General features: G+C 51.8%; 1 protein-coding gene across 4 annotated transcripts; it reads right to left on the bottom strand.

Annotated features, from left to right (window-relative positions):
* Positions 1–33,721: 33,721 nt before the first annotated feature.
* Positions 33,722–60,810, bottom strand: Htra3 (HtrA serine peptidase 3). 4 transcript variants are annotated; one of them, XM_021654915.2, is made up of 9 exons: positions 59,967–60,497; positions 51,934–52,033; positions 48,559–48,781; positions 47,412–47,606; positions 46,798–46,830; positions 45,245–45,359; positions 36,985–37,033; positions 35,588–35,683; positions 33,722–34,777 (listed from the first exon to the last, which is right to left on the bottom strand). In XM_021654915.2, exons 1-9 carry the CDS (start codon positions 60,367–60,369, stop codon positions 34,612–34,614), a joined length of 1,380 nt encoding a protein of 459 aa, XP_021510590.1. In that variant the 5' UTR covers positions 60,370–60,497; the 3' UTR covers positions 33,722–34,611. The 4 variants fall into 4 exon arrangements, with proteins under 4 accessions (XP_021510590.1, XP_021510591.1, XP_060221433.1 ...); XM_021654916.2 differs by lacking the exons at positions 33,722–34,777; positions 35,588–35,683; positions 36,985–37,033 and adding an exon at positions 37,044–37,333 and having other exon boundaries at positions 59,967–60,503; XM_060365450.1 differs by lacking the exons at positions 33,722–34,777; positions 35,588–35,683; positions 36,985–37,033 and adding an exon at positions 43,294–43,983 and having other exon boundaries at positions 59,967–60,810.
* Positions 60,811–67,739: the final 6,929 nt, after the last annotated feature.

Raw genomic sequence — 67,739 nt, 5'->3', positions numbered from 1 at the left:
AACTCTCAAGTTCAGGATGCTGCATGGCACCCAGGACATAAAGCCCAGAGCAGAGCATCAACAGAGCCTCTGTGTAATGCAAGGTGGCCATGTCTGAAAGAGACCCCATCAACCTGGCTGCCTCACTGAGCCCAGGGTACTGATCCCCTTAGGCCCTGCCTTCTGTTAACACTTGCAACACTTTTCTACCTGCTTGTGAGTGTTGTGTCTCACTGGACCTGGTTCCTCTGCAGCAGCCCTCTGACTACAAGCATCCTAGCTGCTCAGAGCAGGCAAGTCCAGCGCAGACACCCGCAGAGGTGATTCCGCTCCTTGGGACTAGGGGAATCTTCACTCTCTGCCATCCCAGCTGCCCAGCTGCCCAGTGACCCTAAGGCAGTCTCTGTTCAGATCCTATTTTGCTGTCCCTGAAACTTAAATCAGGCCGTTTCCCTCAGGCTCAGGGCTTAGGTCTTAAGTCCAAAGGTCAGGATGGCTCTGTAGGAGAACCCATCCAGAGTTCCCATGGCTTCCCAGGAATGCTCATCTCCTCCACTGCCCCTCACTGTCACCCTACCAGCTGCTGGGGGAAGTGACTCAGTTTCCCATGTGATGCCCAGAGAAGTTTCCAGTACTGTGGGCATAGAAGGTCAGCAGGAAAGGTGTACATGCATGAAGGGGAATTGAAGCCTGAGCCTGTTCCTCTACTGATGCTCAGGATGCTGAAGACAGTGTTCCTTCCTGGTGGCTTGGTCCCCAGCCACTGGTGATGAGCTTGGAGAGGAGTCTGCTTGCCCTTTTGATGAGGTTCACTAGGGTGTTTTAGTACAGCCAAGCAGGGACCAGTGTGCTGTTTGCTTTTTAGGAGGAGACCACAGATAGACTTACAGGGCTGGGTGCTTTAGAGTATGAAAACAAAATCCCAGGGCGAGCCCTGCTCACCACCTCCTCCCTGACTGGTGTACTCTGCAGCACTTTATTTCAGTTCGCAAAAAGTCCTAATGGTTATTCAAAAATTTAAAGTTGTTGATCCAGAACAAAGTTTTTATTTTATTTTATTTTATTTTATTTTCAGGAAGATTTTTCTATGCTGTCATCCTTGAAGATAGGACACTGGTCAGGTAGGCGTCCTTCCTGTCAGCCCCTGGGAAAGGTGTAACTACAGGCAGAGTGGGCAGGTGGCTTGGGCAGGATGCCCAGGCCTACATCCAAGCTTGGTACCTTGATATGGGCACATTATCCTTACTGTACTTGACTTCCTCTGTGTCGAAACTACTAAGTGCCTTCTCATTGCCTAGTCCAGATTGCTTGAGACAGTATGTATCAACATCAGCAATAAAGTCTGGGGCACAGGGAAGACCTATGGTCCACTGAACTAAACTTGGGCCAGGGAAATGCCCATTCTTTCCAAATCCTTGGGTAGTTCTGGTTTCCAGGCCTGAATCTGGGGAGGAAGTCAGCAGCCAGTGGACCTGGGGTAGGGAAAGCCTGTCCCTGAATCTGATTGAGGGCAATGCCTGGCCCCACCTGTGCTGTATCTCTTCTTGCCTACTTATTTCTCTTTTTGCTAGTGCACACAGCTCTGTCCTCAGCTTTCCATCTGCCTACCACAAGGCTGAGCCTCTTCCAACACCAGAATAGCCATTGGAGGTGTTCTGAATGGTTCCCACTAAGAAGACTGTGTGTCCTGAGCCTGCTCTGGTCCCCAACTTTGTCTCTGGCTGACTGTCCCCTCTACACCAACCTTCGGGGAACAGCCTTTCCAGCCCAGGCTAACACCTGAGGGCCTGGCCCCTTTCCTCCCTGCCCTTCACAAACATTTCTACCTGTCTACTCCCTGCTCAGCGTGGTTGCATGGTTGCAGAGTTATTGCCAGGAGCACTAGCCATCCACATGGTATCAGAGCCATGGCAGCCTATCACTTTCCCTACCTACCTGTGACCCATTTGCCAAAGGGAATTGTTACCACACTTCCCCCAACAATTTGGGATGCAGGAGGCCATGTCTGGTTGCTTTGGGATAGATCTCACTGGGTGGAAGTCCATTGAGGTCAGGGTCTCAGTCATCTGTTGCCAGCAAAAGACTACACACATGGGCAGTGCGTGTAATTAAGGAAAAGCTGGAGGGGTGGGTGACAGATGAAGGGGGGTGGGTGGGCGTGTGGGTGGATGGGATAGACAATGAGTCAATGGTGTATGACTGGGTGGTTGGGGGAATGGATAGGTAGAGGAGTAGACATATAGGTTGGTAAGTGAATGGATTGATGAAGGATTTGTGGTGGGAAGCTGGGTGATGAGTAAATGAATGGTTGAGTAAATAAATGATTAAGTGGACGAATGAATAAAGGAATGAGCAAGTAATTAGTAGAGGAGTTATGTGGGTAGGTCCAGATGCTGCAGAGAAACATGAACCACTTTGGCACTGTGCCCTAGGTACACTGTCTCATAATGGAGGGGATACAGTCTCCCTCCACATGGGAGACCTGAGCTGTACTTTCCTAGTTGTGTGTGTGTGTCAGAGAGAGAGAGAGAGAGAGAGAGAGAGAGAGAGAGAGAGAGAGAGAGAGAGGAAGAGCTTGACCATACCTTCCTCTTCCCTTCCTGGTTGGTTTTGCAGCAGGGGCTGTATTAGGCTCTACCCATGGGTAGGTCTGCTGCTTGTAATGCCCCTTATGACCAGGGATGGGGAGGGTAGTGGTGAGCAGAGGGTATACCCTATCAGCTCAAGGAGGGATGGAGCCAGATCTGCCGTGGGCAGGAGGTGTAGACAGCTGCAGAATAAAGCTGGAATTGGATATGACCTGATGGAGTGTTTGGCCAAGGGAAGATGCATTTTTCATCCTGTTATTGTTGGAGTTCAAATTCTTTTTTTTAAAAAATCATAAGAAATGAGAAGCCAAAAGCTGCTGCTCCTTTCTAGACCTATTAAACAAACAATGTCATTTCCAGAGAGCTTTGAAGGCATCTGTGTTCCATAGAATCTGTGTAGTGTGATAGCACTGGAAAGGACTGGGGATGGAGACACTGAAATGCTGCAGGAAACTCTGCTTAATATCTTGACCTCCATCACCGAGGACAGCAGTGTTAACCTTTGGTACATGTAGAGGCACAGTTTGAATGTGACTTGTATCCCAGAAGCTACTGGGTTGAAGGATTTGGTCCCTGATACAGCAGGGTTCAGGCAGGTTTGGCCAATCAATGGACTCTCAAGTGCTCTCCCTTCTGAAGGATCCACTGATGATGTCATAACTTGACAGCATTATGAGAAGTGGGGGAAGCATTCAGAGGTAGGTCCCAGTTGGAAGAAACAAGTCAGCAAGGCATGCTTTTGAAGGATGGATCCTGTCCCTTCCTCTTCTCATCTATCTGCTTCCTGGATACCACGGAATGAACATCCAAGTGATATCATGCCCTTCCTCCATGATGCTCTGCCTTACCACAGGAACAACTGACCAGCCAAGCATTGCCTGAACCCTCTGAGAGCCTGAGCTGAGATAAACCCTCCTCTTTCCCTTCTCTTGGGTATTTGCCACATGACAAGTGACTAACATACAAAGTTCATCTGAGACAGGAGACTGATATCTAGGGGCAGATTCGTTATCCATCAGGAAGTGGTTCAGCATGGACAGGCCATCCTGAAAAAGGAAGGGGAACAAAGGTCCCTAGAATCCTGGGTTCTCTACGTGCATAGTACTATGGGTCTCTGACCCATGTCCTTCCAAGATCAAGGACCACGGAGGATGTTAGAGAGGCTGGGTTGTGTCTCAGAATCACATGTAGGAATCTTAAGCCAGGGCCCCCAGGATGGGTCTTCTATGGCCACAGGGTTTGCTGAGTCTGAATGAGGTCACTAAGGCCCCTAGCTAGCCCCACTGGAGTCCTCATAAAAAGAGGAAGTTCAGGACAAACACATAGAAGGTCCTATGACCACACTGAGAAGGTGTCTCTCCGCAAGCCAAGGAGAGAGGCCTCGGCAGAAACCAGCCCACTCATCCCTGACCCTTGGACTTTTGGTCTCCAGACTGTGAGGTGACCATCCTTGGTGTTCCTGCTCCCAGCCTGAGGCTCTTTGCCGCAACAGAGACAGACAAGCATAGGAATACTTTAGCAGCCTGGAACTTCCCTTGGATTGGGCTGTGCACCCACCTTTTCTAGCAACACAGTTTAGCTCCATCGCCTGCACACGCCGTTCTCCATATGACGAACCTAGCAACCTCAGACCCCACCGGTATCAGGCTACAAGTGCACTCCACTGGGCAGTAAGATAAGTGTCTCTACCCCTAACGGCAACCATAAGTAGGCAGATTTTATCCTGTATTTTCAGTGTCTCTGGGTACAGAAAGGAAAGGTCCATCCAGTCCATGTTGTACGTGAGGTACATGTACAATAAGGCAAACCATGTCTTCAAGTGAACTTTTATAAGTCATGTCACACACCACACAGGGCTCCCAGCTTGTCTGATCAGCCTACCAGGCATGCATGGATGGCTAAGGCAGCACTGCTCACAGAGCTGTGATACCAAGCTCAGCCCTGGGGATAAGGGTCCTTAGTAGCAGGAACCCAGCCAGCCTCCTGCCAGCTGCTGGCTTCTGACTATGTGTCTGCTCTGTATTTATGCACCTTCCTCCCATCATGCCAGGCTGAAGAGATGCCCGCAGACCCCCAACTGTGAGGAGAGTTTCCTCCCCTGCTGCTCCAAACGCTGGTGAATTCCAGAGTCCATAGCCCTGGCCTGTAAGCCATTTTCCCTGAGTGACCCCATGAGAGGGCTGTGGAAAAGCCTGCTTTCCCCTCCCTCAGCCCCTGCTACCCAGCTCTACCCCTTGGCCCACCCTCCCCCAGCTTCCTCTGTTCAATGTGTGGCACATATACAGAACGGAGCACAAGAGCCACTCAGCCCACAGGTGAGCCTACCCTATAGTGAGACGCTGTCCTCTTGGGCCCTCTCATCAGTGCTTGGCCCTGGGGACCAGTCTGCACAGTGGCCTGTCTTGCATTGATGTAGTATCTGGTCTTGCCTTGCCCCCCGCCCCCCGCCATTGTCATGCGATACCAGGTGGCAGAACTTTTGCTCTCTGGCCGTACCATCTCAATGTGTACCCATAGGACCTTGGATTTGCCCTTCTGCTGGTGGGTGTCAGGCCTAGTTCCCACACAGTGCTATGGGCCTGTCAGGTTAGCCAGCCCTTGGTCTCTGCAGGTATTGGCTGGGCCTCATTGTCCCATGCATTAAGAAAACCTTTCTCAATGGCTTTCAACACCAGTTAGCTCCCTCCCAGGACCTCTGCAACCCAAGTGCCACCCAGGATTGTACCAATGCTTAGGCACACATCCCTCTCTTCATCCTTTCCTGTGGCAGCACAGACCTTCACTGTGCATCAGGTGGCATTTCCCCAAGGCTAGACCACGGGAACATCTTCTCTTGTTGACCGGCCATTGGGTGGCGTCCTTTTGCACTCATCCTTTGCTCTCTGTTCTTCTGGCTGGTTTCCTATTCACACCTAACTAAACCTTTCCAAAGAGGGACTCAGCCTGTTTCTGTTCTGTGCGTCCCTGGGCAGGGCTGAGGAGCCAGTGTGAACAGATTCATCACGCTGTGAGCCCAAGATGTGCCATCCCTACCTTAGTCCCCTCCCTCGGTGGTAAGGGGCTGTGAGATGACCTAAGCTTTCCCAGCACAGCCTCAGGCAGCATTCTCCCCAACCTCCAATGTGCCCCGGTTTCCCCATTTACTCCAGAAGGCATTTGCAGTCATGGTGCTAGGACCAGCCATCTAGCTGCAGCCATTTCAGCAAAGGCTTCTTTTTTCCAAATCTTGAAATAAATGCTTCATGTAAAATGTTAAAGCCAAGGCAATCACTCCCCTACAGCTCCTACTCCAGACAGATCTTGTCTTTGTGGATATTCCATTCCAGGTTTTTTGTTCTTTTTTTCCAAATGGCTTTCCCTGTTCTTATAGAAAGATGCTCCTGGTAAGTCAGGGGCTTGTATCATCCTTCTTTGAAATACAAAGAGCTTCTCCAAGGGTAGGTGTCTTAGTTAGGGTTTCTATTGCCATGAAGAGGCACCATGACCACAGCAGCTCTTAAAAGGAAAGCAGTTCATTGGGGCTGCCTTACAGTTTGGAAGGTTAGTCTATTATCAGCATGGCTGGAGGCGTGGCAGGAAGCAGGCCGACATGGCAGACATGGTGCTGGAGAGGAGATGAGAGGTCTACATCCAGATCCACAGGCAACAGGAAGCCAGAGTCCCATTAGGCCTGGTTTGAGCATTTGAGACCTCAAAGCCTGCCCCTAATGACACAGCTCCCTAACAAGGCCACACCTACTCCAAGGAGGCCATACCTCCTAATAGTGCCACTCCCCATGAGCCTATGGGAACCATTCAAACTACCACAGTAGGGGTCTACAAACTGCTGCATAAAATCCTATGCTCCCTCATTTGAAAGCAGGGATGTGAGACAGTCATTCTACCCTTGTCTCCCAAGACCAGATTTGAATAAACCTTCTCCTACTCTGACCTCTGTCTCGGGATTTGTTTCAGTTAGAAGCTGAGAATAGTAGAACCGTATGAGTTGGTAATAGGACCCACGAGACAATATCAACCCCATCCTATAAGCTCAGTAGCCTGTAACTCCTGCAGTTGATGTGTGGGGACTAGGTGGAGACCGACAGGTACAGGGAGGGGACCTAAGAGCTAGTGACACAGATCTCACTCTTTTGCATAAGCTCAGGGTGGCAGAAATCCTTGCGCAGGGGGAGGACAGTTGGGTCTGTGGACCCAGCATGAATATCCATTACATCCAGGTCTGCCTGCCTAGTAGCCCTGTCTGTGGATCCTATACAGCTACATCTGGCTGCATAATATAACCAAAACCCAACCTCTGGGTTTGCCTGTCTGGTAGGGCCAGATGTATGGGTCCAGTAAGGCTGAGTTTGCCTGCCAAGTAGGCTGGGTCCACCTCTCCTGTACTACCAGGTCATCATGCCTAGCATAACTAGGGTCAGCTCTGCAGGTCCAGTACGGCCAAGCCTGCTTAGTAAGGCTGGGCCTACAGTAAGATGGATGAGTACAGCTTGGTCTGCTGGTATGGTGTAGCTTAGGGTGCCTTCCAGTCCAGCTAGAGCTTCCTGCTGGTACAGCTGAGTTTGCGGACCCAGCACACTTGGGGCCCTGCACAGCCATGTATTCTTGTTGAATATGGCTCAGTATGTATTCTCTGTACAGTTGTTGTGTCTGTCTTCCCAGGACAGCCACGCCTGCCTACCATCTACTGTGGGCACAGTACATCCCGGCCTACAGGCCCTTCACAGCCAGTTTGTGGACTTGGTACCTGCAGGGATCCAGTTTCCTGGCTTGCCTGAGCCTGCAAAGGTAATTGGCATTATTCGGGTTGGGGTTCTGTGTCTGGCCCAGAGGTGAGGCAGCTTGGACCAGCCGACGGAGAGCCTTGCGGCCAGCTCTGCTTATGGAGGGATTTAGAGGCCCTACCCCAAGTTTGTAAGTTGGACTGTGATTTCGGAAGTTTCTCAAAACATCCCTTCTCTCAGCCTTACAGCTGTTTTTCCTTAATACACATATGTGGGTGTGAACACACACATGCACACAACCAAAACAAGGGGCCAGGGCTTAGATGTCTCCAGTTGCCTCAACCCAGCACACACTGCCAACCGCTGCTCTGGGACACCTCAGCCAGAGAGCCCTGCCTCCCCCTTGGCTTGACTTCACTGTGCAAAGGGTCAGGCCATGTCTGCCCCGAGTTCCTTCCGGTCCTCCCCTAACCGAGCCGCAGCTGGGCCTGCTCAGAACCTTGGCACATGGCGTTCCTTACCTCCAGCAGGGCCCCTTCCCCTGTTTGCCCACTTCCTCCCCGTCCTATGCTATTCCCTGTCCAACCCCCACTCTCCTTCTCCCTCCCTCCCCCACCACCTCTGCCTCCTGGGAGGCCTGCTCTCCTACTGTGGACAGCTGTGGCTGTGGATGTGGCTGGGCTGCATTTCCTGGTCTCTTTAACCAGAGTCTGCAGGGTTATGAGTCAACAGACCCCGTCCTCTTCCTCCAGGGAGCCCTCCAGAGCCATTCAAGTAAGGGGCCTCACTGTGTTCTAGTCAGAGTGCCCCTGGAGTATCTGCTCTCCCTCTGGCATTCTCTATGTGGGCACCAGCTCAAGACCCTCCCAGTTCCGTCAGAGGAATATCCATTACAGCAGCCTCACTCTCACACCACAGTGGTTAATATGGATTGCCAACCTGACAAGAGATAGAATCGCCAGTGAGACAAGCTTTAGGGTACACCTATGAGGGATTTTCTGGATTAGGTTATTTGAAATAGGAAGACATACCCTCCAATGGGGGGTGGCCCAGAGATAAGGAGATCTGAGGGGAAGCTCCTACTCTTTGCACTGACTTTCCTGCCTTGCTGGAGTGTTCATCCACCCTGTGGTTATCGCTGCTCTATCCTTTGCTGGCATCAAAGTCCGGCTTCTTTAGCTGTTTGGCTTTCCACTGTGCGCTAACGAGCAATTCTCTAGGAATCTGCTAGGCCTTCAGCGCCAGATTTGGATGGCTGAGGCATGGAACCTGGTGGACTGAGCTAGTGCTGGGTTCTCAGCCTCTCCACTGTGCAGCCATTGTTGGACTGCCCAGCCCCCATCATGTGTGCCAATGACATGAGTGATCAAATAAATTCCCCTGTGATCTGTATTTATTCTGTGGGTTCCATTCCCCTGGAGAATCCTAAAGCACACATACTCTTAGGCCTCTGCCCAGTCTGGCCACAAATCAGACTGAAGAAAAGTCCTCCTTTTGTGGAGGCTTCATCCCAGTGGGTAGCAGTGAGATCTAAGGTAAAAACCAGTGAGTGGGTAAATATATAAACCCAGACCTTGAGTGGAACAAAGGAGGCGGCTGAAGCAGCCAGTGGAGTGCTCCACCCTCCTGAGTGTTGGCTTAGAGCTATCTTCTGAAGGCCCAGCCCTCAAAACTTTTGGGACCGCAGAAGAAAAGAGGCACCTAATTCTGGAGCAATTGAAGGGATGGAGTAGCAGAGCTTGGACGAGACCACCCCCAGGCTGCTCTTCCCCCTCCCCACCCCCGAGGTGGATCCACCAGGCATGGGGAGCATCTTCAGGTCCTTCATCCCAGGATAGGTGGTGTCTCACACCAGAGTCCCAGATGATGGGATGAAGCCCTTCCCTTAGCCCTTCCTGCCCTGAGGCCTTCTGGGATACCTCATGTATCTGCCTCCAGACCTTGGACTTGCACCCTCCCACCCCATCCTGCCCAAGCCCACGTCTGGTTTTTGCTTCTTGCCAGCACTCCCTCCCCCCCCCCCCCCATATGGAGGGTAAAAGTATTCCAGTGGGTGACTCACCAAAGGGCACGAGCATGTCAAACTGTGAAGGCCTGGTATGTACCTTGTCCACAAGCCAGGACTGGGCAGCAGGCCCTGCCTGCCCCATCTCTCCACCTGCCTACAGCCTGTTCCCCACAGAGGTCCAGTTGCCACCTGTCTTAGTCAGGGTTCCTATTGTTGTGACGAAACACCGTGACCAAAGCTACTTGGGGAGGAAATGGTTTATTTGGCTTACACTTCCGCAGCACTGTTCACCGTCAAAGGAAGTTAGGACAGGAACTGAGGCAGGGCAGGAAGCTGGAGGCAGGAGCTGATGCAGAGGCCATGAAGGAGTGCCGCTTACTGGCTTGCTCAGCCTGCTTTTATAGAACCCAGGACCACCTGGGATGGTGCTAATAGGCTTTCCCTCATCAATCACTAATAAAGAAAATGCCCTACAGGCTTGTCTGCAGCCTGATCTTACGGAGACATTTTCTTAATTAAGGTTCCCACCTCTCAGATGACTCCAGCTTGTGGTAAATTGACATGAAACTATCCAGCACACCATCCAAAACTTTGTCTCCCCTCTCGGTGCCCAGGCTCCTATCTCCCTACCCCTTCTCCAGGTGATTCTAGCTTTGGGGCCTCCTCCCCAAGAGAGGCTCCCTTGAGCATCCCTTACACCCACTATGTCTCCATCTTTCTTTCAAGCTGACCTTGGTGCGCATGTCTTCTTCTGTAATCGTCAATTTAATAAATGTCTCGAGCGCATAGTCCTGCCCAAGCTCCAGGCTGAGCACCACCAAGAGGGACTTATCATTACTTCCTAGGGGACCTCCTCACTGCCACCCGAACGAAGCACTGAGAGGACAGAGAGCAGGCCATTCTGGGCATACTACAGCTGTCTGGAGGAAGCCCAGACAGTTAACCTGGCTCCTGAATCTCAGCCTTGCCAGCCATGCCTGTCTCCATAGGGCTCTGTCTACCTGGCCCAAAGGAGGCTGGTGTGTGCAATGCAGGATCCCTCCCTGAAGTGTGTTACAGGGGTGCCACAAAGCTGCCAGACCTTGGACTCACCCTGGGAAGCAAAGGTGGTCCAAGACACACACACCCAGCACAGGCCCAGGGGTTCCTGAGCTGTATCCCTGAGCCGCAAAGGCAGTCAATGGAGACCAGCTTTGCCCCCAACTGTGTTTTATGTCCTACCCTCCTCCGAGGAAAAACTGGGCAGACAGCAACGAGCGCAGATGAGAGTTGTTTTGTTGTTAATTCGGGATTAAGATCCTGAAATGGGATAAACCAATTGCCACGTGGGATTAAAGGAAGAAGGTTTGAACTCTTGGTAACAGTAGGATGCCAGTCTAGCTCAGAGCAGTGTCACAGCTCAAAACTTGGAGGGCCTCAGGTAGCAACCAGGAGCTGCCCCTTGCAGAGCAAGCCTGTAGCAGGTCTCTGAAGAAGTGGGTGATTTCCAGGTCTGGAGGCTGGAACAAATTCCCCTCCACAGCCCACGTGTGTGTAGTCACACAGGCTGAGGCCAGCACAAATCCCCTCAGCTTGAAATCACATCCAGTCCTGGAGGCTAACAGAAGCCTCAGGTGCTGGAGAGGGCATCAGGGTTAGGGTGAGGGTTCATCTCTGGCGACTCATTTCTTCTTTCCTCCTCTGTTGAATTTTTATGTGCCCTGTGCTCAAGCCCAGATTTATACAAAGTGCTACCTGGACCCTGACTGGCTACATGTGAGCACACAGATAGATAGGATGAAGAATAGAACCAATCAGGGAAGAGCCCTGAGATCACCAAAAGTTTCTAAAAGTTAGTTCACCATCAGGTCTTGGGGCTCTCCCTGCAGATACTTGTTAAAATGTTTCCATCAGTTTTGTAGTCCCTGCCTGCCATGTCCCCCTTGCTCCAGTTTCCTGCTTCCTTCAGCCTGGGATTTTTGTGTCTTTTGGGCTGCTGCAGCAACAGTTGCCATTCAGGGCTGGAACCTGATGCCTGTCAGAAGGCTCTGTATCAGAGGTGTCAGCTACTCCTAATACCTCCAGGGTGTTAGGAAGCAGGGCTTGTGCTCACATGAAGAAGGATCAGGGCAGATGCGGGGCTTAGCAAAGAAACTGAGTCCACTTGGAACTCAAGGAGAAAGCTGTCAGCTGTTGCTAAAACTGGAGAATCTGCCAGAAATATGGAGGGAATGAAGAAACCAAAGGAAGATGGATTGAGACAGGGCTCTGCCCCTCCCCCACACCCAGGGATGTTTGTTCCCATCAGAGGACAGGGGTACCAGAATTTTATCTTGTTCTCAGACTACAAATGGGTCTTGGCCCTCATTCCTGCAAGCTTCAAGCAGAATAAAACACCAGTGCTGGCTTCACATCTGGTTGGAAGCAGAACCAAGTCCCCTGCAGAAGGCCGGATGGCCAGTACATCCAGCCAGTGCAGCTGTGCAGGGCTGTGTGCAAAGCCAGAAACACATGGCCCCATCCCGGGGCTCCCTCAGGGTCCATTAGTGGAGGCCCAGCCAAGAGGCCAGAACTAGGTCGTGAACCCTGTGTAGAGAGAGATCCCCATCCCTTACCCAGGACTACCATCCTTAAACACTCAGGCCTCTCCCTTGGCTCTGGCATTACCCCCCCCCTCCAACACACACATGTTTTCTTTGAGCTCGTTTTAAATTCCTAGTTGCTGCGCAGCCATTCTGAGCCTTTTGGATTTTCATTATTCCATACATACGAGTGTTTTGACTGCATGTACATATGTATACCACATGAGTTCCTGGTGTCCTCAGGGGCCAGTAGAGGGTGTCAGATCCCCTGGAACTAGAGTTATAGATGGTTGTAAGCCACTATGTGGGTAATGAGGATCAAACCTGGGTCCTCCGCAAGAGCAACAGGTGGTCTACACTGTTGGGCCATCTCTCTAGCCCTTGAGTCCTAATTTTTAATAGTGTGATCTCTTTAATCTAAGGAATTATATAACCCCCCTTGCCAGGCTGGTCTCCCACCCACCCACTCTAATTATCCATCCTGGGGACAACTCTCTCCTTTAAAATTGAATTATTTGGGAATTTACTTCCATATCCCTGATAGCATCCTTGCTTTGCTGTCCGTCAGGTTTGCAGCTTGACATGTCAGTAACTTCCTCGGGGGTGACCATGGCACTCTGCCTTTCCACACCTGCCCCCTACCAGCTCACCTCACACACAAGGACAAGCTGACCCTGTCATCTGCAGCAGAGGGACACAGTACACCCTGGCTTTATTAACTCCTTTATTAACTCTTTAACTCCATGATGATTTTGCTTTTACTTATTAATTTAATACATAAAATTATTTTACGGTGCTGGCACAGGGGATTGAGCCTAGGGCTTTGTGCATGTTAGACAGGAGCTCTACCAGTGAGCTATACCCCAACCCCTCCCTGCAGATATCAGTGACCTTGATTAGTTTGTTCTATGTGCAAGTTTAATGCCAATCTCACTCCAAACTCTGTTGCCTGAACCCCCGTTGACACAGTGTGCCCTGCATCCTCCTTGGTCTTGGTGATGCTCTTGCTTTGATGGAGCTCATGCCCCGCTGACTCCAGTAAAGGCCGGGGGAAGTGAAACAGCTGTAACCCGACGATGCCCACATTCTAGTCTCATGCTCAGTGAACAGCTGGGCCGGGTACAAAACTCTGGATTAAAGAAATCATTGCGTTCAAGAAAGGGTAGGAGGGTTGTGCAAGGGCTTACCCACCGCCTTCTCCTGACCATAACTTGTAGCAATGCAAAAGCCATTCTAATTCCCAAATCTTTATACGAGGCCTGTCCTCCTCCTGTTACTATTCTAGGGCCAGCAAGTTGTCGCAATGAGTAAGAGTATTTGCCATGCAAGCCTGAAAACCTAGGTTTAATACCTAGAGTCCACAATGAACTCCTGAAAATCAGCCTTTGACTTCCACATGGCATCTGCTTACCTACACACACACACACACACACACACACACACAATTAGTGATGAATAAAAAAATTAAATATTTTAAAATTGTGTGTGTGAGTGCAGGTTCCTGTAGAGATCAGAAGTCAGAAGAGGGCATTAGATCCCACTGGAGCTGGAGTATCCTCATAGATGGTTGTGAGCTGCCCAGTGTGGGAACTGGGAACTGAATTCTGGTCCTCTGCAAACAGCTGTGTGTATGTGCTCTTACCTACTGTACCATCTCTCCAGCCCCATGAAGTTAAAATAAATAAAGTAGATGATATCTTGAAAGCTCTTATTTGGTGATAATTTCTGCATTCTCCGAAGGGGAAAAGGGAAATCATGGTGTTCCACAAGGTCACAAATAGTACCACAGAGTCCTGTTGTGATCCAGCTTAGTAAAGAGCTGATAGTGTGTCACTGTGGAAGGGGGGTTGGATACGTCACAGTTGTTTTTTTCCCCTGGGAGACTTGGATGAGCTAAGCCTGGCGGACAGTAGGACCCCAGCCGGTGCTGCTTCAGGGCTGACTTCTACAGCACAGCCCCTTGCCCTGCGCACCCATCTGGAGCAGGTGGTCTTCCAGGTAGACCTGCCCCTAGCCCTCCCTGCACCAGCACCCTCACTACCCAAGCCTTTGGCTAATGGTGGCTGAACCAGCCCCTGATCCACACAGTAAGGGCAGGCTGGGAGTATCTCTTCCCAGGCCCTCATTGCCCCCCACTCAGAGCTACTTGCTAGACATTTCCCTGCACAGCACAGAGAAGCATAGAACAGGGCTCCTAAAACAGCAGTGAGCAGAAACCAGAGGACTGTGACAAAGGGGCTTCGGGGGATGGTGGGCTCTGGTGAAGCCCTGTGGATTCCTGGTCTTCATCACGAGCATTGGAGAGAGGAGTGGAAGAGACAGAGAGGGAGAGGGAAAGAGGAGAGCGAAGCCCTCGGAACAGGACTTCCAAGTACTTTCTTTCCTCGGCAGGCTAAGCTACCGGGCAAGCAGCACCTCACTGTGAGGTAAGGAGAACCCTTAGGAGGAGTGCCTTAGGAGGAGCTGAGCACTTGGCAGGTCCTTCTGAGATCTGGAGCCACCTGCTTTGTAGCTCAGGGTTAAAACGTGATGAAGAAGAATCCAGGCCACTGTACAATCTCCAGTGACTGAAGGGCTCTGTTCCCAAGCAGAGCCCCCTCTTGCTCTTGGAGTGTGGATGGGGGGAGGTCCAAAGCAACAGAAAGGAGTGGCCTCGGCCTTGAATCTTGAGGCTAAAGTGCACCCCAGAAGAGCTCTGAGAGACCAGGAGTGCAGGAGGAAGCTGACAGGGGACCTTGAGTCTTAGAGGCCTGGATGCCGCAGGTCACACCCTGAGGGGACACAGACTCCTTCCCTCCCTATCTGCTTTGCATTTGAAATGGGATGACCCAGGTTAAGGACTCAGTTTATTACCTCAACACACTGGGGGCTACTGTTGGAGGCTTATTCACTGAGGCTTTTTGTCCTATGTCTGTAGGGGAAGAAGAGACTGTGAGAACTAAAATGGCTGGATGAACACGGAAGTCTTCATATTTGATGTCACTCATGTCAGTAGCTGTCAAGTTGTCTGCAAAAGAACGGAGCCCCATGGTGACCTGCTTACAACCCCCCCCCCCTTGAGCCTCTACTTGGGGCAGGCTCCAGACTTTTTTCTAAGAAGCCAGAGCCCTCTGCAGACTGCAGGTCCTGTGACTCCAGTCTGGCACCAGTCCAACTATGGGATGCAGGAGAGAGCCTGCCAGCCACCTCTGGTTCTCATTAGGACTCGTCACCTCCCCTGCCGTGGCCCTGTCGGGAAATGTCTCGCTTCTCACTGTCCCCTGGGGACCTCACAACCCAGTCCAGTGTGCTTGCCAGAGTCAAGCAAAGGAGCCCATGCCTTCCAGAAAGGAGGTGGCAAGAAGCCTGGTCTGTCCGTTCTGGCCCTCAGGCTCCAGGCATGAATGTGGATGCTTTCAGCAATGGAGCTAGGGTCCTGGACCGTGCATACACAGGTGTGGTGGGGCCCCTGCGCACAGCTGGGAGGCAGCTGAGGTGCCAGGATTCCTGGGCGAGGAGGCAGTCCTTGTTCCAGAGCCAGTGCTGAATGGTGCTGCTTTCCTAGTTGTGTGGCTGAGGGACCCAAGGAATCTAGATGGTTTCTAGGTTGCTAGAGTGGGGTTAATGGAAGGAGGTTGCTGGCAGGTAAAGCCTGGGCCCCCTCTGTGCTCCCAAGGGATGTCTGGAAGACCAAGATTGCTCCCTTCATCTCTCTTCTTGGGCTTGTTGCCCTGACTTTCCCTTCCTGAGTGTGTTCCAGCTTCCCTTCACCACTTGCACTATGTGCCAATGGACAGCCTGGTCCTGAATTTTTGGGGTGTTTCTGGGTGCATGCTGGGTCTGTATGAGCTGTGATGAGAGCCAGAGTCCGGCCTGCTCAGCAGTTGTTCTTACTCACAGGTCTGGAGAAAAAAAGATGCAGCTGCATGCAGCCACCGGGCCTTCCTGGCTTGCAGGTGGCTGGCTGCATCCCAGTTTGGTCCTCGTGGACAGAACCTGGGCAAGAATAGGCTGGAGTCTTCTTCCATAGTGCACAGCTGGGCTAACAAAAATGGCTCAGTGGGTAAAGTAAGTCACACAAGCCCAATGGGCTGAATTCAGTTCCCTGAACCCATATAAAAAGCTGTATGCTGTGGAATACAACTGTAATCCCAGCACTCCTACTGTGAACTGGCAAATGGAGACAGAATCACCTAGAGGCTCTCAGGCCAGCTGGGCAGGAGAACACAATATAACAGATACAGGAGAGACCCTGCTTCTACAAGGTAGGAGGAGAGAACTGATTCCCAAAAGCTGGCTTTGGCCTCCGTACATATTGTATATCATGTATGTGCCTACATACACACATCAAATAAGAAGAAGAAGAGAGAAAAGAAGGAGGTGATGGGAATTGGACAGGACGCAGAGTGGAGCCTTACAATTTTATCTTGGTGGCTTTTTAAGAAGAGGACACACACACACACACACACACACATAGCCATATCTTGAACTAGACTTTCCCAACAAGAAGTCCATCACCAGATGTTGCCTCTGACCTTGAGCCAGAACTGAGAACCAAAAAAACCAAAATAAATCTCTTTTGTAAATAGGTCTTTAGTCTTGCGTATTTCTCTATAATGAGGCTAATACAGATGTTTTTCCCATCATATGGCTCCACCCTCATGACCTCATCACCTCCTGTTTTTATTGTCAACTTGACATAACCTAGAGCCAGGTGGGAGGAAAGAGCCTCACTTTAAGATTGGCCTGTTACCTCGTTTACGAGAGATTGGTTGGTGATTGATAAAGGAGGGTCAACTCCACTGCGGGTCCTGGGTTGTGTGTGAAAGCTGGTTAAGCATGAGCCAGCGGGCAAGCCTGTAAGCATCATTCTTCCGTGGTTCCTGCTTCCTGGCTCCTGCTTGGCTTTTCTCTTCTCTCAGTGATGGATTGTGTTCTAGAAGTATAAGCCAAACAAACTCTTTCATCCTTAAGTTGCTCTTAGTTAAATGGTGGGTTTTTTTTTTTTCTTTCTTTCTTTTTTTATCACTGTAACTGGAAGCAAACTGGGATACCTCCCCCCCCCAGACATTTCACCTCCTAGCACCATCCCATCCAGAACAGGATGCAACATAAAATTCTAGAGGGACAGACACTTTATTCATAGCTGGCCCTGAGCAACATAACCTCAGGCATAGCAGAGGCAACTGGAAGGCATATCAGGCAAAAGGTGCCTATGGGGATGCGAGCATCCCCTCAGGAATCAGAATAAAGGTCATCCATGATAGTAGTATCTGTAATAGAGAACCATGCTCATCTTTACGGCAACACATCTGAAAGCCACAATCAAATTTGTTTCAATACAAGCAGAAAGGGACCCACCGCACAAAAGCGCCTGTTCTCCTGGGGACACTCTGTGGCCCTGGGCTAGCAGGAAAGGGAGGTGGTAGGTTACAAGGGATTCCAGGCCACAAGGCTTCATTTGCCAGCAACTATTTCCACAATGCAGAAACTTCTGCCGCCCTGTGGTCCTCAAATGGTGCCCCTCAGATAAGAACCCTGTGACACCTGCTGGGTTCATTTGGACTCTTGATCACATAGCGCAGAAACTCAGCTCAAAGGAGCTGAAGCCAAAAGGACAATGAATGACTCCATAACCTAGTGTCCAAGGGTATGTTGATCCTGATTCAGGCATGGCTGGATCTGCTAACTCTTCCCGTTTTCAGTTAACGCCGCTGCCTCCAGTACCGGCCAAGCTGCAAAAAGGTCAAACACCAGCCTTCCGAGGACCTGGGCAAGCCTGGTTGGCACTGGGCAAGAGAGTTGGTCCCCAGGGTCCTCACAGTGGCCATTACTGGGGCAACACCCTGGGGAATGCAGTTCCTGACCTTGCCATGTGTGAGTGTTGGTCCACTGTGTCCTGACAGCATTCTGTCACTCACAGGTCAGGACTTGGAGAATTTTGCAGAAAACGTCTGTCATCCTGGCAGTTGTTGGATGGGAGGTAAGCTTTGAAAGTCCTGAAACGCCAGGATAGGCCCCCGTTTCCTGCTGAAAGGGACACGGAGTTCTCATTCCTTATTCTGGACGCCAGAGGCTCAGAAACAGGGAGGGGGAAACATGTTGTCAGTTGGCAGCTGGACATGGCCACTGGAGTGGTGAGCAATGTGGCTATGTGCACGGGAGACCAGCATGCATGTGTGTGCACGCCACAGCATTGCCGGTCTTCCTTCATAGCCTCTGCTGGGACTGCAGAATGACCCCAGGGCACAGGGTATCCCTGTAGACACCTTCATTCTGCCCCACATGTGTTGGCAGCTCTTTCTCTGAATCTCAGCCCTGCAGCCTTCTTGATTTTGTGTCTCCTGGTATCCATGGGGAGGCGGCAGCCCACGGTCTCTGGCTCTGCAGCCACAGCACCGAATTCTGCAGGGTTGACACAGCTGCATCCTTTACCCAGTCTTTGGCCTTCTCTAGCCATGCAGAGTCTGAGGCCATGAGGCACAAGCCCTAAGCTGCACACTTCTCACAGGGTCTGTGTGCCACAGCCATTGCTGCCAGCGGCCTCTGCATATACACTGGATGGCCATAAGGCCTTCTTCCTCTCTGACCCCAGACCCATACCTCATTGGGACACCCTCTTTCCAGTGGCACATCTAGGCTTGTTTGAGTCTGCATGTGTCTATGACATTGTTTGACACTCACCGAGACAGTTCATTCTGCTGTAACCAAGCGAGTGACTTTTACTGTCCCTATGACATGACTTTTACTCCCATGAATTCCTTGGACTGTCTACTTGACAGGGTCCCAATCCTAGGTGTGCTCATGGGGTCCGGGGATCTCTTACCCACATCCTTTCTTACAGCACAGGTCAAGCTGTGTCCTAAGTGGGAAGAGCTTGATAGGGTCTCCTAGGGCCCCTATCCATGCTCCTGTCGGGGGAGATGGTTCCCCTTTAAGGCTGCCTGTGCATTGCCTTGTTCTGTACCTGTGCCTTAACCCAGGACACCAGACACTGACTCATTCACCCTGGGAATCTCAGCAATGTCCAGCTGGACATTCAGCTCCCATCTGATGAGATATTCTGGAACACCAGGAGCGTGTGCGGTTTTCTTGTGAGGCTTATGTGGACAGGGAAGAGGGAAATAAAGAATATGCAGCCCAGACTTGCTGAGTGCAGACATGTGTGGCACCTGCCCCAGAGACTTCGAAGACCAGGTTGTGCCCCGAGTTACCCCATATTGTGTAAAACAGTAGTTTCTCAGACTGTGACTTGCCTCAAGAGACTCCATTTTACAAGCAGCTTTTGATTCCATTTTGAAGATGGAGGAAGACTATGTACCTGAGTAGACCCACAAATGACATATCTCTCCAGCATCACCTATGCAGAAGACTGATACATGATTTATTCCCAAGTAGGAAGAAAAAAATGTATCAGGGTGAATTGAGACCGTACAAGCACGAGTGTATTAAAATCACATTAGGGGAATCAGGCCCAAGAATGTATCACACACAGAAGACCAAAGAAAGGGTGCAACTCCCTCACCTGGATCCCGTAAACAAGAGGGCATCTAGCACTGTGATGGCAATGACTCCCTGCCATCCTCATCTGACAGCTGGTGTATGGCCCAGGGATGTTTAGGCAGAGAACTCCTTGATTGCCCCTGGGTCTTCAGCTCTGCTCATTCCCTCCTACCTGCTCAACCACCATTCATCCAACCACCTGCTCACCTGCCCAGACCTGAGCACGCTGTTCCTGTTCCAGGCCAAGACCTGCTCTTTCCCATCATAGATGGACTCAAGAGCTCTCAACCTCAGCTCCACAGCCTCATCTCTACAGTAACAGCTTCCCTGTACCCGGCTCTAGGTCCTTTGCTACCAACATTTTTTATTTTTATCAGCCCATTCCTGAAACCTCCTGAGCACTGTCATAGCCTAACTTGCATCTATCCTGTAATCCACACCTACACATATGGATAAAGATTTGTTTAAATGTGTGATGTGAGAGTTGAAATTAGTAATTCAGATTTGAATGAACACTTCGGATGCAGTTTCCAAATAACAAATAAAAAATACTGGGAGTAACAACAACAGATTAGGATGTAGAAAGAACTTTCATTCTCCATGGTCAGATTACCAAGGGAGGCAGGATTCTATGCAAACTGTTGTAATTTGTGAGTTTGGTATTATTTACTCAATTCTGACCTTGTGGGGAGACAGGAATGTGTTTATGTTTCTGAAGTAGTATGCTTATCACAGACTCTATGGACTCTGAGATGTGGATTCCTGGATCCACTGGATGAGGAAACCGAGGCCTGAGAGACGAATGCATTCAAGGTCTCAGGCTACAGAACAAAGCTGGATCAGACGGTGTCCCAAGGAGAGTCAGGCCCTGTCCTTCTGTTTCCAATCACACCTCCCTCTTTTGTGACCAAAGAGTGCTGCTGAATTTTTATCTACTTTATTTGAGTTCTTATACCTCTACCTCCCTTCCAACCACCCCCAAAACTAGGTTAGGAGAGAAAGAAGGTTAGAGGGGAAAGGGAACAGAGACCACTTTGGCTTAGATCCTTGAGGCAAGTCCAGTCTTTGTAGTCAGGATATCCAGCAGTTCAGTAGTCCAGCAAACCAGGAAACCAGCAATAGCAAATGCAGCAGCAGGATGAACCCGCAGCAGAAAAAGCAGCAGTCACCTTCTTCTTTCAAGCGCCCCCATCCCTCTCTGAGCTCTGGCATTTAACCCCTCTCAGAGTCTTCAGAATTAAACTATCTGCAGCTGGTAAAGATCATGCCCCTTCTCGGAGCATGAGACAATTATAGGTAACAGCTGTGGACAAACTAAAGCAGCCCCATATTCCACAAATGGGATCAAAACAAAAACATGTTTACACAACGTAACTGAGTTTTTAAAGAAACCAAAATGTCCCCTACAGCAGAGGGCCCCATGACCTCCTGAAGTCCCATCAATGAGCACTAAGCCTACAGGTGCCTTTCTCGTGGTGAAAGCCCGAATGGTGACCCAAAATTGTCTACCTTGGTGCCCAAAAGCCCCAGGTGGAGGCCTTGGGAAGGTAGTGCCAAGGTGCCACCCACTCTTGGGGAGAGATTGCACCTTCAGCCTGCTTCAAGGTAACACTCTCCCCTGCTGTTCCCAGCTGCCAGGGGTTCTTAAGGAGGCCGTACTTTCATTTTAAAAGAAACCTGTTTTCATCTTACATAGCTGAACCAGGTGGGCATCTATGCATATAAAGCGCATGCCATGTAGCACGCATGTTTGAGAGACTACTCCGTGTTGCCACAGAGAACTTCGAAAGCAAAGACAGTGAGAGGGTGTTCCACAGAGTCAGGTACCATGTGACTTGTGACCTGGGCTTACAAGTGTTTCCTGAGCGGAGACAGTTTTGAGGATGCAGGAGGAGGCTCCCAGTTTGAAATCCTTAATTTTGAATTCTAAGACATTAGAATTCTCCTATGCCCCTTGATTCTAGGATTCCAGAAAATCCATTTATGCCCTTTACTTTGCCCCCACCCAGGGCCACCTGCATCTACCACCACCTGATTACAAAGTGACCCACTGGCCTCAGAGGTCTTGTCACGTGCCTTTCTCTCTCACAGAAGCACCAGTTTGGTGCAGACTCGTGCTCTGCAGGCCTTTGGCTTTGGAGGTGGGAGAGCTGAGTCCTCGCTTAGTAGGCCTCAGTTGCTAGGAAGGTGTCCGTTTCCCAGTTTCCCAGATCATCCCCCCTAACCTCACCATCCTGTTCCTCTGGACCCCAACAAAACAAAGAAAGGAAATGTGGGGTGGCTAGGACCAGGAGATCCCCACCCCAGGGCTTCCCACTTCCAGGAGAGTGTCCTGAGACTCCAGAGTTCAACTGGACCAAAGCTGTCTGAGCTGCTGGCTGCCCAACCTGGAACAGGGCCACCCTGTGATCTGTAGGCTGCTGACATTTCCTCTTCAACAGCATCATCGTCTGATAACCGGCAGAGGCTCTGGACCTCTCCAAGCTCTCGCTGGGGCACATTGCTGCTGCTGAAGAATCTTGATGAAGGTCCTTGGGCATTGACTGGCCTTCCTGTCTTTCTTCTTCGTGATCACTTCTGATTCACAGCGCGTGTGTCAATCGTTTACCTAGCAGCACTTGGGAGTCAGTGCTCATCTCTGGGGGTACTGAGCCAGCAATGTCTTACTAAAATAACCATAGTTGTATCAATCAGTTTCTCTAAAGTAACTGTCTTACAGAATGAGTCTCTATGTGTATAGAAAGGGGATTTATTAGAATGACTTATAGGCTGCAGTCCAGCTAACCATCAATGGCTGGCTGTAAACAGAAAGTCCAAGATCCAATAGTTGTTCAGTCTATGAGTCTGGATGCTTCAGCTGGTGTTCAGTATATGCTAGTATCCCAACAAAGTAGGCCTCAATGCCAGTGAAGGAATAGAGAGCAAACAGGCAAAGAGAGAGAGAGGGAGCTTCCTTCTTCCATACCCTTTATAGAGACTGCCAGCAGAAGGTGTGGCCCAGACTCACAATGGATCTTCCCACCTCAGAAGATTTGGATTACAAGTGAGTATTCTCACTTCAGATGATTTAATTAAGAAAGATCCATCACAGGTGTACCCAGCCATTTGGGTTCTAGTTAATTCCAAATGTAGTCGAGTTGACAACCAAGAACAGCCACCACCACAGCAAACAGGGATGAAGGAGCTGCCAGTAACTCTCGGGTCATCCACCAGCAGAGTTATAAGGGTGTCAACAGGAGAGATGAGGCCAAAAGCTCCAAGGAAACCACTGAGGGCCATGATGATAAAACAGACCTGCCTCAGGAGGAGGCTGGCTCTGTGCTCTCGGGCTGGTGTTTCATAGGCACAAGGGGCTGCTGCCATGACCTGTGATTTAGCTGACTCCTGAGACTCAAGTCCCTTAGTGCCTGGCACCCATGAGGTTGAGGTCTTAGTCATGATACTGAGTCAGTGCCAAGTGCAGGGAAGGTGGTGGCTAGTGAACATTCATCAGCCATTTTTTGAGCTTTTTTAGAAAATACGTATTTTGTGTGTGTGTGTGTGTTCACACACCTGTGTATATGCATGCAGCCCACAGCACATAGATGGAGGTCTCATGACAGCTTGCAAGAGCCGGTTCTCTCCTTCCACAGTGTGGACCTGGGAATCACATTCAGGGGTCAAGCTTGGCATTGAGCACCTTTAACCCTTGAGCCTTCTTACTGGCCCCATTTTCACGGCGCAGTTTTGAAGTTCCAGGGAACAAGATGGGCATGCTTTCACCGCTCACAGCAAGCCTGGAGGATACAGTGCTGGGGAACAGTTACACATATTGCTGTAATGCCTGCATGTCATGGGAATTTGGACACAGCTAACAACGTCTAGGGAAAGAGCAAATGTCACGCAGCATTCTGACAGAAAGCAGGTCCGGCCTGCTTGGATCATATTCTCAGTACCACAAGATGCAGATGTGGATAAGAAATCAAGATATGGACTAAGAAATCAAGATGCTGCATAAAGGAAGAAGTATCCCATGTTCATGGACAGAAAGACTTAGACCATCAACTTGGTCATCTTTACCTATAGACTCAAGGCCAACCCAGTCAAAACCCCAGCAAGTTGTCATGCGGCTGTCTCAAAGCAGCAGGAAAAGTAGGTCTGCACTCAGACCGCCATACCCACTGTGTGATAGCACGTGCTGTCACTTGTGCCATTATGAGCAATCCTAATTTTTTTTTCCTCTGTGCTTATATGACTTTTATGCCGTGAACATGTGTTACTTTTAACATTTGAGAAGAGCAGTAAATGTTTTTTAAGGGAAAAAAAATGCAGAAAGAGCAAAAAAGAGGCCCAAGAGGGTCCAGGCAGATGAGTTTAGCAGCCGGGTCTTTTCAGAGTGGCCTGGATGGGGCCCAGGAGTGTCACTGAGGCGGCTGCCACACGTCTCCTTCCTGGAGTCTGGCAGCCCCTCCTGTCCAGAGTTCTGACAGGGAGGTGGCCTGGGGTCTGGGGCCTTCTGTGATTCTCATCTGTGAAGATGGAAGATCTGGGCAGCTTCCCATTTTCCATGGCCTAGATGGGTTGGGGGGATTATTTCTCCAGCTGGGGTCCTTTATATTAAAATGCTTATAAGACAAACGATGGAACAGAGACTGTTAATAAACTCGACTGTAGCGTCTCAGAGTCAGGCCCCTGTCTGCAGAGCCTTCAGCGGCGAGGCTCAGAGGAGGCCCAGGAGTGCCTCACACACTCTGCTCAGCTGACAACGCCTGGCTTTCCAGTGCCGCATCCCCCAGGAATCCACCTCGGATCTATTGAGACCACAAAGCTTGCTCTCTCACAAACCTTCCACCTGTCCCAACCTGAGGCCCTGGTATTTTTTTTTTCCCCTGCAAAGGAAGGGGAGTGGGCTAGACATGAGGCCATTTGGCCTTTATCTTGCTTTCTGGTTCTGGGATGGGTTTAGAGTAGACTTCCCCCAGAGCTGACCAGGCATAAGATGACCTCAGGAAACCCTGGTTGGAGAGAAAAGTGACTCAGGGAGTCACACACAGTACCTGGGCCTCTGGACACTGGGTGAGACATGCCTCTAGTGGCCACAGGAGATGCAAGGAAGCTGGTGTCACCCACACACCATTGTCCGTCTGTAGCAGAAAGCCACCATAGACACTGCCTTCCTATCACACGACATACCCCAGGCTGGTCCTGTGTCCATAGCTGTATGGAAAGAGCTGTATACAGGTGAGCTCACACTGCAGGAGACACCGTGATCTAAATCTTGCCCTCTGACCCCCTCAGGAACACTGAGCTGTACCCAACATCCTAGAGAAAAGCAGCATTTGATGAGGGACCCCGGAGTGGATAGGCAAGTGAGGCCATATAGCTTTCCTCCTTGGGCCAGAGCAGGTACGTGGGGAAGTTTGAAGAAGCATGCAAAGCCTGGAGACCTGTGCCAGCTCCTCCCAGTCCTGGAGACGGTGAAAACATGTACTCATTTATTCAACACGTATGTATTGTCATCTGCATCTGGCAATCCCCAAAGCAAAGCCAGCCTGAAGCTGGCAAAGACCCAGAAGCTCCAGCTGTAGAGAGAGGCCTCTGTGGAAGGCCAGGGCTGAGGACAGGACAACTCCAGCTGACTGAGACTCACATTCCAGCTCAGCCATCTTCCTGCTATACACTCAGGAAAGTCCCTTTGCCTGAGTTTGTCTCCTCCTCTCTAAAAGTAGAAGGCAAATATGGCTCCAGGGTCACTTGAGGATTTGATGATATCATGAACATCAGCGTTCAGTACAATGCCTTCCACATGTGAGTGGTCAACACAGGCGTTGCCATGGTAATGGTGGTTAGATGGGCTCCTTGTGCCCAGAATTGGTGCTAGATGACCATGCTGAAGGAAGTAGCCAGAAGGTCTCAGAGGTGGGGTTAAGAGTGTCTTTGGTATCCTCTATGTGTCAGCCTTGACCTTCACTGCCTAGGTAAACAGAGCTGTTATGCTTCAGTGGGGATGTCTGGGCACAGCTGCTTGGCAGCTCTGTTTCATTCCCCAGTAGGGAGGGGAGGATCAGGCAGCTGCTACCCCAGGTGCAGTCTCAGCTAGAACTGCCCAGTCAAGGCTTCAGGAATGGGGTGGTCAGGGCGGTCCTTACGGAGCATGGCGGGGCCAGGTGCCTGTCCAGTGTTGTATAGTGGAGACAGCCTGACCCGGCAAGGGAAGGGACAGCATGTGTGACTCCCCAAGTGGGGAGCCAGAAGGACAACCAGCTTACCTAAAGTCGCCTTACCTAAAGTCCTCCACAAAACCTGAGCCCAGCTGTACAGGGGCCTGGTTAGCAGCTGGGGACATGGGGCCCCCCGCCGTCATGATTCTTCATGCTTTCATCCACCATGTCTAGTATAGATTCAAGAAACAGGATCAATAAACCCAAAGGAACAGGCGCAGAAAGCTTTTGCAAGGCAAATTGAGCACTCCAAGCAGAAAGAGAAGGTGTTCACAGACAGCCTGTGACAGACAAGGTGTCCCTTCAGGGACATGACTTCCCATTGCAGGCTGATAAGGTTCAATGCTGGAACACGTTATAGCGCATGCTCTGAAAGTAAGACCTCCCTCATGTCTTTCATCTTGTAGATGGGGAACCTGAGGCTCAGGAAGGGGAGCATGGTAGCTACCTCCTTCCTTGGAGTCCCTGCTGGCCCAGTCTGATTGTCTGGCTCCTCGGGATGTCTAACCCTGATGGAGGCGAGGGGAAGATGTTCCTCTCTTAGGTCAGTGGAGACCAGTGGCAACAGACTGGGGAAATGGGCAGAGTACAGCTTAACAGCCACCTCTGCCCATTTCCATAGTGTAAATGTCCCGGCTCCTGCCAGTTCCAAGCTGCCCATTGAATGTTAAGGCGTATGGCCTTCGAGAGGTATGCATAACTTGTGTCTGGTGGGCACCATCCTGAATGTCCTGTCCTGAAGCAGCTCCGCGTGAACTTGACTGTTTCTGCTTTAAAGACATAAGAGGGACCACACACCTTTAATCCCAGCACTTGGGAGACAGACGCAGACATCTTTCTGGGAGTTCCAGGTCAATAGAGTCTACATAGTGAGGTCCAGACAGGCTAGGGCTACTCAGTGAAACACTGCCAACAAAAAGACAGCTAGCTGGGACAATGTGGGTACCTTCCCCCAAGTGTGATTTTTCTCTGGGGACAGTGAACCGTACACAAAAGGGGGCTCAGGCTGAATGGTAGCAACCTCTCTGTAGGTGAGGCACCCACCGGGCAATCTGACGCCTACCACCGCATTCTCTGGCAAATTTTGGACTCTCACAGGCTGCTGTCCTCAGAGCCTGTCTGGTGCCTAGCCTTCAAAGCATCAGGGCAGCTGTCGTGATGCCACCCTAAAGACTCCGTAGGATGCCACCCAAGGTCCCGCAGCCAGTTCCAGGCCACCCACTAGCAGCTCAGAATAAGTAATCTGGGTGGCTCGTTTCCCATGGCTGCAGCTTCAAGACCTAGTCACAGGGTGTGACAATCTCCAAGCCTTACTCCTTCTAGAGACCCAAGGCAAGGTCCTGTGCACCCAAGGGTTCCTCACAGTGCGAGTACATGGGTGCCATGGGTGGCCCTGGGCACACAGGAGCCAGGAAAGTCATGTGTGTCTACCCACACACGCTGGGCCCCAAGCCACTCAGGAAAGAAAATTGCTGCAGGACAGGATGAGGGATACACAGCGACTCGAGGCCCTGTGGGTGGAAAGGTGAGGGGGCAGGGGAGTAAGGTGGTCCTCTTGTGGTGACTGCACCCTGCTATGCAGCTCTGGGTCTTTTAGGCCATTTTCTGAAATGCTGCTATAGTGGTTTTGCTTTGAATATCCTCACCAGGCTCACAGGCCGAGGGCTTGGACCCGACCTGGTGGTGCTACTGAAAGGCAGTTGGATAATGAGGGTGCTGATCCTCAGTGGAGTCATTGACGGACTAGGCCATGAGGAGGTGGGGGCCTGGCTGGATGAAGTGGGTCAATGGGAGCATGGCTTTGGAGGGTTTGCGTGTGTGTTCCTGGCGCCTGGTGTTGATGATGATGTTGGCGATGTTAGTAGTGATAATGGTGATGGTAATGATATGATGGTAACAACAACAGTAATGATGGGATCGAAATAGTTCTGGTGGTAATTATAGTTGCCAACATTTGGGAACACCAAGAACCAGGATGGTTAGTTTAATTTCACCTGAATTAGCCCATTGAATCCTTAGAAAAACCTTTAAGGTGTGCCCTTTTGTGGCTCCCTCCATGATCTCATATCCAAGCAATTGCAGGTAGAGAGAGGCTCATGTGAGAGTTAGGCTTCAGGGGCAGGAGGGAGAGGGCATTGTATAATCTCATCCTCACTCCCATGAGTGGGGAATTGCTATCTGCTTCCCAGGCCTAAAGGCAGACCTAGAGAGAGTAAGTATCTTGCCTGAGATCATTGGAGACAGACAGGACTCAGGTAGGTTCAGACTCAGGGCATTCATGAACACACAGACCAAGAGGTGAGGATGCAAAGTTAAGGAAGGCACACTGGGACCATCTGTGTATGTGTTTGTGTGACTGTGTGCATGTGTGACTGCCTGCTGGGGAGACAGGTTCATTATGTGATCAGGGAGGGACAGGAAGCTCTCCAGCAAAAGGGTCAAGGAAGGCCTGTTAGAGGATGTGACATCTAGGCTGGGGGAGAAGAGGCCATTCAAAGCATGGCCATGTGGAAGCCAACAGGCAGGGCCATGCACATACCTGCTGCCTTCAAGCCCTCAGCCAGTCCCTCCAAGCTCCCAGACCCACCACTGGCCAGGCAGGACTGTGGCCTCAGCAGCTGCCTCACAGAGGCCTATTTTTAGGTCAGTTTCAGCAATGAAAGCAAACACATTGTCAAAATCATGGCCAGCTTGGATCCCACCCACAGACAAGCCTCTCTGTGACACCAAAAGACAAAGTGGGTCTGTGTTGGGGTGACAAGGACTTCTGGCAAAAGCCTTTACTCCCAGTGGCTGGAGGCCAGATCACAGCCCAGCCCTTGGGTGACCGGGAAACATCAAGGCCTCCTCCACATCCAGTATAAAAATGCTCATAAACAGCATGACCATTCATCTTATGAAATGGCCACTTTCCACCAGGATGACCATGGTGCCAGGGGAGTGGGCAGAGAAGCCGGGGGTGGGATGGGAGTCGGGTAGGTGTGTGTGTGTGTGGGGGGCGGATCCTGCTTGCTGAAGTGAGTTTGCTTCAGATACTTGGATGCTGCTTCATAACTAAGTTAGCAGTCACGAGCCATTGTATGAGGACCTTCAGGACCATCTTAGCATGACAGTTCTAATAGTTTTCAGTGACTTAGCACCTGTCCCCATGGATGACATTTATATACATCCTTTCTCCCTGTTTCACTGCCCATTTCACAGATGTGGTAGTTAGAGATCAGGGAAGGCAATTTGTCTATGATTTGAATTTAAATCTGTTGGTTTGGATCTTCAATGTACTTCCAGGTTGTGGTGCTACTAGATGATGGTAGAACTGTCAGGAATTGGAGCCTAGAGGGAGGAAATTGTTTCATTGGAGGTGTGTCCTTGAAGAGGAAATTGAGACCCCAGACCCCTTCCTGGCCACCATGATGTAAACAACCTCTTCTACCATGCACCCCTGAGAGTTTGTCCAATGCCACCACAGGCCCAATGCAACAACCTATTAACATGGACAGGAACCTCAAAATCCAACAAAATGAGCCCCAACAAACCCTCCCTTCCCTGAAGTTGTCGTACCACAACAGCCATGTTTGACAGCCATGAAAACCCCAAAGCTGCCCTGAGTCTGCCCACTCTTCTCATCCCATTCACCTAAAGGCGAGCTCACTCATCGCTCCACGTAGAATCCTATCTGCCTTCCTCTGTTGGAACAGGTCACACTGAGACAGTGTCCCCACCAGACAGAGTACTTTCAGCTGAAGATGGTGGGTGGTCCTCTCAACTGTCCCTTGGGTCCAGTTTCAACATCTTCCTTGGGACAGACTTGGTGTGCAGGCCGGGAAGAAGCAGAGGGTGAATATGGCCTTTCATTCTACAGAGAAAGACACCAAGGGCCTAGGGCGGGATGGGCCATGAGAGGTAGACGTCTGTCCTGGATTCCGGGGTCAAAGTGACCCAGGTGGAACTCCTTATGCTTCGGTGCTTTAAGCTTGTTGCCATGGGAGGCTGTCGGACCTGGAGGTGTGGTCCACACACATGGTTATGATGCAAACTGTGCCCCATCCCCTGCCACAAGCTTCAGACCAGGCCTCTCAGAGCACATGCACTGCCCTAGTGATTGCTTATATTGACACCAGAACTTGGCTCCACACTCCCCTCCCTCACGTTGTCTGCATAAAGGCTGGGCCAGTGTACCAGGAGTGACTTCTTTTTCCTCCCTAAAACTGTGGTGAAAACCACATAACATAAAATGTCTTATGCTCACCATTTTAGAGGCAATGTTCAGTGACATTCCAAAGTACTTCGTGAGAGCATGTGGTCACCTTCTGGCAGGAAGAAGAAAGGGGTGGGGAGAAGGAGAGGGAAATAAAAGAGAGACACGCTGAGAGACAGAGACAGACAGACAGAGACAGGGGGATGGCAAGAGCCTCTAAGGACCTGACCCTGCAACCTACTTTCTCCAGCAAGACACTACTTCCCCCCTGAGGACCCAGCATTCAAAACACAAGCATGTGGGGGACATTTCACGGTCAAGCCGTGACAGGGTGAACACACTGTGTGCCTGGCCAGCTTTTGTTCTTCCGGCATCTGCCGTGGATGCCGATGTTGCTTCCAGGAAGTGTTTTTGTGACTCTAGCAGGGAATCTGTCAACTGCTATGGAGGAAATTGGAGAACAGTTCATTCATGTCCAGCAAATCAACAGATGTCTCTGAGCCCCTGGGTGGGCCGTGTCCCTGGCGCCCACAGCTCTGCACAGTGTGTGACTCAGAACGTGTGGTGTGTTTAGGAATGTAACAGAGGTAGGTGTGTGTGCACAGCTGGGTATCTATACATGGTGTGTGTGCTTGTGTGTGTGTGTGTGTGTGTGTGTGTGTATGTGTGTGATGTGTTGATCACACATGTCATGACAGTTATATGGAGGCCAGAGACAGATTGTAGGAGTCATTTCTCCTCCTCTTCCACCATATGGGTCTCAGGGATTAAACCGCACCCCTGAGGTGGCAAGTGCTTTTACCTGCTGAACCATCTTGCCAGTGCATGTCTTTCTCACCTTTTAAATAACTTCCAAAGAAATATGAAAGCCACCGACGGTTCCTTGCAGACCCGTCCTGAGGACAGGGTTAGGTACCATCTAAGGCAGCGTTCTTGATCAGGTCAGGCTCTGACAGCAGGCAGCCTGACAGAGAAAACGCCTGCATATTCTCAGAAACCTGGGCAAACAGGTTCATGGAGTTCAAGGGGGAACACTGGGTTTGGGGAGCAAAATCTACGTCCCCTGCATGTCAGCCAAAGGCAAGAACATCCTGGGCCCCTCTAAAGACTGAGGCCACTGGCCGACACTGCTGACCAACACACAGGGGTGCTGTCTTCACAGCTGTGTCACTATTGCTAAACTTGGGGTCACAGCCTGTGCTGCAGGCTCAGCCACCCATCACCAGTTCATAAAGTTTGAGTAATAGTGGAAACCAGAAAAAAGGGAGGTTTATTCAGTGTGGCCACACTGGAAGATAGACTTGAGAGGATTGTCACTGAATATCTTTGTCCCACTCCCAGGAGCATGGAGAGGTTCCAGCCAAGGGAGTCACTAGAAAAAAGCCAGCGCAGGAAAAGAGCAACAGCTGGATCCCAGAAGGCCTGAAGACTAAGAGCCCCGGGGTTGTGTGAGGAAGGAGGGGTGACAGTAGGCAAGACAGAGAGCCAGGAACTAGGTGGCAAATGTGCACTGCCCAAGTGGTGGTGAGGTGGTAGTGGCTGGTGGTGGTGGTGGTGGTGATGACACAGCCCAAGGCCCTACCCCCCTCAGCTGGGTGTGATTGTAGAATTTTCATCTTTGGTCACCCATGTGACAGGGAGGACATGATGAGTCCTGAGGGTCAGCTGTGGGTACAAGGTCACCCTGTGCTCCTTACTGAGGAGCAGTTTACTGTAGCCTTTTGCCATGGCTAAAGTACCATGGCTAAAATGCCATAGCTGCCTGAGGGATGGGCAGGACCTGGCCAGGTTACCTGATGTTCAGCCTGGTACCAGTTCGTGTATGACCTGGAACAATCCTTTTCCTCTCAGGGCCTCAGTTTCCCCAGCATCTAGCAAAGTATTGGAAGGTGGGGCTCCATACTGACTAGAATCTATTTGTAAATGGAGTTCCATGTCGGAACAGCATGGCCTTGAGAACACCCCTTGTTTACAGCATCATGAGACACACCATGGAGGGTGGGTAGCAACTTAGCTTTCGGGGCTTCATGGGAACTCAAAGAATTGCACAATGCTCTGGCGGCAGCTGGCTGACTCTGAAACAATTTGTTTTTCACAGACTGCAGCTGGCTGAGCAGCTGAGGCTCAGCCCACTTGGCTGGAAGTGGCCAGGGACCACTCTCCCAAGGCAGGGAGAGGACAGGGGCTGCTACGGCCACTCACACAGGGCCGTGGTATATAGGGACTGGCCCCCAGCTTATGGTGAGCCCTCTCTAAGAGCCCCTGGTCATCTCTGGGGGTGTGAGTTGTGTGACCACCACCTCTCTGAATACTGTAGGTCGGAGCTGAAGGCTCATGGGTCAGACAGAACCCAGACAGTCAGGCCCTCTGAGCTCAGACACTCTACCTTCTGCCTTCCATTTCATATAAAGTCACCCAGAGGCTGGAGAAGAAAGCGGTGGGGTAGGGAAAGAAAGGAGACAGTTGGGGGCATTTTGGAGCCCAGATAGTCCAGACAGTAGCAGTATTGACTTCACTTTACAGCTGAGGAAATTGAGGTAACCACACTACCCTGCACTGGGTCAGGCTGGTGAGGAGGCCCAAGGGGGCTTGTAGGATCCCAGTGCTAGAGCCAGCAGGAGTCCAGACAAACCCAGGACAGCCCAATTGGGTGAATTGGTGTCTTAGTCCCAACTGGGATGGACAGGGGGCCTAGGAAAGAGGACTTAGCTGTGGTGCTAAAGCCTGCCCCAGCAGGTGTGGGGCACCGAGACAGGCAAGCTTCTGTCCACCACATGGAAGGCACTAATACATGCTATTATGACCTTATATGAAATGGGAGGCAGGACACAGACCTGGCTCTGAAATACTTATGGTGGTCTGTAGTGTCTTTGGGTCACGGTCTCCACAGAAGTGAGCAGGGTCTACTGGGTTTGATCCAGCCAGGTGGGGCTAGAGATGCAGGCAGGCTGGGAGGGGCAGACACTGCATGGACTGTACTAGTCTGGGAAGCTAAGTCTGGTCTCTCAGAAGATGCTAGCGGTGGGCTTATGGGGACAAGGGGTGGACAGAAGCAGGTAGCCAATGGGTGACTAGAGCCGGATGTGGCAAAGGGTCGAGGACTGTTGGTAATGTGTGCTTGCAGCTCAAAGCTGAGAGTGGCTAGTGGATTAGATGGCACCATCCTTACAAAGCTCCTCATCACCCCTTTCTAGATTTTTCTGTCTGGGCACTGAAGCATGTACCCATCTTCCCTTCTAGTTAGCCACACAGCCGCTATCCTCCACAGCTGCCTGTGGAGGGTCACCTGTCTTCGGGGCCTCCACTATAAGACACCGATGCTGCCCTGGGTGTTTGAGGTTGGGGGACAGGAGCCCTAGAGTGGGTTGCTTGAAACACCTGCAGTTTATGGTACAGAAGTAGCCCAAGCCATGCGGCTGTGCAGGCCCTGCCCCCGTGTGCAGGTCAAGGCGGAAGCTCCCAGATCCTCTGAACTCTACGGTACAGAGCAGCATGGTTGTGGGTCACCGCCCCCAACATGCCTCCCCGCCCCCACCCCATCAAGCCCATCCGAGAATTTGGACTGTTTCCTGCTCCCAGCCATTGTGGGCTGTGGGCAGTGTTTGTGAAAGAAAAAAAAAGGGGGGGGTGGGGAGCAGAGACAGAGCTCAGCCACATGGCCGGGTATGCATGGAAGGGGTTGGGAACTCACTGGGGGCCACATGCCCTTCTAACTGCTTGGCAGGAATGATCTTGTTTCCCAAAGCAAACAAGGAGTTGGCTAGTGTCAGGAGGGAGAGGTAATAAGATCTTAAGTTGGATGTGCAGGAACTGTCCCCAGTAGCCTGACATAGGCTGCCCACAGCTGCAGGCAGCTCTAGTGTGTTCCATGCCACTCATGTTTGACACTGTACAGACCTGGAAAGGCCACTTGCAGGTCCTCAGGTTGGCACCAGTGATGTACTGCAGGGAAGACCCCAGCTAGTGCTGGACAAACACCTCTCTGGCTGGTTGCTATGTGCTTGTAAACTTTAATTTCGTACAGTAGAGAAACATACAGTACAAGCAACATGGGGAGGGGGGTGTAATTTTACAGCAAAGCTCACAAATACAATTGAAACACTAGGGAGAACGAAGATGCCCTTGGGAGCCTGCAGGCTGCTGTGTCCCGAACTGCATGCAGAGGTGAAGTGGCTCAGTCCTTGCACCTCAGGCAGGTACCAACTCCCTCTTTGGCCACCACGTGGTCAGCTTGGGAGAATGAGCAGTCAGGGTTGGAAACCCTGTGATCATGACACTTTGCTGCTACCTGCCCGCCTGGACCAGCGCAGGGCTCAGCTCAGCAGTGAGGGATGTTCACCTGCTCCAGGTCAGGACCCTGGCTTTTCCAGGGGACAGTTGCAGGGTCTGTCCTCTGGGGATGCCAGATGGCAGGGCAAGCAGCCCCTGTCTTACCATGAGGGGGTGCTGAGGCAGTTGGAAGCCTGGTGGTGTCAGGAAAGTACCTGTGTGACAGGGAGAGGTCTAGGCTCTGGGATACAAGGGAGAGGAGGTGGGCTGGGAGCGAGGTGGGCCTTCCTGAGGGCAGGGGTGGGAGGCTGGGGAAAAGACAGACTTCCAGGGAAGTCCCCAGGAGCCTTTAGGTCCAGAGAAACTCAGACAGTAATATCAGGAGCATCTGGTCCAGGGGACACTGTGCTTCCTCTAACTGCAACTGGAATTCAGGGTCAAGGCTGAAATCCAGACTCCTGGTTAGGCCCAGCCTCAGGCTCAGCCCTGGACTCAGAGAGGAGACTGCTGGCCCTGCTGAAGACCAAGCATCCCTTTGCTCTGATCTCATGAAGGTTGGGACCCCCACCTTCTGTGGGCGTTGGCATGGCACCAGAGAAAAGTAAGCCTCACATGACCACCTCAGGCCTGATGCTGAACAGGAGGTCATCATTGCCCCGCCGCACCTCCAGCAGGAGTGGGGACTCGTTCAGGACTGCCTCCTGCAGCTCACTGGAATCCGCCAGGGGTCGTCCATTGACTTTGACAATGATGTCACCATCTTGGATGCCACCTCTGCCAACCAGGAGAAAGACGGTTAGCACGCACATACTCTCAGGGTTCAGGCTGGGCTCACTGAGCTCAGCAACAGCAGTTTGGCAAAATAGTTTTGATAAAGCACATGGTGGCTAGTGATGTTCAAACTGTAGAAAGAGAAGCAGATCCATCTCCCCAGAGCAGCCTGTGGGACCCCTCCAGTTTCCAGAACCACAGTTTAAAACCACTGATGTGACCTACCGATCATGGCATAGATGAGATAGAGGCCAGAGTACCAGGGTGTACTCACATGGGTTACACAGCCTCAACTCATGGTGTTCCAATACTTAACATTGCTTTGTTTGGGTTTTGGTGTCCTTCTGATCCTATTTCACAAATACTGAAGGTACAGGCTTATGCCACCATACCAGGTCTCTACATAACATTTCTGTAATTCTTGATGTCTTAAAAACAAAGCCTTTTTCTTATTTCACCATGACAAAGTCTCTGCGCTAGGGAGTCAGCAAAAAAAAAAAACATGTCCTTTATACAGATAAGAAAACTACAGAGCCAGTTCTTTCTGGAGAGAGTGGCTTGGAGTCCCTGTCTCGGCTGCAAGCAGGGACTCTTCAACCTCTGCATCTCCAAGGAAAGATCCCTCTGCGCCAAGGACAGGCGTGGCCAATACTCTCAGGGATGGTTCATCCCTCCTGTGGCTCGGAGGAGAGGCCAGACTCCACAGCTCCTTGCCAGGAGGCTTGGGGTCACATAAGGGCAGTGAGGAGTCCTAGCCTACACCTCCCCCCACGCCTGGCAGTCAGCAGCTCTGTCTCTGCTGGTGGAGCATACCTCTGAGAAGGTGAGTTGGGAACGACCTCTTGCACATATATTCCGCTGCTGACTGCTGGAAAGTCTGGGTTGGCGGCCTTCTGTTCCTCCACCAAACTGGAAAGGCAGTTTTGTGTCAGCATCCTGCCTCCGGCCCAGCTCCCTGGCATGGGGTTGCCGCTCTCTACCGCCACCCAAGCTGGACAGCCTCCCATGGACTCCCGGAACACCCTGAGCCCCATGAGATGGTTCTGCTCAGTGGCCAAAATGGGCTACGAGGGTGGAGAGGGGGCAGCTATATGGGAGGACAGGCTATAAAGGGTGGTAGCGGGAGCACAGATGGATGGGCGGATGGACAGAAGGCATGGAGAAATGGAGAATGGTTCAGTTCATGGAATGGACAGAGAACACTGGACAGACGGCAGGGGGATGGTTGGTTGGAGAAACACACAATTTAAAGATGAGTTGGTATATTGGTCTTAACTGCAGATTATTTAAATTTTGCTCCTTAGACTGACGGCTACTGAAGCAGGACAAGTGAGTTACGGTGGTTGGTGACTATCCTGAAGTTATCCCTGGAGCTTCACAATGTAGTAACTTCCTTCACAACCCTGGACCGTCCTGTCCCCCTCCTCCCCACTCCCTTCTTTAGCACTTCCATCCTGTATTTCCAGGCACCCGCTCCTTTGCTCTGAACCTCTACCAGGGCCAGAGCCAAGAAGTGAGTGGGAACATAGTTATCTCTCTGGAACTCACAGTCAGGGTGGCAGGCAGAGTGAGAAGGATGCCTGACAGGGCCATTCCAACACCGTGGGGCACCTCAGTGCTAAAAAGAGTAGGGTGTGCAAACAGGGGGATGCTTTCTCACATGAGTGGCCTGTGGAGATAGGGACACCAGCCACCGGGACACTGGAAACAAGGACTTTGTCACTCTACTTGATCGGGTATCTTAAGATGAGGTCGTAAACCTGGGTAGCTCTGATATCTAGTGACTGGCAGTTTGGGGCTTAGACACAGGATGGAGGCCATGTGGAGATGGGTAGGGATAAGGGACATGACAGCCTGCGGAGGAATACCCACAGCCATGAGGAGTCAGGAGATACAGAAAGGATGCACCCTGGAACCTCCCAGAGTAAGACTCATGGGCATCTGATTTCAGTCTCTGGCCTCCAGAACTCTGAAGTAATATATTTTGGTTGTATTAAGCCATCCAGTTTAATTATTTATTGTAGGGGCCCCAGAAAGAAAATTTCAGAGGTTTCCTGGCAGAGGGGCATCTAAATAGAGTTGTGAAGGAGCAAAAGGAATCCATCAGACAATGGTCCGACCCCTCTAGCACCTGCCAGCAGCTGGGTGTAGTGGTCAGCATGTGGAAGGGGTTTGTGGGAGGACAAAGAGGTGTCACCCATGGCATTCACCTTGGTGTGATGGTTCGCATCCGGATGCCAATGAAGCGCTTCTTCCAGTCTGGAAATGGAACAGAGTGGGCTCAGTTAGGACACATGGTCACTGAGAAGGGAACCCACAGGAGACTCAGTAGGGCCTGGAACCAGCAGTCATTTTGCTTATGAGCAGGGGCCTGGAGCTGCCTCGTCCTTGTGATTGCTCTCTAGTCGGGCAGGTGGCTTCAGTCCTCCCACCTTTCATTTGAACCCTCACCTTTGCCCCCAGCTGAGCTCCTTCCTCTCTCCAGCTCCTCCAGCTTTCTCACTGCTGGTGCCCCAATGTCCTTGCTGGGGCTTGAACTCATGCCTCTCTCTGCCCTCTCTGTAAATGCAACATCACGTGATAATGCCCAGAGAGCACTGATCAGTGAGGTGAGTGCAGCTTTCAAGGGCCTCCCCAAACTCTCCCCTCTCCTATTTCTCCCACCCCGACTTCTGGCTGCTCAGGGATGGGTTCTGAACCCAAAGCAAGGCTTGACACCTTTCAATTTCCCATTTCGCTAAAATTCCCTGAACATGGTGGAATTAAACCAGAAATCAACAATACAAAGAGTCTATGAAATCCAAATGCCCAGGAAGTAAATGGTAAGAAGCCATCTCCAGAGATGAAAGCAAAAGGAGAAATGAGAAAATAGTTTCAACTACCTAAATGAAAATATCCCTAACCAAAAACTTTCAGGGTACAGAGGCTGTTCTCAGAAGCAAAGAGCATAAGTAAGCATCCATGTCAGAACAAAAAGGCCTCAGGCAGGTGAGATGGCTCAGCAGGTAAAGTGTGCTTGGGGACTTCAGCCTGATCCCCAGACCCCACAGAAAGGTGGAAAGAGATAACTACTCCACAAAATTGCTCTGTAAGCTTCTATGTGCATGCCATGGCACACATTGTCTTCCCTCAGAAATAATAAAAATGTTAAAAAGAGCATTTATTTTTATTTTATGCACACAAGTATTTTGTCTGTATGTTTTGTGCATCACATGCATTCAATGCCCATGGAGACCAAAGGAGGGTGTCAGATCCCCTGGAACTGGAGTTAGAGCTTCCTTGTGGGTGCTAGGAATCAAATTCAGGTCCTCTGCAAGATCAGTAACCACTCTTAACTGCTGTGCTATCTCTCTAGCCCCAGCCAGACCAGTGACTTCAGATTCCTTTTGAAAACAAGAAAAAAAGTGGCCACATGAAACTCAAAGGGAGCAAAAGAAAAGGTAAGAATATGAATCAATAAGCTGTAAAACAGCTCAGCAGAGAAATGAATGCATCGAAAGCCATTCCTCTGAAATCAATAAAGTAGACAAATCATTAGCCAGGATGAACCTAAGGAAAAGACAGATAGTAACCAGTGTCAAGAATTAGAGAGAAACTGTTGCTGCAGAGCTTTAGGGACCTCACAAGGCTGCTAGGAGAGCTAGCCACTGCTGCAGTCCATGCATTCCACCACTTAGAGTCTGGAAAACCCGAAACACTTACATCCGTTCAAGAAGAAATGAATGTCACAAAGCCCTTCATCTAGTAGAGAAGGTGATGAGTGGTTAAAAATCTTCCCGGAAAGAGCTCAGACTCAGATGATGTTGCTGCTAAAACTGGCAGGCGGTTCAAGAAAGAAACGGCCCAGGTTCAACAGGTGCCTCCAGGGGAGTGAAGATGATCCTGGTGTTTCCTGACCAAACCCAGAAGTTAGAGCAACAACCTCTTGTCTTCATAGAGACAGAGCTGCTTCAAACCCTTGCATTAAATCAAATCCAACACACAAAATTCATAATGCATCAGGGCTGAGAGATTTTGTCCATGCATGCATGGGGTGGTTTAACATTAAAAGATCAGCCCGATTTAGCATAGGTCTGTCATCCCAGCTACTCCAGAGGCTGAGCCAGAGTGGTAAGTTCATGACCTGCCTGAGGAACAGAGTGAGTTCAAAGCCAACCTTGGTGATGTATGGAAACCCTGACTCAAAACAGAAAGAAGACTGCTGGGAATATGCCTCAGTGGTAGAGCATGTATACAACCTGGGTTCAGTCCCCAATACCTTAAAATTAAAAAAAAAGACAAAAAGACAAAAATTAGCTAATTTAGTTATGTTGTAGACTAAAAAGGGAAAACCACACTATGAGCCAAAAAGACATGCAGAAAGCACTCGGCAAAATCTCACACTGTGTACCTACAAAGAAGCTGGAAACAGAAGAGAAGCTTTTTAACTTAAAAAAAAAACAACAACAAACTTTGGCCAGCAGTATGCCCAATGGCAAGGACTGAATGCCTTTTCCTGCAGGGACTGGACAAGGAAGCCTATTCTCCAAACCTTTATTCTTCAATATTGGGGATGCAGGTGGACCGTTCAGATGGAAAATGAAAGAACTCTCTCTATTCACAGACCACACACTCATCTACATAGAAAATACAGCGAAAGCTACCAAGAAGCTACTAGGACCCATGGATTATCAAGTATTGAACATACCAAGGTCAAGTTTGCTTGTAGATCCTGGTAGCAGGCCATCAGATTGGCCTGGAGACTGTATACTCAGTATAGCATATGCCGAGAAAAGCCAGACGCTGCGATTCTGGATCTGAGGGTGCAACACTGTTAAAACACCAATTCCCCCAAATTCTTTGACAGAGGCACTGCAGCCCACTCAAAATACCATCAGACTTTTGATTTTCTTCCACAGAATTGAAAAGCTGATTCTCAACTGTATCTGGAACAGAGGAGCTCAGAAAGCAGAGATGATAAGGGACAGCAGAGTGGGAGGGCTCAGACCACTGGCCCTCAGGACTTCCTGGGAGATCTGCAGATGCTAAGCCATGAGCACTGGGACAGGATGACCAGTTGATAGAAGAACTGGGTTAATTAGTTTTGTGGTAAAGCTGGGAAAACACTTAGGTGGAGAAAGGAATGTCCTTTGAGCAAATGGTGTCAGAATAATCCATTATCCGAAGCAAATGATTAATGAGTAGCAGCGTTGCTCAGAGGAGTTGGGTTGGCCATAGAAGACTTTAGATTCTACTTGAATCACAGACATACTTAACCTGTAGTTCTGAGGCTTGTGGGAGGATCTGTGGGGTGGCTGGAGTAGCGCCATTGTGAGCTAGGACTCTGGTGGCTGGTGATGCCAGGCGATGGAGTAGTGGTGGGGTCAGTGCAGATCTACACTGGAAGGTTCTTGCAGATGGGTGGCAGAAGGGCATAGGACTCAGGGAGGGTGAGAGGCGCCCTAAACTGAGGACTCAGCAGGTTGGGTGCAGGTACAGTGCTCCTGATATTCATGTGATATCCCATAAGCACTTGCACAATCAGCTCATGCAAGGAGCGGCTGGGAGGTGAAGTGGGGAGTCCAGGGCATCACTGTGGATGCCGCCTAAATGTGGAAACCTGGATCAGGACAGGATGAAGCCCGAGCCCTAAGCTTAGGTGTACAGGATACCCCTCCTTTGACACCTTCCTCCTCCACTTGGCCTGTAGCTCAAGGCCATGTTAAAAAAAAAAAGCACAAAACTTCGGCTTTCCATAGGTGTGGGGAGCAGGGCCTCATGTCTTTCCTGTGAGGGGTGAAACCTGGGACTACTTTTGAGTTCAGGGACATCCTTAGATAGGGGGTTCCCATTGCAGGTCACCGACCACAGAGGCTGGATATTTAGACACACTGATGGGGTGAGATACAGAACAGAGGGAAGGGAGGTGTCCTGTCGACTCTCTAAGGCTAGTGTAATTGTAACTGTCAGCCCTTGCATCCTGTCCCTAACTCTGGGGAAATCCCTTCTGTAAGGCACGTGCAGCCCAGCTGGAAAGAGACTAGCACAGGTGGGAATCTTCACTTTGTCCTCAAGTACCCCCATCAGCAACAGAATCACCAGCTACGGGGGGGGGGGGGGGAGAGAAGAGGCTTATCTTAAAGGGCTGAGATAGCTGGGACCTGAGAATGTTCCGGACCTAGAGAGCCGTGGCTACAGTAAGTGCCATCTTCATGCACCCCTCCAAACAATGTCAAGGGCAAAGCCCCAGCCAGAGCTTCACACATGTGAGGGCTCATTCTGAGGCAGGTCAGAGGGGTGCCTGCTCCTAAGAGGAAGCAGGGAACACTGATGACATTATTCCCATACAGGTTCCTTAGTGTATGCAGATTTTAGTGTTTCTGGGCTCGTTCCTTCTTTAAATAGGGCAAGCTTTTTGGAGCAGGCCATTCAGTCCCCTGAATAACATGACAGGTCCTTCTGACTCGAAGCCTTGAGCGGGGGTGGGGAGGGGAGATGCTAGGGGTGGGGTGGGAAGGTGCATAAGCCAAGCAAACCCTTCTTTGGCAGCCAGCATAGCTGTTGTGTACACTCCGCAGTCCTCAGGGAGAGCTCCACTCCAGCTGCAAGAACCTCTGCAGCCACAGCTGCAGCCGGAGCCCGGAGGGGTGTCTCGTTGCAGTCAGGCCAGCTCCAGAGAGTTCTGGGAAGCCTCACTCCAGCCTTGAGGAGCCTTGGTGACCTCCAAACAACCCTGTCCACAGATGCAGATGCTTTAGCACTGGAGGCAGCAATCTTCAAGAAGTTTGGGGCGGGGTGGGGCGGGGGTGGGTGGGTGGGAGAGGAAGCACCTCTCCAGAGGGAGCTGTCAATCACAAACTGCATGTGATTGGCAGAAAGCGGCTGCTCTCATGAGAGGCTTGTGGACAGAAAGCTGTGCTGTGATTGGTAAAATCCTACCAAAGTCTTTCCTAGCTATATAAGGACACATCCCTCTAGCCCCTATAAAGGCTTTTTCCTGCCTGGTCTTTTGCTTACTTCTGATCATTATCACAAGTAGAATGGGCTGAACTGGTTGCACAAAAAGCAGATCAAAAAAAAAAAAAAAAAAAAAAGAAAAGAAAAAAGTTCCCCAGTCTGGTTGGCAGCAGCTGAGAGTTCCAGAGAGCCACTAAAGAGCTATAGACCCTGACACCCGAAAGCTGTAGCCCCAAGAGGGAGCCGAGAGTTCCCGAGAGCCACCAAGAGATAGAGACTCTGACACCACCTGAAGCTCTGCAGAGTTCCAAAGATCAACAGAGGGTAGACTCTCAAGGAAGACGGTCAAGACACAATACTACAGACTGAAAGACCATGAAGAACCCAGAGAGGGGCAGAGGATCACAATCTCTAGATGTAGAGAGCGGTGGGGAAAATTGACAAGCAGAGGGTTCCCACACCCAGAGCTTTGGAGAAGTAACTCTTGGACCTTTTGAAGCTCAGTCTGTGAGCCCCTGGACCTAGGGACTATCAACACTAAGGGAACTGCCCTTTGCTTGTCTGTGATTTCTCTTAGGTCAAGGCAAAGGAACCTCAGCCAACTGTCTGTGGCAGCTCCTCAGCCTCTGGTTGACCCTGTCCCTTTTTTCATAACATCAAGCCTGTCCCTGGCTCCCATGCCACCTCTTGCTTTTTGGTAAATCCCAGTGCCTCAACCTTCAAGCAAAGCCTGACTCAACCATGAGAAGGTGGCTATACCCTGATGTCTCCTTACCTCCTCTAAGCCACTGACCCCTGCCCTGCAGCCAACTTGTCTAACTTACCATTACCTCCAATGCCCCCAACATGTAGCCCATGTAGATCCTCTGCTCTGAGCTCAGCACCACCCCCACTGGCACCCTGGAATTTTGGGCTATCCTGCACTGCCCACAGCTGGGATAGGCACATCCCCCATTTCCTGAGCTCCTCCACTCCCCTTCTCTCCTATCCAGGCTCATCATTCAGATGTCATATAATTTCAAGGTTCTCTGGGTTTCCCTCCCGACATGAGGGAAGGCCCAGTGGGCTGTGTTCTCAGCCAATCATGCCTTTGCCATTGACTCCACAGCTTTGGGAAGGACCTGAGGCTAGGTCAGACCTCTGAGTTTAAGACTGGTTTATCTTCAGTTGTCAAGGTTCCTGTTCCCTGAAGGATGCAGAGAGGCACAGCTGAACTGCTGCTCTGCTCAGGGCCTAGCCCAAGATCCTGCTCCAGACCCTACCTCTCTGGTGGGTCCCCTGTACTACCTTGGCCCACCCACCTCCTCATCTGGGACTCCACAAGGCAGGGGAAAAGGGAATCTGTGAGCTGAGGAGGCAGGGGGTCTTTGGCCCTGCCCAAAGCCTTCCTCTCCTGTTACCCAGAAGCTCCTGGGTCACAGCGGAGGGGGCAGTTCCCTTGAACAGTATTGCTCTGGTCATATCACTCCATAATCTGAAGGCTGTCAGAGGCCCCTGCATCCACCCCTGGATGAGAAAAGAGATGTACTCAATGCCTCCCTGATATAATAAAAGGAATGTGTTAAATAAATTAGAGTGGTTGGGTTCAGATAATCTGATGCTTTTATTTAAAAATAGAAAAGCATAAATAAGCACAAATTTCAAAAGGACTTTAAGTCAACAGACTCCACTTAGCTAAGCCTCATCAGACCCTCAGATGACGGGCGCTGTCTTTGCGTGATAACAGAGCTCTAGGGATGGGGGTGAACATTTTCCCAGAACCCGGGCTGAGCGACTAGGACAGTTGCTTTGCAACAGAGGGGCAGATTTGGCTCCATGGAGTTCTTGTCTGAGAGTAGAAGAGAGAATGAAGGGACAGGAGGCCACTGGCCCATTTCCAGCCTAGCAGTCGCCCACGGGCCAGTATGTTTGGATGGAGCTTCAATCCCATAAACAGGATAAACCGGAAAGCCTTGATCACTAGAGGAAAGGGCCAAGGCTACCAAGGATCCAGAAGCCCTGGTCTGGCTCCGAGCTTCCTACCAGCAAAGAGAAAAGGTGGCTAGTTCCCCTTGTTCACCAGAAGGTGCCTCGGATTCCTGGCAGGGACAGGCCCTGCCTGCTGCTCTCTTCTTCACATAGGGCCGCTCGGAACAGAATGAGGCTCCTCAATTGCAGTTCTTCATAGGACCAGTCTCGGCTGTACTGGGGTCCGTGTGTGTGGCTGGTGGGGCCGCAAAAGAGGGGCGAGCAGAAGGAAGGCTCCTGCTCTCAGTGCAGTGCTGGTGAGAGGGCTACGAGGAGACAGGGAGGCAGTGTGAGGGTATGGGCGGCAGGGCGGGGTCAGGCCTGGGCATGAGCCAGGAGGTGGGTGTGGGAGACACATGGCAATTGACAGCTCACTGGGCTGAATGGGAAGGTGGGGGCCCTCAGGAGCCTGAAACTAGAAGTGTGGCTCTTTTCTGCACAGTGGCCATGATCATCAACTCAAAAGCTTAGTGTGCTTTCACCTAGAGAGCTACCTTGTCCTTAGCAAGCCTTCCATCTAGAGGGATGCAGATGGCCACCCAAGAGGGCAAGAGAAACTGTTTAGACTGGGGTGAGGGGATCGGGACTGGTAGAAGGTGACTTCCAAGGATTGGGTTCTTGTGCTTTGCCCCCTTGGAACAGAGGATACCCTACTGGGCTGACTCATAGGCTGAAAAGAGTACTTAAGGATGGGTAGATGAATGGGTAGAAGTGTGAATGGATAGGAAGAAGAAGGATAGGTGGATGAGTATATGGACGAATCCATGGGTGGGTGGATGAATGACTTGGTGTGTGTGCAAGTAAATGAGTAGATAGGTGGATTAATGGATGGATAGATGTGTGGGTGGACGGATGCATGGATGGATAAATAAGTGAATGAATGGGAAGATGTATAGATGGATGGATGGATAGATGGAAAGATGAATGAGCAGGTGAATGAATGTATAGATGAGTGGGTAGACTGGTAGATAGATGAATTAATGGATGGGTATTGGATGGATGGATGGATGGATGGATAAATTGGTAACTGAATAAATGAGTGGGTAGTTAAGTAGACAAACAGGTAAGTGGATGAATGGATGGAATGGTAAATAGAATGGATAGGTGGACTGGCATACCGATGAATGGGTAGATTGGGGAATGGATAAATAGATGAATGGGTTGAGTGTGTGGGTAGATGAAAGGAAGATGGATGGATGGATGGATGGACAGGTAGGTGGGAGGAAGGAAACAAAATTTTCTGCCAACTAAGAGGAGCCCTGGAGGTTCAAGCTTGGATAGTGGGACCTGGGGAGAAGCTATCTGGAGGAGCAGGGGTTGAATGTGTACATGAGCTGAGAGGAATGGAGGAAGGCCCTAAGAGAAGCTGGAGATGAGATGCCCTGGTTTGGGGTGTGTGTGAGGGGCCTAATCTAAGAGTAAATATGGTGTATGTAGCCCCTGCAGATGGGCCCTGGCTAACCTGAGTGAGGCTGGGCCTCATCCTGGGGGGCCCTGCCTTACCTGCCCCTCTGGCGAGTTCTTTACCTTTTACGTGCTTGTTTTGAAACTCGGAGAGGAAGCGCGTGATGCGATCTGAAGGGATGGCGAAGGAGATGCCAGCTGCAACCTTGAGTGTGTTGATGCCAATGACCTCACCGTCCTGGGCAAAGCAAGCAGAGTATAGTGGTTACTGGGGGGGGGAGGGGGATGCAAGTACACCACAGACTGCTGCTGAGCTGGGTGTGAGAGCAATCTTTCCAGAGGCAGAGCTGGCTGTCAGTGTCCCACTGAGATGCCCCAACCAGTCCCCAGCTATCCTGTAAAGATGAATCTCTGGGTCACATCGGGGTTGGTGACATTACCCCAACCCTGTACACCTCCAAATCCTGGGGTTTCTCTGTTCTACCCCTGGAAAAGGCTTCTAGAGAAGTTGTCAGGTTGAGCCTGCCTCTCCAGCTCCAGCCCTTCTGGTCTAGGAATCAGTGTCCACTGTACCCAGAACATCATCTATTCCCATCAGAGCCCTGGGCCCTTTCTATCCCTTCCTTACAAAAGCAGAGACCAGTGAGTGGGCCCAGGGCAACACCCCATAATCTGTTTTGAGCTTGGGTCCCACCCTGCCCGGCTTCACGGGGCCAATGCAACCATAGCAGGAGCTGCCCCTGCAGTGGGACCCACTCCTGGACAGGACCCCTTTCAATAGCCTGGCCATGGGAGAGGCACAGGGTACTCGCCTTAGACAACCTAGCCAGGGCTTTACTGGATTGTCAAGGAACCTCTTTGCAGCCAAGGACAGAAACTTAAGACTCTATCCCAGGCCCTACCACACGAGCCACTCTCCATCAGCAACCTTACTTGGAGAATCACCAGTGTGGATGAGGCAGTCAAGTCACCTGAGTGCCAGCAGGACACAGCCCCAACCCACAGGCTGCCGCATTGCTGTGTTCTCCTGCCCTGGCAGCACACCCATGTGCTGTGTCTTGCCCTTGGCATTCCCTTCCCCACCTATCCCTTCATCTCCATACCCTAATGTTCCCACCCCCTCGTCTGTCTCAGTGGTGAGTCCTGTGTCCCTTCAGAACCTCCTCAGACACTCACGTAGCATGCACGCTACGTGTCCATCAAGTGTGGACACTATCCACTCTGTGGATAGGTTCCCTAGGGGCAGGCTGTGCCACCTTGGATCCTGGATGAACCTCCTGCCCTATTCTGGAAAAATCTCAGCTGGGACGGAGCTGATCCTGACCCTAGAACAAGGAGTAATAGAGCTCATGGACCTGGTCTCTCCTCTCACCGGAGATTATAACCAAGGACAGCGAGGTCCAGGGTGGTAAGAGCTTGCTCTGGGACCCCATTACCCAGTGCCACCGGGGAGCACATGGTCCCAGCTTGGCAACCATTCTCACTTGTTTCTAAGGATTCCAGGCAGCATGGGCCTGGGGCTCAAGTATTCCTGGGCCTCCAACCCAGCCACACTCCTGACTTCTGGATGTGCAGTTCCTAGAGCTGCACTATCGGGCTTGTCCCTATATCCAGCCTGTGCCTCTGTGTGAGCAAAGCCTCAGACAACCAGACACTGCACTTTAGGGAGCACTTACCAGGTTCACCAGGGGTCCCCCAGAGTTCCCATACTGTAAAGGAGGAAACACTATATTAGCCGTGCCACGAACCCCCTGATGATCCCCAAGCTCTTTCCCCCACCACTGACTCCAGCCAGTGATAAGATGGGTCACAGACATTGACTTCCACTGCTTTGGTGCCCATCCCACTGACCCTCCAGGTTTCTGCAAAAACCATGTGCTTCTGTGCCTCAGCAACCCGCCAGTTGTTCGGTACCTTCAGGACAGGCCACGTCTGAAGTCTGGTAGTCTCTACAGACATGAACGACTCCAGCTAGCAGTCATGGCGGACACAGGGGTACACACAACAGCACCCAGGCTTGGAGCTGTGTGAATGTGGTGGTGCCATCCATCATAACCTTAATGCTAGCAAGGTGACAAGCTGTACAGGGCAGGCTAAGACTTTCCAGGGGTATGACCGGGCCACCCCTTCTCTGCCGATGTTGAAGGTGACTGTCTCAGGGAGGCAGTCACGCAGTGAGCACTCTACCTGAGGTAATGAAAGGCCTTCCTAGATAGTAGTGTGCTGAATGATGGGACAGAGAGCAAGCTGGTCAGATGCCGCTGAGGTCAGCCTTACCCACAGGACTCACATTGATGATGGCGTCTGTCTGGATATAGTCCATGTCTGAGTCCCGGAGGCCCAGCTCCTTGCCATCCCGCTGGGCAGTGCTGACGATGCCTGTTGTCACGGTGTTCTGCAGGGCAAAGGGACTGCCAATGGCTACCACAAACTCACCAGGCCGCAGGTCTGCCGAATGACCCAGGAGCAACACGGGGAGCTTTTTCTGGAAGGAGAAGGGTGGTGTGAAAGAGTTGGAGGCTGAGACCACGAAGAGGGATCCTGTCAGGCTGGTTTCTGGAGAGGAAAGAGGCTATTCACAGCCCCGAGACCAGGGTGAGACATGTCTCCACTGTGAACTGAGGCCAGGCCAGCAGCTGGCTGAGACTGGAGCTGGAGTCCATAGAACCAAGGCTTATCTTAGGAGGCCAGAAATGTCTGTCATGAGGCGGTACAGAGCATACAGGCTGGGCCTGGCCTCTGACACTGTTGAGCCCAGGGGTTTGTTTGTTTTCTGAGACAAGGACTCTTTATGGATTCCTGCCTAACCTAGACCTAGAATTCACTCTGTAGATCAGGTTGGCCTCAAACTCTCATTCCTAAGTGCTGTGGTTAAAGGCCTGTTCTATTGCCCAGCTAAGCCTGAGATTTGGTGGTGACAGATTGCTCTTCAAGTTGGCTTAATGCTACAGACACAACCAGGCTTGGACCCAACAAAGGCACCACAGGGAGGGGTATGTAGCTCTCCAGAGTCCTGTCAAGAACTTTGGAACCCTAACAGACACAGGGAAGTTGAGACCATCTCTGGCACTCTAGGTACCTGAACACTGTATTTCACATAGGAATATAGGAACCCCCATTGCCATCCTAGAGCCATGCATTGGTGCCACTGGATGCAACAAAAAACAATTTGAGGAAGACTTGCATCTAGGCCTGGCAGGCTTCTTGCCACTGTTAGCTGGGACCTTAGATGTATGATCTAGCATTGCCGAATCACAGTTTCCCCTCAGATTCCAAGTGATGAGAATTCTAATCTGCCCAAGGCCTCTTAAGATTCTAGAAGCTGTTGTGGCCCTGGCACAGGTCTGCCTTGGTGGCCACAGTAGGTGTGGGCACAGGGGTGGAAGGTGTGGATGACTTCCTTTGTGACAGGGACCCCCAGATGGGAGTCCACGCACCTTGGGGTGGATTACGATAGTGGCGATGTCAGACTTCTTGTCAATGTCCTGGATGGTGGCCTCATAGGCATCCCCGTTCTGCAACTGCACCTTGAGCTGCTGCCGGCCCGAGGCAGTGTTGGAGCTGGAGACCACGTGGGCATTGGTGATGATCAAACCCGCTTCTGACATGATAAAGCCCGAACCACTGGACAGTGGCACGTTTCGGCCAAACAGAGGGTGTCTGCACGGGAAAGCACAGTGGATGTTCAGGGTAAGGCCTTAGCCGGGGGGAATCAGCATGGCGGAGGTAGCAGAACCATGTGGAGTGAATGAACACAGGCTTGGGGGACCACTCCTTACACCGCCTGGGCTTTGAACAGAGGTTGACACTTGTGGGTGTGGCCTTGGCAACACAGAAGCTGGAGCCAGTTCATGGCCATAAAGCTGTGACCGTCACCTCTGGTCTGCAGTTTGCTGCAGAGAAAGACAGTACCTGTTAACATGTCAGCGTGCACCAGCCCACAGTGGCACCAACGCCTGACGGCAGGGCCCTGGAGACAAACAGTCAGGACTCTAACTGCCAGTCCAACCCCACCTATGACCTAGCTGCCCTCGGGGAGGCTCTGTAAACCTCTGAGACTCAGTATTTTCATCTGGGAAATGGGCTGTCTGCTTATGGTGCCTTGGCCCTACTTTCAGGATGAGAGGGGTAGAAGGTTGATGCAGCTTGGAACCTTCCTCAGGGTGACATAGAAAAGGACACAGGACGTGAGGACACTGAGCAGATGAAGGAGCACAACGTTTCTAGCACTCTCAAGTATGTGTCAGTCTTTTCAAAATGTCACATCAGCCTGCAGGACCAGGGAAAGCAGCAAACATCCTATGTGCTCTCTGGAGCCAGGGACAAGTTCATTCAAAGTTCATGGGAGATCTGTGGGTCTGGTGTCCCCCAAACAGACTTCCAGTCCTGACCACAGTTCCATGAGTGTGACCTCCTAGGTCTCTGCAGGTGTGACAGGGATGTGATATTCTGATGCAGCTGGGGTCCTATGTCCGAGCATCAGTACCCTGAGAAACAGGAAGCTGGAAGAGGCAGGAGGGGGGACCATGGAAAACAGGTGGGAAGGATGCCCTCCAACCCGAGGACACCTGGAACCACTATTAAGATGGCTAAGTGGTTAAGAGCACCACCTGCTCTTCCAGAGGTCCTGAGTTCAATTCCCAGCAACCACAAGGTGGCTCACAACCATCAATAGTGAGATCTGACGCCCTCTTCTGGCCTGCTGGTGTACATGCAGGCAGAACACTGTATACATAATAAATAAATAAATCTTTAAAAAAAAAGTGGGGGTGCATGCTGACGGGCAACCTCCAGAGCGGTAGGAAATGTGCCCCAATTGTTTAATCCTTGTGGGGCTCTGTGACTTGGTCCTAGGTGATGACTGCTGTACAAAGCTGTCCAGGGAGTCTGAGATGCGGGTCAGGCAGGAGGAGGCAGGGCAGAGCAGGGCTCCCACCACGTCAGGCCGCTTAGCATCCTGCGAGGTCACTGCGGCATTTACGGCTAGTTTCCATCTACCAGCCATGTCTCTCTGAGAAGCCCCGCAGGCCTGCTACACCCAGCTCCTCTCTGGGCTGCAGGCAGGACCCCCCCAGGTCCAGGCTTGTGGCTAGAAGGCTCTGTGCTGTCTGCCCCACCTGGCTTTGCCCACCCAGGAAGTTTTGCCTCTGCAGGCCAGATGTCACTGCTGCCAAGCTGCCTTAGCCTACCATGAGCCAGCGCAGGGCTAGTGCCCCAGGCTCTCTAGGGACACACGGACCTTCCTCAGCACCCTTTGGCTGAGACAGCCTCATGGTGCCTCTATTGGTAATTTTCTCAATGACATGTCTCCGATTTTACCGCAGGGCAGAAGACAAGGCCAGGGAAAATCATGTATGACAGGATGGTGCTGTGCTCCAGGATCAGACAGCCTGGAGTCAAACCCCAGTCCCAGGTGTGATAGGACGTGTGTGTGTGTGTGTGTGTGTGTGTGTGTGTGTGTGTGTGATGTATGTGTGGTGTGTATATGTGGTGTTTGTGTGATATGGGAGTGTGTGTGGTGTATGTGTGTGGTGTTTGAATGTGATGTGGGAATATATGTGTTGGTGTGTTTGTGTGTGTATGTGGTGTATGTGTGGTGTTTGTGTATGGGGTGTGTGTGTATGTGTGTGTGTGTGTGTGTGTGTGTGTGTGTGTGTGTATGTATGTGTGTATTCAGTTTAGGCCTTTGTTCCCATCTCCTGACAGGGAGAATTCAGAACTGCCTCCAAGGCTCAGGGGCAAGTTAACAGGAAAAGCCTTGCCATGCATAGGTCCAAAAGCTGTCAGTCAAAGCAGGAACCCAGCAGGCAGAAGGGTTCCACAGTCCACAGAGGCTGAGTCTCCAGGCATCTGGCTTTCTCTTCTAAGAGCAGGATGGCTTAAGAAAGCAGACTCAGAGCCTACTTGGTCCGGAGCTCAGGGTAGACCCCGGGTGAATACTGCTCATCCTCCCTTCACACACCCTGCCCCCATCTCGCCACTGTTAGGCTCTGGCTCTCTTAGTGGGCGGGAGGTTGAGTGGTCTGACACACAGCTGGCCCCAGAGCACAGAGGGAGGGATGGTGATTGACATTGGTAGCCAGGCAGCTCCACACCGGAGTCAGACTAATAAGCCGGTCACCAGCTTCCCTGATCCCTATCAGGTGGGCTCCTGTCTGGCTTCAGCAACCCAGCTGGCTCTCCCACCCAGCTGCAGGGCGAGAAGGGTGGAGGCTGTTGTGTCTGGAGTCCTAAGGCCCTTGCCACCTCCGGCTTCTCTCTGGGGGGTCTAAATTGAGACTTCAGGACCGGATGTGAGTGATGGGGCCTCCGGTGGTGTGTCCAGAAGGCAGGGCCTCCTCATCCAGCACAGACATCTCTGGGACAGAATACTGGGTGTGGGAGGAAGGAAGGAGGCTCCACCCTTGTCTGTAAAGAGAGATCCTTCCAGGAGGCTAGACCACACAACACACAGTGGGCCTCCTCTCTCGTGCTTCCCTATTCACCCACCTCAACTCAGTCCTCCCCCACCCTCCCGATGAAGCCTCTCTCATGCCTGACCCAGACACACTTGCCATGTTTAGAGCTGTCACCTCAGTGGGACTGTCCCCCGCTTCTCTCTAACTCCTAGACTCCTGGGGGCACACTTTAGGCTAACCTTCAGCCCCCGGATACCCCAAATTCCAACAGACGCTACTTATCCCGCCCCACCTGTTGCTATGTCCCTGGCTGCTGGAATGAGGTCTCCTTTGAGTGGCAGCTGGCAACAAGGCAACTAGGCATGACTAGGAAGCTGTGGAGCAACTGGGGGTGGGGCGGGGTGGGGCACCCACCTCAGGAACAGCTCTATATGGACCACGGCTGGTGCGATCTTCTCCACCACGTCGGCGATGAAGTTGAACTTGTACCGAGGGCTGGTCAGCTGGTGGAGACCTGCGCTGGCAGCAAGGACCAGTGAGATCAGTGAGATCTGCTGGCTTCCAGCAAGCCCCTAAGCCCACCGTGGAAGAGGCCCAGCTGAAGACCCCTGCCTGGACTGAGAGCCGATGTCAGCATGCTCTGTACCCCATTCCCCAGAAGTGCAAGGGTACCCAGACATTGGGGGTGGTGGCCCCTACCCTGGAGAATTAGCTGGGGCTTCTGGGATTGAGCCTCTGCATTTTCCCACTGGACTCTTCAGTGTTTGGCAGGAGTCTTAGAGAGGTTTGGATCTTTGCTCCCAGAAGCACAGTACTAATGCTGGGGACCAGTGCCCCTGGACCCTTGCCTGCTCCCATGTAACAGCAGTGTGTTGAAGAGGGGACTCTCTGCCTCTCTCTGCCTGAGGGCCAGGGTACTGTTAGTTAAGGACACAGTGAAAGCCCCTGAGGCCTCCTCTCCTGAGCCACCCCTATCTGGCCTCTGTGAAGCCTTTCCTCATTGGGCGGGCTATAGATTCCTGAGAGCACCCCGCCTTTGTCTGACTTGGCCATAGCCCAGGCCTACTTGCCAGGCAGTCAGTCCCCAGAACCTTCATCACTGGCTCTGATTTCAGCCGCCATCAGCAACAGGGCTTTGGCTTGCCAGGACCACAGGCCAGAGGCATGTGGGTGACAGGAGCCTGTACTGAGACCTCCAGGTCCCGTCTCTGACACCAGGCTGCTTGGTGGTGCTTATGGGAGCTTCCTGGGCTCTAAATAAGCACAGGGCTGAGAGCGGCATACAACTGGGCTCAGCTGGACCTGCTGTCTTCTAGCTGTGTGGCCTGTAACAAGTCACTTACCCTCTCTGGGCCTTGACTTCTCCATCTGACAAGTGGGACTGAAAATGACCCCTCCTGGGGCCTGGGTGAACTGATAGGGATATAAACAGTGACATGCCCTGTCCCAGGAAGCCATCACTTTCTGAGACATGTCCCAGGAAAACATGCCCATCGCAGCAGTCATAAGAGGGGTGTGGACCACGATGTAGGCTCTGAAACGATTGTGGGGTATTGCTGTCCCCGCACACAGCCTGACAATGTCTCTGACTCCCAGGGTGGCAGGCTAAGGGGAATGGAGCCTCAATAGTAAAGGTGGGGAAACTGAGGCTAGCCCAGTCTTTGGTGCAGTTAACCCAGTCACACCTGCCCACAGCCTTTGTGAACCCAGGCCTGGTGTCAACGAGCAGTGAGTGAGGGACAGCAAGTGACCAGCCAGGGATGAAGAAGTGTGAACAGGGCGGGGACAGATGGAACCCAGGGTGAGATGGGGCGTGCAGAGGGCTCCGGTACAGCCAAAGCCATCTACTGCCCCTGACTGGCCAGAAGTGATCAGAGAGGTTGTCTATGTGGATTGAGCGCTGGGCCCCGCGTGTCTGTGACCAAGGATGAGGGAACACTCTCCTCCTCACAGACAGCATGGAGAACATGAAGAACCTTGTCTTCTCTACTGCGGAGTCCATCCCAGGGCTTGGCCCTTCCAGGACCCACAGGACCCTCCCCAGGTTCTGCCCACCTGTTCTGCCAGGCTCACTATGGGTAGTGGTAGAACTGAGGCAGGAGCTAAGGCATGATAGATAAGTCCCTGTGCCCCCAGGCTGCTTGGGCTCTGACCTGCGGCCTTAAGCCAACTGGTAATCCCACCATGATGCTCCTCCCATCTCAGGCCATTTGTCATTCCAGAGTGAGGAACTGATCTTCAGGGCCTTGTCAGTTAGGACTATTCATGTTGGGTAACTGGGGAGATGCCAAGGCCTGGAGCAAGGGCCCAGGATAACACGCCCTATCCATGCTGACCATGCTCAGGACCACAGAACAACCAGTGAGGTACTATACATGGGCCCATTCCCCAGCACTCGCGCCCCACACAGGAGACATGTTTGGCTTACCCCACAGCCCAGCAGTGACTAGCACAAGCAGCCCCATGAGCTTCCTGACAAGAGGAAAGAGGAGGATGCAGCCACCAGCTAGAACCTCCTCAGCCCGGCCACCAGCTTGGAACCCAGGCCCCAGAGCAGCAGCCATGGCCCATTTTACAGCCCAGAAAACTGAGATTGAGTATGAATGCTATCCTGGCATAGCAGGCCTACCCCTACCCCAGGTCAGAGAACCCTGCAGTCTGCCAGACATGGCTCTTTAATCCAGCCCCCACTCTCAGATGAGTCACCATGAGTCACATAGAGGGCCCCAAGCCCCCACCACAGGCTTCCCACATAAACTGGCCTGGCTGGGCCAGGAAACAGCTCTGTTTATTTGGGGTTTCTTAACAGCCCCACCCCCATGCCAGGCCGGGCCAAGTTTTGAAGGCCGTAGTCTCAGCACACTCAGCTGTTGGCGCTACTTTTTGTTTTGTTTTTGCTGTTTTTCAAAAATAAACCGAATCTGAAGGCCCGGAAGTTCTGTCCGGCAGCCTGACACAGAGCACAGCCATCAGGGCCAGGTGTCTGGGGCCTCAAGAAGAAAGGCAGGTTGTAAGAAGTAACCCTGGGGATGGAGGGGGGGAGCTGGCCTCCGGGCTCCACCTCCAGCAGTCCTGCCTAAGTGAGAGTCGGTGATCCTCAAGCTCCTCAAGCCGGGTGATGAGCTAGCTCCAGACAGCCACAACTGCCACGGAAGAGATGGGGACACAAAGGCACAGGATGGGAAAGGGAATGGCACACTACAGGGGAGCCCTAAAACCGTTACCGAGGCTGTGTACTGCACATCCAGCCAAACAGGGAGCCACACCCATACCCGCCAGAGGTGTACAAGACACAGCATGGACAAGCGTGTGCATTAGCCCAGCCAGCGCACTTAACGTAAAAAGGAACCTGGTTCTGATCCCCATGTCTGGCTCTTCAGTGGTGTCCCCAGCTCTGCCACTTCATAGAAAGACCCCCCAAGTCTCCTAAATCCACTGTGCCTCCGTTTTCTTACGGTGGCATCTCTCCCTGGGACGCCAGCCAGGTTTGTGCCAGCTTGGTGTGGGGTGAGGCCTAATGGGGTTCAGCAAATAAATGTCGACATGGCATATGTTTCCTGCTCAGATGAGGCCGGGAGACCGAAGGCGGCATTGAGCACCCCACAAGTGCCCGTTTTTACTGCCCCTTTCCACTCAGTCACAGGTGGAAGGGCATTCCATAAGCAGAGCTGGGAATCTCTGTGAAGTGGTAAGAATGGCCTCGCAGTACGGTAGCGAGCAGGCAGCACCTCCTCCAGGACTTGGCTCAGCCAGCAGAGCCTGGAATTTCACAGCCGGAGGCGCCAGGCTGGCCCTTCGCCAAAGGCAGGTCAGGGCTGGGCTCTCCTGGAAGCTAACCAGCTGTTATACCTCCCGAGGAGCAGCACAGAGCTGGGGGGGGGGGGTTGTGCCTAGGTTTAGGGGTCTGGCTGCGTGTCTTGGGCAGGCCACCTGAGCTTTCTAAGCCTTGTTTCCCAACCTATAAAACAGCCGCCGAATCAGCCTCGGAGAGTTCAGTGAGGCCGATGCTGGGCCTGGTGCCCTCCGCCTGGTGTGCTGTGCGCCTTGCAGCTGGGCTAGCGCCCAGGGCTGTGGCTGTGAAGGAGAGGTGGTGTGTGGCATCTGTGCTCCAGGTTTGGCAGCTGCCCTCCCCTGTCTTCCATTCCCTGGGCAGGACCTGTGTCTGAGGGCCACAGACGGCAGCAAGGCCCCCCGGGAACCACAGACGGATCTTCAGCTGATGTTTGTGACCAGGGGGTTGTGGGTCACTTAGGGACAGGCAAGCTTTTAGAAGAAGGAAAAACTGAACTGATCAGCCACCCAGGCGGGAAAGCTGAGGCACGGCTGAAGCTGTAGGAGCCGTGTTCTCTGCTCTCTGTTCACTTCCAGGGCCAGCGCAGCTTGGGTACCCAAGCACCGAAATACTCGAAAGCAGTGATTCTCAACATGTGGGTGGTGACTCCATTGGGGTCGCATATCAGATACCCTGAATATCATGCAGTTATGAAGCAGCAATGAAAATGATTTTATAGTTGGGGTCACCACAACTTGAAGAACTGTATTAAAGGTCGCAGCATTAGGAATATTGAGAACCACTGTCCTAGAGAGGCTCCCTGTGAGGGGACAAGTGTGACCTTAGGGTTGGTGCCCTATTGGCCTTGGTCTTGAGGAATGGAGGATTGGCGCATATGGCAAGGGGGCTGTGTGTACAGAGGCAAGTGACCCTCGGTACAAGAGTCTAGCTCTAGAACTGGGACAGAGGAGGTGAGGCCTCTGAGTACAGGGTCTGGATATTCTGGAGCTTCAGCTGGACGTGTCCACGGCCTGCAGGCCACTCTGGTGCCATGGATATACAGGCAGAGCTTGCGGTGTCCAGGCATGTATCTGTGTCTGTCATGTGTCTGTCAGGTGTCTGTCATGCATGTAGTTGGGGCATACAATGCTTCTGCAGTCCCAAGAACAAGGGCTTGTGACCGCATTGTATTTCTCATAACTTAACCACCTCTTCACCAGTGTCCTCTAGGGCAGGCAAGCTCCTCATGGGGCTCAAGGACCATGGCATATCAGACCAGCAATAGGGAGTCGGAGGACCAGGGGTAAGCTCCCCTTTACTTTGAAAGCGCTAGGGAGGCACACTTCACCATCTTTATAAGATACCTCAACATTATTCCGTGATGAACTCAAGGCTTCAGACGTGGTGGGAAGAGTCTGAGACACATGACCCTAGGAGCTCTGGCGGCCACCTCCCTCAAAGCCCAGACTGTCCATCCCAGCCTGCTGTGATAGCTGCATAGGCCTGGAGCTGACGGTGAAGGCCAGGAAGGCTGCCTGCCTCACTGTCTCCAGAGCTCCCACAGGCTAGGGGGCACACACAGACTTGATGGTATAGGGCACAGGGTCAGCAGGTCAACCACCGTGATGAGTGCCATTCTGTCTAGGGAGCGTTAGCCTCACACAGCACCATGGCCACCTCTGCATGCCCTGGAGGTGGATGAAGAAAGGGACCTGGCTGAGACAGAGCTTCTGAACTCACACTTCATGAAGCTCCTCCTTGTACCAGGCCATGACACACGATCCTACCCACTATCAAACAAATACGTAAAGCCGCTGGAACCCTGCCAGTCCTCACCCACAGTCATGCTGCTGTCCAGTTCTGCTGTCCCAGCAGGCAGAGGGGCAGACAGAGGCCACATCTTCTTGCCTGGTTAGTCTCAAATGCTGAATTCCAACCCCCTAGAAGCTGCTAAGAGGAGTGAACACAAAAGCCAACCAAAGCTCTTACATAAACAAACTGGGAGAGGCTGGCTGGGCCTTGCACACTAAAAGCTGCCTATTAAATCCGTGTGGGAACTGCCCCAGGGCTTCCAGTTCTGAGCTCCAGTAACAGGTGTGTGTCTAATGCCACAGAGGGGCTGTGGTACGTGGACTCCAGGGAGCCAGCAGGCAGCCACCTACAAGCAGATCCCTGAACACAGGTCATCCTGGCAAAGGGACCCTTCTCTTGAGAAGGCTTTTCTACCATGCAGGTGGGATTCGATAGCTTCCATCACTCCCGATGAAGCCAGCTAACAGGGACCAGGAGAGCTCCAGGGAGCCATGGGCCCAGACGTTTATTTAACATCACCAACTGTGTGCAAGCAGGTGCTGCATCCCCCCTCCACTCCCCTACACACCATGAGGTCCAAAGTGAGCAAGAAGCTGAGAGGACAGGCGTGCGTGTGTGCGTGCGTGTGTGCGTGCGTGCGTGCGTGCGTGCGTGTGTGTGTGTGTGTGTGTGTGTGTGTGTGTGTGTCAGGTAGTAGAAATGGGGCCTGAAAGTCCAGCTAAGTATGGGGGGGGCAATCTTGGAGAGGGCCTTGTTGGTAACATGCAGGACAGACTGAGCAAGGTCACCTGGCTGCTAGGGAAAGTGAGGCAGGAGGATAAGGGAGATGGAAGACAGCAAAAACCAGTGCTGGCTTGGTCTCCCTCTGCTACCCAATCTGTCCTAAGCCCCCACTACCACAGAAGCCTCCTTCTCGGACATCACCCGCAAGCGGGGCTCATCAGCTCTCCCTGGCACCAGCACATACATGAGTTCAGAGCATCTGGGCCTTGTGGTTTGCGGTCAGGCTTATTAGTGACCACACTCACAGTGGACAGGAGGTGACGACAGGTACGTGGTGACGGAGGCCGAGACCTCAGTGTCCTGGGGCAGTGTTGTCAGCTGAGCTGGCAGGAGCTGGGCTGCTACTATCTCTTCGAAGTACTTAGCAACAGGGAACTGGACCAGTCTCCATCCATATGTGGCACTCACACTAGCGTGTGAAGCCTCTGTGCGTCGGGAGATAGCAGCCTATGTGAATGATGTCTCTGGACCATCCAGGTCAAAGTGGGCAATGGAGAGGTGTCAGCTTCAAGGTCACTGGCCCTGGCTAGCTGTAACCATCTGACAGGAATGGATACTTAAGAAGACCGCTTGTGCCCCTCCATCTGGCTATCAGACTACTGAGACAATGGGCCCTGAGACACTGGAATTTCTCCAGGAATCTCATGCTGGGAGAAGGAGAAGAAAAGCTGTAGCTAATGAGAAGGATGCATCAGGCCCGCTCGCAGGAGAGGCTGGATCTGAGACAGCGAGGGATCAAGGATGGGCAAGAGCTCCTTGGTCATACATACTTCTGACTTCTGTCCCTCTATTTAAGCCTAAGCGTCATGTTGGTACCCTTAGATGGACGTGGGAAGCTGTCACTGGACTTCTTTGTTCCTTTTCCCAATGTGGCCACATTGCTTTAATTGGCCCTATGAGGAAGGGTGGCGGAGCCCGGCTTGTTAACATCTCTGGTAATGCGTCCTTCCTCTCTGTATTCTGTGCCTGCCAACTGCCTTGGCACCTTGAGCTTTTGTAGTGGTCAGTGCTCTAGCCTAGATCTTGGTCTCTGCTCTGCCCAGGCCTCTCTAACCTCCCCCATCTTTGCCAGGGAGCTCTATTTACCGTCTCAAATTCAACATCTCTCTTGGGGGCCTCACCCCACAGCAGCAATAATACACTCAGGACAGGAAGTAAGACTCGAACCCAGCATGCATTGTGATGGGACTAAGTATTCCTTGCATGCGTCTCTCGCAGGCCTGTCATCAGGACATTCATGGATGAGTACCCAGAATCCAATGAAGCAATTCAACTAAGGACAGCGGGTCTATAGAGCCCCAACACTTCAAGGTCTATAGATCTTGCCAACACTCTCAGCCACTTCTCCCGATCTGAGTGACGGTGGATACCTGCGTGATCCTCAGGCTGAGGATCTTCCTCCTCTCTCCCCCGACTCTGTTCCCTCTAGCGTCTAGAAGTCTCAAGAGTACTAACGTGGTCTGCTTCGTGCCGATGCAATGCTACCAGTTCAGAGACAGGCAGGCACAGAAATTGCTCACACACAAATGGCTCAATTGGGAAGAACAAAACCCACCGCCATCCCTGCCCATCCCTGCTCCGAGCCTGATGCTAATAGTATCTGTCACATGGGAGACGAGGGAAGGGTGTATCAAACACAAGCAAGATAGCAGCAGAGCAGCCCAGGTGCCTGGCCACTCTGAATCCCCGCAATGACAGACAGCAGGGCCTAAAACGGGTACACAGAATCGGCACCCAGCACACCCTGACAGAAGAAAACCCCAAGAGCTGAAACTGAAGACAGAGGCCAAACAGGACTGCTCGTCACTCGTTCCCGTCTAAACTACCGGAGGATTCTACAGGAGTGTGGCTGGGTCGGAGCCCCGCAGTCCACCGGACACTACCAGGTTGCTACACTAGGTTTCAATTCTAATTTGTTCTGTGGCTTTGGGGACAGCATTTACCTCGTGGGGGGTCTCAAATCTCCACCTAGGAGGCCAGAGGATAGCCTGAACTGTTCCTAAAAGGCTGCCCAGCGGGAAGATTCCCGTTGGGCCTCAGTTTCCCTGGAGCAAGGCTTTGGATGAGCGGGGGAGCTTACCCGAGGGGCAGGCGCCCTTCTGCAGCTGGCGCACCGGCGTCCCGGAGATCTGCAGCGCGCGGCGGCTGGCGGCCTGCAGCGCGCACACGTCGGCATAGGTGTGCCCGTCCGTGCCACACACGGCGTGGGTCCAACGGCAGCGGCACACGCCGCGCACGCACTCCAGGCTGTCCCCGCACGGCGAGTCCAGGGGGCGGCCGCAGGGCTCGCCCTCGCTGGCAGCGCACACCAGGCAGCAGTTGCAAAGGTCGGGCACATAGCCCCCGGGGCAGCGCGGGCTCGGACAACGGGACACGTCGCAGCGCGCAGGGCACGGCGCCGCCGGGGGCTCCCGGGCCAGCGCCAACACAGCCAGCGTGGCCAGCGCGCCCAGCGTGGCGGGGAACAGCGCGTGCGCCTGCATCGCGGTGAGACAGCGGCGCGGGACCCGCGGGGACACCGAGGCCCGGGAGGCTCAGGCGCGCTCTGGCCCGGAGAGCAAGGGCATGGTTTAGGGAGTGACCCGGGCCTCCCCTTTGCCTCCAGTCCGCTGGCGTTTAAAGGCCAAGGCCGCCCGCCCTTCGCTGAAAGGGGCGGCCCTGTCCGCCGCCTGCCCCGCCCCGGCCCCACGGGACCCCGCCCCCGCTGGTGGGGACCCACCCGTCGCCTCCTGCACCCCGCCTGCCTGGAGGGGGTGCACTCTGGGTGACAGGTCTACAGGCTCCTGGTGAAGGCCTAGGGAAGGGGAGCTTCCTCCGAATATCCCAGTCCTAGCCTGGGACCACTACGCCAGAGACAGGAACAAGTCCAAATTCTTTCCTCAGCTCTCCTCCATAGAGGTATCTATTCCTCCTCTACCCTACTGAGCAGGGACCTAGGCAAGGCTCCAAACCTAGACCCTCTCTGCTCCAAATCACTCTCCCTGGGGACATCTGCTTTCGGGTTCACCTCCTACCTCAGGGTTGTTGGAAGTGCCAGGATGTCAGGCAGAGCAGGAGCAGGAAGCACCTGCCTCAGCTTTCCCCCATACCTCACGGTGCCTCCTCATGCTACTTCAGACCTAGACCAGGCAGCAGGGTGCACTGGTGACAGACAGGGGGTCCAAGTTGCTGGCAGTTGAAGCTTCAGGAGTCAGAGGACCCAACAGAGGCTCCCCAGGAGGTGACCCTAGATTGCACACACAGCTCCAGGGGCTGGAGAAGCTGGTCTGCAACACAGAAGGGACAGAAAGCAAAGCCGAGAGTCCTGGCAGGAACCTGTTACGTGCTGGAGTTTCCCAGCAGCACTAGGAACACGTACACACTGGAGGGTATGCTGTGGTCTGTCTGATGACGCTCTTCTTCCGTAGGTGATAAAGCCACGGGTCCAATAGATGGCTGTTGATGGAGGGCGAGAGAGGTAGCGCTGAGGGGCAGTCTGGTTCCTGGGAACTCTTGTGTTCTCAGGCCTGTGAAGTACCCAGTGGCCAGGCTGCAGAATGGCCTCATCATACAGAACTGTTTGGGGAGAGAGGAAGAGGGGGTCCAGGTGTGAGCACTCCCCCAGTGGTGGTGGTGATGGTGGTAGTGGTGTGTGTGTGTGTGTGTGTGTGTGTGTTGTGTGTGTGTGTGTGTGTGTGTGTGTGTAGCGGGGGTGTTGCTGTCTTCACAAAGGGGTAGGCCAGGCCTCACTCCAAACTTTTCTTATACAGGTGGGGAAATGGAAACAAGGGTTTGCACAACATTCTGCATGTATAGACGGTCATGGCAGACTGTCCTACATGTGTTCCTGTGTCCTCCTGACTAAGAGGTGGAGTCTGGGGCCCTCAAAGTGAGACTGAGGAAAGACGGCAGGGTACAAGCTGCACTCACATCCATTTTGTCTGAGGTCTCAAGTCCAACTTTTTCTTCTAGAACACAGTATCTCCAAGGGGCACCTGACCTGACTTTTACAGTGTTTTCAGTCACTTGTACAGAAAGGAAACTGAGGCTTGGAGTTAAAGGATAACACAGCTGTAGCTTCTCTTCTAGGAGGGGGGCAGTTCCAGGCCCTGTCTTTGTTCCGGAAGCTTCCAGGGAATCTTCTGCAAAGGCAGGACAGTGGCTCCCCCTGCTGCCTTAGCCCTTTACAGCTTCTTACTCAGCCACAGGGACACCTTGGGTCTTTCTCTGGAGCATGAGTGACCCCAGGCCTCTGATTTCCTAGGGCCTGGCATCTCCTGCATGGTCCACCAGGGACAGAGTAGCCCTACCTACTCTCAGAACAGAGGGAGGCACAAGGCACTCGACAGCCTTTGCCATCCACCAGTGTGAGTGGGCTCTGGACTGGCTCTTCCTGAGACCCTCTCTCTCCAGCTGTGGAGAGTGGCTGGCTTGATCCATTCAGCCCAATCAACTTTTGTTTTCCCTTCCCCCATACGCTGTCTTTCTTCACCATGGAAGAATCTAGTTGCAGCCAGGCTGAGTCAGGGTCTTCCTCCCTCTTGGGCACCCCAGACTTCCCCTCCTACTTGGCCATAACAGAAAAACAGAGCCAGATTGGGGCTTCCAGACCCTTACGCCTGACCTTTGCTGCAGTCCAGACGTCCTGTCAGATGAGGTCACAGCTAACGTGGCTTTGGGGACCTCAAAGATCATCCCTGGCCACACCTGGCATGTGATAAGGCTCATGTTAGTAGGTGACTCACAGGGTGGACCCTGCCTGGGTGATGATATAAGACTTCGTCTACAGCCCCTCCTTTGGGAACTCCCTCACAGGGATGCTAAGAAGAACAGGAGTGGCAGCTAGCAGTTCCTGGGAGCTCTGTGAAGGATGGATGTGATAATCTTTGACCAGTTCTTGTTAATCCAAAAGATGAGCAGAGAAAGACCATCCAAATAACCATGGCCGAATTAATTAAAGCCAACAGTTAAAGAAAGCTTCTTTGCTCATATGCATGGGCTGCCTCCCCCTAAAGGTGGAGCTCGAGAGCATTGGACATGAGCAAGATAAAGGTTTTTATAGCTCAACGGTGGGGGTTTCCAGACTGAGAATTTGCCAGGCAGAACAGTCTGGATTACTGAAGCAGAGCACAGCAAGGTGATCATAACAAAGTAGTCATAACAACCTTTTGAAACAAAGGTAGGGCTGCAAGGTGGTCATTACAACTTTTTGAAGCAAAGAGATGATTGCCATTCTTGGAATAGGCAGTAGAGAACTGTTTGTAGTTAAGGTTACAGGTGGGGCATAGCCCACCTGTTTAATCATAAACAGGAATGGACAGAGTTTGTCTTTACTGTAAGATGGCTTTCAAGCCTAAGATGGAGTCAGGCTAGTTTGTCATTATGAGTCTATATGAGCTGCTACCCACTGCAAAAACAAACTTCTGTGATTAGGTTGAGAGCCATGCTAACCTATACATACAAATCTTTAGAAGGAAGTTTTACAATGTTAAAAACAAAACAATGTAGGGTCTATGAATGCCTTAGCCATGGACTTTTGACCAAGCTTACAGTATTAACAATGATTTCCCTCTTGTGGAACAGGCTGGTAACGACCATAACAGTCATGCCACTGCTGTGCCTATGAACACATCTTATCTGGCAGATTGGCATTACAGCACGCAGAGTTGGTTTCAGGGTAAGACCATCAGTGTCTCTTCTCCCCCAGAAACCTGCACAGTACCTTGTAGCATTCTGAAAGTTAACCAGCAGGGAGGAAGCTTTCTAGTCAGTTCCAGATTGATTTCTTTATTACTGTAGCATCACTGAAAGTGTATGGTGTCTCCAGCAAAAAGGTTCTTACTGTTCAGTTACGGTGGGAAGCCAAGAGCAAGGGCAGTAGCCTGTGCTGTTTTGAGAGCCCCTGGGGCCTCGATGAGTAACATAGGGAGGTATTTCTACATCTGTCACTGAGATTTTTTATTGAATAATCCGTGTCTTCTTAGGAGCACCATTGACCACCTATGCAAGGTACCTCCGTTCAGATTTCTTTAAAAATATCTTTTTTTAATGAGCTTCTAAAGGTTTTCAAAGGGTTTCCCATATCATCTTAGTTTTGGTTAACCTTCCCCATCATCTCCTCTCCCTCATTCTTCTCACCATCCCTCCCCACCCATCCTTTCCTTCATTTCTCTCATCTTATCCCTGGCTAAGCATTTAACCCTTAGTACACATCTACCCACTTGCATATACGACTCCCTTCTTAAAGTGTGTGGCTGGACATTTTTGGCATCTTCATGGAAATATACAACTATTATTACAATTAATTTTAGAATATTTTCATTATGACAGGACCTAGATCTGCAATCTGCCACAGGCCACCTCCCCTTCCCAGTCCCTGGTCTTATCTCTGTGAATTAGCTGCTCTGAGTTTCCCCCATGAATAAGATTGTATGACCTGTGGTCTTCTGTCTGCCTCCTCTCCATGAGCATAATGGCTCTAGTTTCATCAGCACTACAGCATGGATCAGCACTTCTCCATTCCTTTGTATGGCTGAGTAATATTCCACGGCATGGTTAGACCACATGTGTTTGTACATTCTTCCACCAACTGATGAAATTTTCCCTCGCTTTTCACTCATCATGAAAAAAAAATGCTGCCACGAACATTCCTGTAGGAAGTCTTACGTTCTCGGTTCTCTTGAGAGTCTACCTTGGAGAAGGATGACTAAGCCATGTAGCGATGTCATACTTGGCCATTTAAGGAACCACCAGGCTTTTCCACATCTGCACTACTTTCCACTCAAAACCCTGAGACTCCATTTACCCCAAACACTCAGCCACTCTTGGTATTTTCCACTTAAAAAGACAACAAAACAAAACACTTTTGTTACCATTCTAGTAGCTATGACGTGGGGTCTTCTTGTGGTTTTGATTTATGTGTTCCATGGAGCAGACAGCACCACGTGTCTTCTATGCCTTTGGCCACTTGCGTCTCTGTCTGGGAAAGATGTCTCTTCATATTCGTTGGGGAGTGTGGTGACACAGATGTTTAATTCCAGAACTTGGGAGGGCTTTTAGCTATCTGTTGATTCTTGGGGGCTGAACCATGTCATTCTATCTGCCATGATCACAATATGTTCCTTTGATGTTTTTTAGGAACTGCTTGGCTTTATCACTTTCTTTTGGGTTCACCATGGTTTTAAGCAAGGGTATGTGGTGTGAGATAGAGGGTCTTCATCTGATTGTATGCAGATGTCCAGCTTTCCCAGCACCTTTGGGTCAACACTATTCTCGCCCACTGCGTGGTCTAGGTACCTTCTCCCTGCCCCTCTACAGCAGTTATGATAGGTTCACTTCTGAGATGCTCCAGGCCTGGCCCTTCACCACTCAGCCATGGGTTTCCAGAGAACCTATGCTCATCCTTCCTTGGATGGTGCAGACTTGGTGTGTAGGTTGCCAGCAAGTTCTTGCAAGTCTTCTTCCTTCATCCTCCTCTCTCTTCCTCTCTGGAGAGCTCTGAGCATCTGCTCTCTCCCTGCTGTCCCAGATCACTGCCATGTGAAGTCAAGGAGGAACTGCCAACTGCCAATGACCGCCAGCCCAACAGACTGCCCTCCCTTTCTTCAGTGACTCTGTAGCAACATCTCTGCTTCTCTAGCCCTCTAAACCTCCACTCTCGGACACTGCTCGGCTGGGGCCTGGCCGCATTACTTTCTTCCTGGTCTAAATGCCCTTTAGTTTAAAAACATTATTTCCAGTGTTGGTCTTGTTAGTTTCCCACGTGTTAAACTTGCTCTGTGGCAATTTCCCACTTGTACGGGATGCGTTCGGGTTACTTTCAGCCCATCTTCTCCTTCTCCCACTGCTGTCAGCTTCTCTCCTCCTACAGGTCCCTCTTCCACATTCATGTCTTTGTGTTTTGTGACCCACTGAGTTTAACAAGGGTCATCTGTGTGATCATGGGGAACTGTCTGTTGGTGCATTTACCACAGGGTGCACGACTGAACACGACTCCTCGTTCCCGGATCTACCAGCAGCCAACAACTGTGCAGAGAAGGTATTTGTTTCAAAACATTTCTTTTTTGAGTCCCAGGCTGGCCTCAAATTTGGCAGTCCTTGCGTGTTAGCCTCTCCAGTGTTGGGGTTATTGGTGTGAGCTATCGTTTCTGGCTTTGTGCTATCTTTGAACAACAAATCACCACTCTTCCCTGTAGCGTGCAGGCGATGCTGCCCTCTGTGTGGACAGTGTGTTAACACCGTCATTGTCTCACTCCTTGTTGTGCCCCGACAAGATATTTGAAACCACAGTTGTTCGTTTGAAATCTACATTGCTGTTGACTACAGTTCCCTGCCGGTGGAAGGTCTCAGGACTCCATACCTCCACCTCTCTATGGGTCCTTAACCCAGCAGTGCTCCGCTCTGTTCCCTGCCTCCCCATCCCTGAGCCCTGTCACCACCTTCTGTTCTTTGTTGCGGTGACATAAGCTTGCTTAGATCCTCTGTGAGTGACATCACACCATCCTTGCCCCCCTGTGCCCAGTTTGCCCTCTAGTGCTCAATTGTCCAGGTTCCTCTGTGTTGTTACCTACAACGGGATTTCCTCCTCTGAGGCTGAATAGTATTCCATTGTGCGCACACAACACATTTGCTTTACCTGCCTGTTGATGGACACTGCAGTTGCTCTCATACCTGCCAGTGGTGGACAGTGCTTCAAGAATATGGGACTACAGATACCCTCAGGGAGGAAACAGAAGCCCAGAGAGCTGCTTGGCCATCCCCACGGACGTCCCTCTCCCTCCACTCTGAACACACACACACACATACCTCTGTCCTCTGACCCCTCCCACACCTCACCTGCTCTATGCAGCTGCAGAAGCTCCAGCCTTCACCCCACTGCCTCTTCTGGGAAGGGAGAGCTGGTGCTGGCCATACTATGTGGCTTTTCTCTCCACAGCCCATCTTACCTTCTCTGCCACATCCAAAGGCTGCGTGCAAACACCCCCACCCCACCCCCGTTGTACCTTCTTTCCCAGTGATGCCGCTGTGGTCCAGGATTTTAGTTCTGGGATAATTATAGAGTTTGACAAAAATTGAACCGAGTCCCCAAAGAAAGATGCGTCTATGGTCAACACATAGCTACTTTCGCTTGCTCTTTTTGCAGTGCCTCATATTGCCCGTCTAAACCTCACATGTTGGAAATGTCATCCCTTAAGTCAGATTGGTGGGATGAGGAGGCTGGGCCTTTGAAAGGAGATTGGGAATAGATGCCCTTGTGAGGGCAGGGCCCCTGAACAGCATTAGTGGCCTTCTGAGTGGAGGAGGAGAGTCCTGAGCCAGAAGATGCTTTGTCCCACCACGTCATGCCCAGTGCCACATCACAACATAGCACAAGGCCCCGGCAGACACCAACAAACGCCATTGCCAGTGTTGAAGTCCCAGCCTCCAGAACTGTGACCCAAGCAAGCCTCTCTTCTTTAAACCTGAGTTATTATCAGATGTTCGGTTATTGTGTCAGAATGTGGGTTAAGTCATCTCCCTCCTCCCCTCCTCCCCTCCTCCCCTCCTCCCCTCCTCCCCTCCTCCCCTCCTCCCCTCCTCCCCTCCTCCCCTCCTCCCCTCCTCCCCTCCTTCCCCGCTTCCCTCCCTTACACGTGCTATTTTCAGCTTGTCTCCAGAGAGCAGCAGACTCTTCCTCTGCCCTGTTGCCTTCCAGCATGCAAGCCAAGAGCAGCATGGCCTCTTACGTTCTCAGTGACAGTGGTCAAAAAATCCAACCCAGGCGTGGTTCCGTGGAGCCTGGAGCTGACGTGAGAGGTCAGAGAGGCTCAGTCTGGAACCCGGTCCCGACTGGGCTCAGCTTGAAACTGAGGCCTCTACCCACAGCGCTGTGCAC

This window comes from Meriones unguiculatus, chromosome 12, assembly GCF_030254825.1.
Source record: "Meriones unguiculatus strain TT.TT164.6M chromosome 12, Bangor_MerUng_6.1, whole genome shotgun sequence".
Classification (NCBI taxonomy): Eukaryota; Metazoa; Chordata; class Mammalia; order Rodentia; family Muridae; genus Meriones; species Meriones unguiculatus.
Note: the sequence above shows the minus strand (reverse complement) of the source record. Positions and strands in the feature narration are given on the sequence as shown.

What these genes read in the sequence shown, in the direction of transcription:
- Htra3 (XM_021654915.2), bottom strand. Translation starts at nt 60,369, where the DNA reads ATGCAGGCGCACGCGCTGTTCCCCGCCACGCTGGGCGCGCTGGCCACG. An exon ending in CTATCGTAATCCACCCCAAG is followed by an intron (nt 47,607 to 48,558) that starts GTGCGTGGACTC and finishes TTCTCCTTCCAG; the next exon opens with AAAAAGCTCCCCGTGTTGCT. An exon ending in CCCAACTCACCTTCTCAGAG is followed by an intron (nt 34,778 to 35,587) that starts GTATGCTCCACC and finishes CCTGGTTGGCAG; the next exon opens with AGGTGGCATCCAAGATGGTG.